At 43.4% G+C, this 72089-nt stretch overlaps 2 protein-coding genes and 1 long non-coding RNA gene across 3 annotated transcripts; 1 reads left to right on the forward strand and 2 right to left on the reverse strand.

Moving 5' to 3' along the window:
- Positions 1-28375: 28375 nt before the first annotated feature.
- On the reverse strand, positions 28376-30116 carry Prr9 (proline rich 9). Its single transcript, XM_037207331.1, has 2 exons — positions 30022-30116; positions 28376-29525 (listed from the first exon to the last, which is right to left on the reverse strand). The coding sequence occupies exon 2, from the start codon at positions 29504-29506 to the stop codon at positions 29156-29158; it is 351 nt and encodes a 116-aa protein (XP_037063226.1). The 5' UTR covers positions 29507-29525; positions 30022-30116; the 3' UTR covers positions 28376-29155.
- Positions 30117-38750: 8634 nt separating this feature from the next.
- Lelp1 (late cornified envelope like proline rich 1) lies at positions 38751-40425 on the reverse strand. The gene is made up of 2 exons (XM_028857301.2): positions 40306-40425; positions 38751-39230 (listed from the first exon to the last, which is right to left on the reverse strand). The coding sequence occupies exon 2, from the start codon at positions 39208-39210 to the stop codon at positions 38869-38871; it is 342 nt and encodes a 113-aa protein (XP_028713134.1). The 5' UTR covers positions 39211-39230; positions 40306-40425; the 3' UTR covers positions 38751-38868.
- Positions 40426-40482: 57 nt separating this feature from the next.
- LOC119088176 lies at positions 40483-55637 on the forward strand. The gene is made up of 4 exons (XR_005091772.1): positions 40483-40660; positions 52822-52971; positions 53333-53459; positions 55411-55637. It is a non-coding gene; the product is annotated as an uncharacterized LOC119088176 (long non-coding RNA).
- The last annotated feature ends 16452 nt before the right edge of the window (positions 55638-72089 follow it).

Raw genomic sequence — 72089 nt, forward strand, 5'->3', positions numbered from 1 at the left:
GCCAGAAACTGTGTTAATCGTTGGTCTGTTCTAAAGGATGTCATCACAATCCTTCTTCTGCTGAGGTATCAGGATGTTGTGTGTGTGTGTGTGTGTGTGTGTGTGTGTGTGTGTGTGTGTGTGTGTGTGTGTTCTAAACCTGGCTCAGTACCAACAGTCTTTGAACTCGGCAGGATACTTGCCTCCAGGCTTCAGTTTTGCCACCCATAAAGTCAATCTAACGCTCTTATAACCCCATCCCTCTGACCCCTTCTTCCCATGGTGCTTCTCTCTGGGCAGCAAGAAGGGAGGCATAGGAAATGGCAGAAGTAGTGAAGAAACTAGATTCGATGTTGGGAGCTACAAACTTCCGAGAAGAAAGTATGGGGACCTCAGTCCTCTCTGAGGGTCAGCCAGCCTCAAGCTCAAATCAGAAATTTTGAGTTTTGGTAATTTTTCTCCCCCAAAGCATTTCCCCCATCAGGTTGAGAGTGAGGAAACATGGAGGGTGTAGCAGGAAGGATGGGTGAGTGAAGGTGACCTGTGCTGTGAATAAACTTTGCAGAGTGTTATTAGGAAGGGTGTGCACAACTGTGTAGCATTAAGACAGGCATGTAGGTAGTCTGCATTTCTTCCTTCCTCTCGAACTGGCTTATGTTGCTTTGACCAAAAGGAAAGATTAACTTGTCTAAGTGTGCTCTCTTGCCTTTGCTTGTTGTGTTTAGGTGCTCTGGGGAGTCCTCTGGTGGGGGCAGCTGGGCCACTAGTAACTTCCTCTGCTGAAGAGCAAATGAGCAAGCAAACAAAAACTCACAGCAATAGCAACAGACAGCAAAGCAGAGCAAGGCAGTTACCTCGGATTCTAGGATCCAAATGCAGGCAGGATGGAAACGTTGGTATTTTCATCTTGTTCTCTTTTTCCGCTCTTGTTATACTCTCTTTTTCTATAACCTTCAACTTTGGGAGCTTATGTGACACTGTGAGACATAATACCAACGCCACTCTGTGGTCTCTGTAACCACTGGTTTTATTGCCACATTCTTATCACCCACTCCCCATCTTGACTTGTAGACTTTCCAGCTGCCCTGCAGTGTCTGGGCCTTGGGAACTCTGTTGGATTTCTTTGGGTTGTTTCCCTGCCAACCGGTGAGTTGAGACCACACCTTCCCTTGTATACACAGTAGAATTATAAGGAAGATTTGTTGTGTGTAGACTGCCCTCTCTCCTCCCAAAACGTTTCTTCTTGGCTGCTCGGACTTCCTTGGACATAACCTTGTGCCTCAGTTCCCTGGCCTTTGTTTCGCTCCCTAGAACCCTTGATTTCTCTCTGTATGTTGCTTCCACCTTGTTTCCTTAAATATCACATTTTATTCACAAGCTCCTGGGCCAGGAGTTGCTTGAGAATGTGTGGTCAGAAACTGCCTCTTGATGCGTGGGTAATAGGACACAAAGGCTGGGTGGGGGAGGGGAAGCCATCCTAGAGGCACATTTGGAAAAGAAATCAGTTAGAAAGCCTGATAGCCAAGGGCTGAGGCTTGGGAAATACAGAGGAGGGAAGAGATCCTAGAACAGATGACGTTTTCATTAAGACTGGAGAAGGGAAAACTGAGCTCTTTCTCCAGACTTGAGTCTGGCTCTCACACTGCTTTTGTGTGCAAATGTGCACCTATGTCTGTGTATACGAACGACACATAAACATCATGTGTTCATACATGGGTGCATGTATCTATGTATGTGATGGGTATAAACGTATCTGAATCTCCACATGGCTGTGTCTGAGGTAGGCCTAGACATGTTTATGTGTGTGATGTGCGTATCTATGTCAGTGCGTGATACATGTGTGTTGTATGTACATGACCCTTGCCCTCCTTTGGTGTCAGCATTTCTTCTCTTATCCCAGGCTTTCTCAAGAACCGGCTCCCTTTCCCTGGGAAGGCAGGGAGGTTGCTGGTCTCCTCCCTGGCCCAGGGGCTTCTCTCGGATTCTCACTCGTCAGGTCTTGGTGTGCTTGGCAACTGCCTTGTCACTCCTGGAAACGCTGTAGCACTGACCCTCGTGGTTCTTCCTTATCTCTACCTCTAGCAAAGCAGTCGACCTGCCTAAGTGACGACCATCCTTCCGCTGCAATTCTTCTGCGTCCTCATTTCATGATTGAGTCCCAGATTTCTGCCTGACATTCACTGTCCAGACACAACTCTGCCCAGTCGGGCTTTTTGGTACCTTCTTATCACCTGCTGTGCTTTTCTCTCCAGCTACAGCACAGCCTTCCTCCTCTGATTTGTGTGGTTTTTATTTACCTCTCATCAGGCGTCCTGTCCACGACGGTTCCCACTGCAGGACTTCACAGTCTGACCGGGAGAATACCTCCTCTTCCAGCCCAGCGATCCTGTTTCCCATTAGACCGAGGACCTCTAGGAAGCTGAGCTACTGCTTGTTTGCTGTCTTACATCTCACTTATCTCGTACAATGCCTGATGTGGCCATAATGAATGCTAGTAGGAAAAAAATGGGTGACTGCCCATTTCTGGGTTGTTAGCATCCTGGCCTGGACATCAGGTGTTTGGCTTGATGAGACAATATTGAGTTTTCTTCCCATTTTTCACCTTCTCAACAAGACTGCTCCTCGAAAGCAGGGATGGAATTGTAGCTTTAGTAAGTCCAGAGTCTGTGAACACATGATCAGTACATGAAAAGATAAGGAAGCAATACAGAAGGAAATGGAGAAAAGGAAAGAGAAGAGGAAGGCAGGAAGGACAGAAGAATCTTACACAGGTCTGTGGCAGAGCTGGTTTTAGTCTGCAGAAAATAATAACCACCTCTCTGCAGGCAGCTGGGGGTTCTTGGGGTTCATTCCAGCCAGTCCCAAAGGCCATAAGACCAGTTGACCCCCAAAGAGGCAAAGTCAGGCTGTATCATTTTACAAGCTTTGAAGTATTTGTCACCACTGGTTTCTGAATTATTGTTCTTTCATTTTCAACACAAATGTGATGTCAGTATCTGGATTAAATTATTCTTGGCACTTGATTGCACCTCACACTAATTAGCACATTTTTCTCCTCATCAATTGCTGAGGAGTTGCATGAACTGAAGCGTGACTGCTGCTAGTGAATCACGAGCTCTCCTCATTCTGATCATTGTGTGTCTCTTTTACTGTGTACTAGTACTCCAGATCTGTGATTTTATGGATGTGATTGCTTAGGGGTGAGGTCAAGGAAGGTAACACCGCAGGAAAATGTCTTTAAAAATAATTTTCGCAGGTGAAAACAGCAAGTTTTTATATATATAATGTATAACAACTGTGGTGGAGGCAAATGCATGTTCCCCATGCTTTCCTCTACTGTTTTCCATAGAGGGTTCACAGGCCTCCTGGGAAGTGTGGTGTGGTGCAGGGGTCCTGCTGTGTTCAACCAAGGTTCTAGAGCAGACTCTCTTCTCCTGGTAGATACAGACCCACCTCTCCATCAGGAGCAGACTGCTGGATTTACGGCAGCTCAAATCTCAGGAGCTGACTCTGAGTATCCTCTTTGGACAAGGCCAGAGGCCTGCTGAGGCAGTGTGTTCTAGGAGCTTCTGATGTAGCCCAGAGTGCCCTAGACTCTTCCATTCTGCTTCTAGCTCATTCCTGAAAATGTTCCCTGCCTTATGGAGAGACCTCAGTGTTGGATTTGGTTTCAGGACATCTGAGGTATAAACCTGTTTTAGTGCCTTGCCTGCTGCAGGATTACAGCGAGCTCCTTTGCTTTCTGAGCCTTCTCTTCATGTGTGAAGTGGATTTGGTTCACTGATGACTTGAGGAGCTGTGATAGCTACACTGGATCCTTTTGGTAAAGCTACTGGAAAAGACTTGGTGTCCATTAAAGCTCCAAGTGCTCCAAGTGAAGTTTAAGAATTCATTTAAATAAGTGGGTGGTCATCTGATAGTCCAGAGTGCATCTCTACCTACTCAGTACATGGTGAATACGGGTCAGAGCTGTAGTAAAAAAGAAACAAAAAAGAAGCAAAAGAATCTGGCAAAATGTCCAAAGTGTCAATTAGGGGATGTGGAGTGTGGTCAGGGGCTTGTCTCTGGTTGGTTTGTAGTCTCTGTGGTTCATGTTGGACCAAAGTTCTGGTTAATCTTGCTCTTTCTGTTCTTATGTACTATTTTCTTCTCCAAGCCACTCAGTATGATTATTGCCAGTGGTAACAATGACCATTCACTGAGTTCTAACTACCTGCTATCTGCTATATACAGTGCTCTCTATGCTCCCATTGACCCTCACCACCCTCCATGGCACTGCTTTCCACAGTTATGGATAGAAGTGAAATGTGGGGAGTATAAAGAGCTTGTTAAGGTCACACATTCAGAGGTAACTGAACCTTGGCTAGTAGCTTTGGTAGATATTTGCCTGGATCCAAGGCTCTCAGTTGTTTGTTTTTTTAAAAAAGTAACTTTGATGTCTTTTATGATGGAATTCAACTTCAGCATCAGTAGATGGTTTCTGAGAACTATATATTGCTGTACATTGTTCTAGGTAAACACAACAAACAAATTCTTGCATTTATCTCAGGAGCTTACACTCTAGCTTAGTGGTAAAAGGACTGAGTTTTATGCTATGCTGGGCAGCTTGACTCATGCTATCTTAGTTTTTTTTTCATTTGAACCAATGAGTGAATCTGTGTAGTTGGTCTAAAGTTTCCTCTAGCTTTGACTGCAAATTTCAAGACAGAAAGCCTAGGTATTCCTAGTCTTAAAACTCCCCACAAAATTGCTGGCAGTCTGTTCTACTTCTTGTTTGATGGGCAACCACAGTGGATTGAGGATACTTAAGTGTATGTGTATAGTATGTCTAGAGATGAGACCCCAAATGTTCTGAGTAAAAGTCATTTTGTTGGTTCTTCAGTCTTGGGTGGATTCCAGGCTAAATTCTCTGAAGAATCCATAAAATGGAGGACCCTTAGAGGCTGAAATTCTAGCAGATTTAATGGGAATCTTTCATGGTAAAATGAAGGGACGAAATGTGAGTCTGTCATACAGTGTTGGCCTTTGCATGTGGACTACAAAGCACTCAGGAGGAGCTAGCTGACCAGATTTTCGAAAATGGGAAGAAACTGAAGAGTGAGTGAGGGCTTTAGGAGGAGCTTTGCATTTGTGGCCCTACAAGGATGTGACTTCATCGGAGGGTGAACTTGCCTTGGAGACCAGGTCACCCAGTTTTACTTGAGAGCCAAGCCTTGGTGACATTGCCATCATCATCACTGTCATTGTCAATGCCATTGCAAGTGGGCTGTGGACAGGGTGCACTGGTGTCACACTTAATCCATGTTCTTGCTCAGCATCATGTTAGCTCTAAAAGCTCAATAAAATACAGAGGAAGATATCAGGGGTGTGTTCTGCAAGGTGACGCTCGTTGTTGCTCCTACTCTACCTAATCCCAGTGATTCAAGTGCAAGACAATGGGTGTGATTCAACGGAGCCTTTAGCTGGCAAAGATGGAACCAGCCTGGTCTGAGTCCAGATTACTTCTTGCCTTTGCTAGCATGAGTTTCAGAAATGGTTCTAAGTTCCAGAGATGCCATAGCTGGGGTGGTTGAGTGCCTAGACAGGCTGTTGTGGACATGGGGATCTGCCTTTTTCCTTTCCTTCTTCCCTCCCTCTGTCCTCCTTCTCTTTCTTCTTTTCCTCCTTCTTTCCTTTCTTTCTTTTCAATAACTCTTTTCTGATTCCTGAGCTTAATTACCTACTTTGTTGTTTGCTGTAGAACAGGACAACTGTCCTTAGCTGGACTCAGTGTCTGTGGGAAGTTGGGACAGGTGTGGCCAGTGGAACATTGCCACCATTCCTGGAATGTAGGCTCACCTCCTACTTGGTACTGTCCCACATAGGTAATGGCAATTAGTATGGCCAGGCTCTAGCAGGTATGAACACAGCTTACCCAGGGTGAGCTACAACAGCCACCATCACTATCATTATCATCATTATTGTTACAAGTTGGCTCTGGACAGGATGTATTGGTATAGCCTTCTTACTCTCTTCAATTTTCTTTCTTTCAAGTATTCATATAAAATTAAGATTCTAGATAAACCCCAAATAGAGTGGACACAGAACCCCGAGATGAAGAGCAAACCTCTGTGACTAGAAAGGAGTGAGTGAAGTCCAATAGTCCATCCAACTTGGGAGCTATTATATTTGGGATCATCATTCTTATCTATTTTTATGTACTTTGGTAGTCCTGGTAACAGAGTTATTACCATTATTTTTTTTTCTTTGTACACCTTTTGAACCCAACACCTTTATTTTCATGATTACCAGTGCTATGTCTACACTGCCATTTCTTCCGGTTCCCTGCCAGTTGTCAAGCATAGAATGGTTATCATTTGCTCGCTGTCATCACCATCATTACCCTTTTCCTACTGCTCCCTCTGCTCATTGTCAGCGTCAATACCACCACCTCTGCCACTCATTGTTACTGCTGGGGCCACTCTTAATATTAGTGCCACCTCCACTCATTCTCATCACCTCCACTGCTACCCCTGCGAACCCACCTTAGTGACTTTACCTCAGTTGTCCTACTACCCACTCCACTACCGCCATTACCAGTCTCATTATCACTATTTATTACGCCACTTCTACCATTATCATCACCACTAACACCAGCACCATTACTCCTTCTCACAATTGCTGTCACCCACCAGCACCTCAAATGCCACCACCATCTCTATCACTTATTACCTCTACCACAAGCCGCCACCATCACCATCTCAACCACCACAACTACCAAGGTCATGTTCACCATTGCTACCATGATCTGTTTTCATCAATGCCACTGTTTCTACCACCATGATTACAACTAGCTGGAGGATATACTTGAAAGATATACAGCCATTCCCACATGATTGAACACCTTTAGGAGAGAAGTTAAAATTACTTTGTATCAGTAAAGAAATGAAAGTTGGAAAGTAGACCAAAAAAATGTAAGGAATTATAATTACATTGGAGTAGAAGGAAGGAATGTGTTCTGTGGAACTGGGGAACAGAGTGGGATGAAGGTCTCTGGAGAAATTATGTTGAATTTATTGTGGAGCTTATGGAGGTTTTTTTCTCTGTTGAGTAAATCCCACCCTCTCCAGGGTGACTTAAGAACAGGAATGCCTTGAGAAAGGAGAAAAAGACAATCTTTCTTTTCCCCTTAACGTTCGATAACACATTTAATGCAGAAGTAGCTGGTTCTTTCTGATTATTTTTATTTTATAAACTCCAAACTATTCTACAATACTGGGATGTAGTCTCTTTTAAACACTGATCTATATTAGGTAAGCATGAGATTCTTCCTGACTGCCATTTCCAGCCACTGCTCCTACAGTACCCTCTCATAGGCCACCGATGCTATAATTTGGTATGGGGTTTCCCCCTTATTTTATTACATCTAGGCATGTATTTATAAATTATATGGTTGTGTAGCTTATGTTACCTGAGTAGTTTATTTTGTCTTTCCCTTTTTTTTGTTTGTTTGGCTTTGTGTTTTTGTTTTTTCATTCAGTAATAAGTTAGCATAACAGTTAAGAGAATGCATCCTGGGGCTGGAATGACTGGAGCAGAGGATATACTTGTTACACTTTAGTCACATGATCTGAACTGTTAGACATGCTTAGACCCAATTTCCCCTTTTGTAAATCAGGATTGAGCATGCTTATATCCATGGGGTTAGCAATTAACTTGTGTAAGCATTTGGAACCATGCTGGGGTACACGGTGCTGGCGGGTGTAATGTCAAATTATTGATTATCACTATTTCTTAGCAATTTAAAGCTGCATCTGCCCCAGTTACACAACCATTTCTAAGTTGACAGACACACAGGCTGCTCTGATTTCAAGGACTGCAGACAAAGCTCAAGCCTATTTTTGAAATGTGTCCTTATTTATATGAATGATATAGTTATTTAAAAGTGGACAAGAAATATATTTGGTTAGGTGTGGTGGAGCATACCTTTAATGTCAGTGCTCAAGAAGCAGAGGAAGGCAGATCTCAGTGAGTCTGAGGCCATCTTAGCTTATACAATGAGTTCCAGGCCAGCCATGGGTACACAGTGAGACCATGCTTTAAAAAAATAAGAAAAAAAGAAATATAAATTGCTCCTATTATATTACTAAGGAGGCTTTATTAGAAGAATACAATGGTTGGGTGGGGCTGGAGAGATGGTTCAGTGGTTAAGAACACTCACTGCATAATTATGAGGATTAGAGTTCGTATCCCAGCACCATGAAACAAGACAGGTGTCCCATGCATGCCAGTAACTCCAGCTCTGAAGGGGATAGACACAGGAAGATCACTGGGGGTTCCTGGATTCCAGTCTAGGTAGGAAAATACTTCAGGCATGCCCTGAGTTCAGGAAGAGACCCGCCTCAAAGGAATAGGAAGAATGGTAGAGGAGGATAGCCCCTTCTGGCCTCGGTGTGCATGTACACAAGAATGCACACACATGCGCACAAACTACTAAACAGGCTAATTTAAAATGAAAATACAATGATAATTCACAGACATCTACTTCCTGTTGTTTTTAATTTTGTTTCTTCAGTAGTCTGAGCCACAGCACAATCTCACAGGTAGATGGCCTTTAGAACTGGTAACCAACTTGGGAGCACGTAGAAGGCCACATTTTGGGAGACTTACTATACATTAAACTCTCTTCTAAGCCTGTCCATACAATTAGTTTACTCACCTTGACTATCCCAGCTCTAGTCACAAGAAAATGGAGGCAAAAAAGGACAAAAGCTGCTGTAAATAGTAGATTCAGTTTACAGCTGCCAGTGCATAAGACACTTTTTTTTTTCCAGAGACAGGGTTTCTCTGTGTAGCTTTGCGCCTTTCCTGGAACTCACTTGGTAGCCCAGGCTGGCCTCGAACTCACAGAGATCCGCCTGGCTCTGCCTCCCGAGTGCTGGGATTAAAGGCGTGCGCCACCACCGCCCGGCTAAGACACTCTTAATATCTGCTCAAAGTCTAGGATACTTTCAACAAATATCAGTGTTATTCTGAGGCTGACTGATGGCCTTAGGGCTATAGAATTGTTAGAATTCTCATTATCTTTGCTACTCACAGACTATATGTGAGGTGTTCAGACTCTGGAGCATTCATTTGCTTTGTCTTTCAAGTTGGTTCAATGATCCCTTGTATTATTCTACTGTTACAGAACACAGTCTTTTCCTTCTAGTAAATAAAACACACACTGCCTCCAAATTTTACTTCTTCCTGTTTCTTTATCCAAAACACCATTTTTTTCTTTTATTATGGTTGTTTCAAATGTTACAATTTAGGCAAAGTAGAATTACTTGTATGTAGAAGAAATAATTGGAGGTATGAGTTAAAATCTGTAAGCTACTGTGTAATATCTCTGTAAGACAGAGGTTTGTTAGTCTTAAACTTTAGCACTATCTACTAACAAATTGCCACAACTGACATTCCTGTTGTTTGCTCACACAAGAAATGAAGATAAATACCATTAAGTGCCAATGTGGATACAAAAGTATAAATTTATGATGGGGGCAAAAACTGATGGATGAGGAGCTGTTATGTTGGGTGTCCAAGAAGCTAAGGTGGGAAGACTTGGATCTGGGGCTGGGGGAAAGATCAGCTGACATGGGAGGGTAGTGTATTGTAGGTAGACTGGAAGGGAAGGTATGATCCAGAAACTTACACTGGAGTAAGAAAGAAATGACCTGTTTATTCATGGCTTTATTGACAAGAAGCTGCAGCTACAAAGCTGAGAACGACTCAATTCTTGCCCTTAAGGGTCTTATCTTGTAGTATGGAGTACAGAAATGAAAATGGATGATCACAGGACAGGATAACAGCTACGCACACACTTCAGGAGCTCTTACAAAGTGCAGAAGTGGAGATCAACATACCTTCTGATCTTGGTAATGGTGACTGGATTTGACTGGTCACATCGGTGTGTCTGCATCATAAAGAAAAGATGCTTGGGCCAGGATCCTTCAGAGATATGGTGGAGGACCAAACAGGTAAAGGCAGGCAGAGGAAAAAAGCTATGTAGAAATGTGATGGTGGCTAGGCATTTTTGCAGGCAGGCCACTGTAGGGGTACGGAAGGATACCCCATGAGGTGGGTCACGTCACAGAGGGTCTGAAAATCATGTTAAGAGGATTTTGTCATTTTATTGAAGTTGTTTTCATACAATATATTTTGATCATGGTTTCCCTTCTTCCATCTCCTCTCAGATCCTCCTCGCGTCCCCCTGGATCCAACTCCACACCCTTTATTTTTCTTTCTCTTTAGAAAACAAACAGGCAAACAAACAAAAACCCAAACCCACAAGAAACACACACACACACACACACACACACACACACACACACACACACACACAAAACCAACAACAAAATCAGAAACCACAATATACAAGCAAAAGACCAGTAAGGCAAAAAAAAAAAAAAAAAAAAAGCCCAAACAAAGCAATATGAGACAAAATGTCTACAAAAATACCATTGAGTTCATTTTGTGTTGGTCATCTACTGCTGGGCATGGGGCCCACTTTTAAGTGTGGTTAATATACTCAGTGAGTCTTCATTGGAGAAAATGAATTTTTCCTTTGCAAGAGGATGTCAACTGGAAATAGCTTCTTGGTTAGGGATGGGAGTCCTTGTCTACTTCCCATTCTCAGTGCTGGGAAGCCATCTAGCTTAGACCCATGCATGCCTTGTGCATGTTACCACAGTCTCTGTGTGTTTATATATGTGTTGGTCCTGTTGTATTTGGAAGACACTATTTCCTTGGAGTTACCCATCCCCTCTGGCTCTTACAGTTTTTCCAACTCCCTGGACCATGAGGGGAGGTCTTTGATGGAGACATCCCATTTAGAACTGAGTGTTCTAAGGTCTCTCACTCTCTGCACATTGCCCAGTTGTGGGGCTCTGTGTTAGTTCTGACATTCTACTGTAGGAAGAAGCTTCTCTGATGATGGCTGGCAAGGCACTGATCTATGGGTAGAGCAGAAGGTTGTTAGGAATAATTTTATTGCTATATTCATTTAGCAGAACAATAATATTTGTCTTTCCCCTAGGCCCATGGCCCATCTAGTCTCAGGTTCTTGGCCACCCAAGCAGAGTCAGGCATGGGTTCCATCTCATGAAATGGTCCTTAGTTCCAATCAGAGAGTGGTTGGTTAATTCCACATTTGTGTCTCCATTGCACCAGCACATCACACAGGCAGGTTGGTCAGTTCTTGTTGTAGATTGTAGTTTTAATTTTCATTTTAAAGGAGAGGTGAGTTCTCACAGGGATTTTTATATAAGAATGAATTATGATTGCCTTTTATTGTTACAGATAAGTTTTTTTTTTTCTTTAATCATTGACATCCCAAAGAAGAACTGAGCTGATTCGAGCTTGGTTCAGGCCTATTACCAGGAAACAGAGCAGAGCCCGAATCCATTAGAACTAGTAGATTCTGACAATTATCTTGGGGAAGATCAGAAGGTAGATTTTAGTAAGGATGACTGAATTTGACAGGTCACACTGGCCTGTGGGACAATGTCACATGAAGCAAATGAGTAAGTTATTGAATAGATTAGTTCTGACACGCCGCTGTAGTTATTTCATATAATCCTTACAATACCTCGTGAATTTGACAAGTGGTTACTCCCGTCTCGCTGCTGAGGATGTGCGGTACGGAAGTGCTAGAGTCTTCACCAGGCTCTAGTGTGCTCCAGATTCTGTTGCGGCATGGCGGCGGTCTTTAGAAGTCAGAGAGCTGTGATCCCATTCTTCCTGCTGTGGCCCAGAGTCACCTTGTACAGCTGCACAAAGCAGACCCTGTGGGCATGAGCTGCTCTGTATCCAGAGAGGACTTACTCAGTGGAAAAGTGACTGAGCCCTTTGGGATGAGTGAGTGCTTTGGGAGTGTGTGTGTGTGTGGGGGAACGGGACCCAGGAGAGCAACCGAGCTAGCATTTTCTGCTAAAGTTAACCCTTCTCCAGAGTGAAGGCAGTATGCAAGACTTGAAGCTTCTCGAGAGGACCAGGGACCTCCTGCTTTCATCACACTGGATGGGCCAGATCAGCCAGACTCCATCTATCACCCATTCTGGAAACGCTGCTCCCTCCCAATGAGGCCCTGCTCTGCCTGTGAAGTTCATCAGGTTTAGACACCTGCCCTCTCTGGTGCTGCCTTTCTTGTTCTTTTGACAAGAAGAAGGTTTTCTTACCTGCTCAGCTGGGAGGACAGATGGGTGGGGTGGACGGCGGTGAACCTAGGTAGCCCCACCTAGTTCTGCAAGGCTTTCTGCTGCATGAGGCCCATGGGGCTTTGAGAGGTCTGAGGTGGCCATAACTCACACATTCAGGAAGGGAGGATGCCCTGGGATTCCACAGCTCAACATTTTAACTACTTTGTTTATCTTTAAAAATACCTTCGTTTCCCCCTTTATGATGTGACAGCCACTTGTCCAGAACTTAAAACCGGGACTCCACAATAGACGTGAGAAGTAGGAAGTATTATCCACATTTTACAGATAAAAGTCTGTCATGTTCATTGCTAATGGCATCTAGCCGTTGACCCTCAGGTCACACAAGCATGTGCTGTTTCGAATGATGACGAGACAGCAGATAGCATCATGACAAGGGCTAGTGACAGCAGTCCTCCGGCCTGCTCACAGCCTCACGTGGGATGAGTGGCATGAGTGTAGACCACAAAGTGCTGCCTGCCTCTAGAGATGGACATCCTTACAGAGACAAAGGCTCCGTGTATTGTAAACATTGAGCAACACTGCCCCATGTGGGCCAGAAAGCTGAGCTTTGTCACTTGGAACTGCTTGGCCCTAATGGTGTGACTGGTGGTCTCAGCTCTCAAGGTTCCAGGTGTTTGACAGGGCATGATACTAACACTCAGTTCTCACATGCTGTGAAGGGACTCCCGTCCTCTGGCACCCACTACCTCCCATGTATTCCAAGTCCCTCTGCAGTGTTTGAGTCAGGCCTTGAGGCTGCTTGACAGAGCAGGGTCCCTGGCAACCCCTTGTGCTGGGATGGGGCAGAGATCTCCTTCATCCTCTGAGTCATGAATCTGTATGTGTTTATACTTGTGCTCTGAAAAAACACAAGTACATGGAGAAAATTAGGGGGACTTCACCGATCAACCCTTAATTCATTAGTTTGTGGTGAACTGTCATCTTCTGTTCCCTCAACTGTCTGAGTCAAGACTCTCTTGTTATATTTTGTTTAATAATATGCCACTCTTAAGCTCTTATAAAAGAATATGCAGCCACACGGTGGTGGCACACGTCTTTAATCCCAGCACTCAGAAGGCAGAGCCAGGTGGATCTCTGAGAAACCCTGTCTTGAAACTGCATCCCCCCAAAGAATATGCATGTTACAGAAGTTATCAGAAACAGAAAAAATAGAATTGAGAATAAGATCAGCAACAGGAATCAAATGAACCAGGGTCATGCATATATTATCTTGAGTTAGCCATTCCAAGATGGATATACACATCAAAATTTCATAATTTAGAACATGAATATGTTTAGTTTTTAACTTTTCAGCTAAAAAAATTGACTAATGGTTGGGTAGGGATGGCACACGCCTTTAACTAAAGCACTTGGGAGGTAGAAGCAGGTGGATCTCTGTGAGTTTGATTCCAGGACAGCCGAAGCTATACAGAAAAACCATGTCTCAAAAAGAAAAATTAATGTGTAGACATTTTCACCATCAAAGTATAAGATGTTTTTCTAACTTATTTTCATTTTTTTCAATAATGAATAAAAAAACAAACTTTTGATTACAAAAGTAATTTTTTTTTGAGGTAGGGTTTCTCTGTCTTATTTAGAACATTTCTAAAATACAGATAGCATCAATCACACACACACACACACACACACACACACACACACACACAAAAGTGACCTTCAGGCATAGATTACATGGTATTATTTTAGAATGTTAATTCCATATTTGTTATTTTACAGCCAATTTTTCTCATCAGACAATAGTATATCATGTTTTCTGTAGTTTGTTTCAATGGCCAAATACAACTACATTCTACAAATAAGGTCTATTTAACCAGTCCTCTATGGTTACTTTATATGATTACTTTTTCCTACTGTTACAGAATTGCTGTAATAAACATGGTTAATTGTTTTCTTCACTTTTTTCTTTATTTTTATTTCACTTATTTATTTCCCTGCGCATATGCGTGTGAATGCACACGTGGAGGTCAGAAAACAGTTTTGAGGAACAGCCCTCCTCTCACTATGTGGGCCTGGGTTTTGAACTAGGGTCCTTATTCTTGGCAGCAGGCACCTTTACCCGCTGAGCCGTCTTCAGGCCCTCAGCTATTATGGTAAATTCCTAGAAGCAGGTCCTAAGGTCAGTATACATATATCCTGTTTCGTGTTCCAGCAAGGGCAGTGTGGAATCATTCCACTTAGAATCGGATTCCACCTCTGCCACCTGCTGGCTGAATGACCTTAGGTGGCTCAGGATGGGGAATTCCTCCCTGGTGAATGTAGCACATTCAACAACAGCTCTTCCTTTACTGAGTTGCTACAAAACAGAAGAGGGTTAATCCCTGGTAAACACTTAGGCCGTGCTCTGACCCATGGCATGCTAAATCCCAGGGCTATCATCATCGTTATAGTTGCTGTTATCCTTGCAAATGTGTCCTCCTAAAAGAATGTCCCAGTTTAGACTCCCACAAGCATTGTATAAGAGTATTATTTCCACATGCCTTTGCCAACACCTTTTTATTGTGTTGTTTGTCAACTGGATAAAGCCAGATTGTCGCTTTAATATATATATATATTTCTGATTACTAATGGTGAACAGTTTTGCATATTTATTGGTATTTATTTTGTACATTTGTAAATTTTCACTCACGACTTTTTCTTGTTTCTGAGAGATTGCTCATCTTTTTTTTTTTTTTTTATTAGTTCCTTCTTTGGCACTCTAAAGATAGTACTCTCTTGTAGATCTTGTGTGTTGTAAATATGTTTTTATCCTCAAATTGTTTTTTAGTGTGTGTGTTTGTGTGTGTGTGTGTGTGTGTGTGTGTGCCCATGATCTTGTAAGAAGTCCAGAGTGTTCTATCATCCTCTGCTTTATTATTTTACAATTAATTAATTAACTAATTAATTAATTAATTCCATGTCTGTTTCTGCTTGTCTGTATGTGTACCACATGAGTGCTGTGGCCATGGAGGACAGGAAAGAAGACCAAATTCCCTGGAACTAGAGTTCTAGGTGGTTGTGAGCTGCCTGAAGTGGGTGTTGGGAATCAAACATGGGTCTTTTGCAAGAGCAGCTGGCCTGGTGACCTGGAAGTCCTGGTGATCCCTCTTGTTTGTGGTCCCTTACTCCAGGGCTGGGATTACAGATGCACACACAGCCATGCCTGCCTTTTTATGTGGTTCTAGGGATTTAAATCCAGGTACTTACACAGCAAGTATTCTTGGCTGTTGATGCCATTCCCTGCCTTCCTCCTGATTTTTATTTTATTTTTTTTTATTTAAGAAATTTAAAAAATTTATCTTGCATACCAACCACAGATCCCTCTCTTATCCCTCTACCCGCCCCGCATCCCCTCCTCCAAAAGGGTAAGGACTCCCATGGGGAGCCAGCAAAGCCTGGCACATTCAGTTGAGGCAGGACCAAGCCCCTTCCCCTGCATCAAACCTGCTTTTTATTGTGCTATGAAATTATGTTTATGTTTTTAGACATTTAATTGTATTTTTTCTTGTTCTTGCTTATCTTTTCTCACGTAGAAACCCTCAAGTTCAACTTACCCATCTTTTAGCAATGTTTGATTTTAAGATTGTTAGTTTTTTTAACTACATATTTATTTTATATGTATGTTTTGTCTGCATGTACATATGTGCACCATGTGTGTGCCTAGTGACTGTGGAGCCCAGAACAGGGCACTGAATCACTTGGAACTGTAATTACAAATTGTTTGTGAGCCCAAACTGGGTTCTTTGCAAGAGCAGAAAGTGATTTTAACCATAGAGACATCTCTCTAGTTCCAAGGTTGTTAGCTTTTGCATTTGGGATTAAAATAAAATAGTTCTGAAATTGTAATGAGTTTCTCCACCTTTGGCTCAATTATTTATTAATTAGTTATACTAAATTAGTTATTCTTGTTCCCCTTCTCCCTTTGCTGTCCTGTTCCATTGATCTTTGACTTTTCCTGTGCTCATATTTTTAGTTTTCTGTAACTTTATAAAATTCTTTCATATTTGTGTTCACATTGTTATACACAAGAATTCCTCACCAACACAGAAATATTTCCTTGCTGTTATCACCTGTTATTTCTGTTGTCATCTTGCTATATCTATAAATAAGCTCAATATCGTCATTTAATTTCAATCAACTTACACTAGTTATTTAATTTGGGAAATTTGATATCTTAATCAGTTTTTTTTACTTCCCTGTGTAGAGATACAGAAAATCTTTATCATTTAATCAAGAAATTTAAAATGCTTTTAAATTTTAGAATATTTGAGAATTACAGTAAGGTTGCCATGGTAGAGTTGAGAGTGTTCTTGTGTGTCGCAAACCCAGTCTTCCCCATCGCTACTCTTAGATCATCACGGTGCCTTTGTCATGCCATGGAATCAAATTCAATACGCATTATTGCATTATTGTGGGGCTGGAGAGAGAGCTCAGGGGATAAGAGAACTGGCTGTTCTTCCAGGGAACCCGAGTTCAGCACCCACAGGATAGTTCAAAATTGTTTGTAACTTCCGTTCAAGGGATCTGATGCCTTCTTATGCTCTGCAGGATCCTTCATGCATGTGGGGCCACATAAAATAAAAGATAAATAAATAATTAAAAAGATTTATTTAAAAAAATATGCATTTCTGTGAACTAATGCCCATATTTTATTTGAATTCCTCTAGGTTTTTTCAGATGTACTTCTTGAGTTTCATCATCCCATTCAAGACAGCATGTTAGTTCTTATGCCTTAGTTAGGCTTCTCTGACCATGGCAGTTTCTTAGACTTTGCTTATTTGTGACAGTCTTGACTGTTTTTGGGATTACTTCTCAGTATTTTAGAGTGTTCTTCAATTTGGATTTATCTCATGTTTTCTTCATGATTAAATCAGGCAATTTTTTTTCTAATATGGGTAGGGCAAAAAGAAAATCAGAATCCACTATAGGATCTTGGTTTTCTTGAGGGAGGCACTTTCTCTGCTAAGAAAACTGTAGAATAACTTTAGAGAGGGGTATTGAGTGTCCATCAAGAATGTAGTGGCATATACAGAAATAGCTTATCATGGCTTTCTGTATGACCCACATAAAATTCCAAGTCAACACATGGTGGTTTCAAGGTCCCTTCTGGGCAGACAGATTGATGCATTTCCTTACTTAGTAGTATAGTGTCCTTACATTTTATTTTATTTATTTCTGACACTAGAGACACCAGATAAATACCCTTGCAATAGTGTGTCATTCCACTGACCTAAATCCAAAGACCCAGTTTTACTGTGTTTTAATTTGTCCTGCAAATAGAACTTAAAGGAGAGAAGTGGTAGATTGTGACTTCCTCAGACTATCTTGCCCAGGAGGAAAAACTTAGAGCCAGTGTAACTGGACTCAAAACCTGGTTCCATGTCTTCACTAGCTCTTCAGCACAGTGACCTAACCTCTAGATGAAGTAGCTCACAGCAATTAAGTATGTGTTACTTAAAGAGGAGGAACAAATAATAAAGCTTGAATAGAATGTGTAGACTCCCTATTATTATAGATTCTTTTTCCACACTAGTCATTGATTTAACCTAAATTTTAAATATATGCAAAGGGCCAATAATCCTATACATCACACTTGCATTAAATAATTCCATCCACTTACATAAGTAGGGGATGTGGAAGAGGTAGAAACTGAGACCAGTCCATGTGTTTGTCAATCAGGAAATGCTAAAGTAGTGCCCTATGTTATTTGTGGGGTTTGTTTTTTGGTTTTGTTTTTTTAATAAATGCTAAAAAATAATGTCTATTGACTGGAAATTAACAGGCTATCTCCATCCTGTTTTTCAGGACAGATAGTTTTTACTGTGGGGTAAATAAATTAAAATTATTCTATTTGATATTTGCATTTTGGTTTGAAAGTAAAGAATCTGCCAAGAAATCTATACAATATATAATTTGTCAAGAATACTTTTCATGTGAAGAAAGGAGTCCCTAAGTGTCTCCAAAGAAGGCCACTAATTAATTTAAAGCCCCCCCCCAAGAGACTATTTGTAAGTGTGGTGTGTGATGTATAGTGTATGCTGTGTGGTGTGTGGTGTGTAGTATATGATATGTAGTGTATGGTGTGTAGTACATCATGTGTGGTGTGTGGTGGTGGCAAAGAAAAAACTCGTTTTTGGAGGGAATAACCTTAAATGTATTTAAATGGCTACATTTGCTTGGTGCAGTTTAGACTTAAACTTGTCAATTTTAACACTGATATTACATCTTAAATAAATGTATGTGATGTTGCAGTTTAAAAAAAGAAGAAGAGGCAGCTGTTGTGTGGCTTGGATGATCTGGCACACTGCTGGTGTACAAAAGTACTAGTGTGGTAGTCACTATTCTTTTGGCTGAACCCTTTAGCCTCTGTGGATCAGAAGTTACCCTTTAAGACGTGTACTTACAACACTGTTGACTGTATTCACACTTACTGGATGTTTGCTTAGCTGGTAGCTGGGTTGGTAACCCAACATGAAAATGAAGAAGTCAAACCAGTGCTCTAATTAGGATAGAAGGCTCTTGGCCTGTGAATTGAGCTAGGCTTTGGGGCCACCCACAGAAAAGGCTGCATTTTCTCTAGGACATATGTCCTTGGCTGAGTCTTTAGCCTACAGCACAAGTAGATAACTGTGTCCTAAAAACAAAGAGGTTGCTTAGCTACTGTAAACAAAACAAGATTAAAAAGCAAGCAAGCAAACAAACAAACTCCTCTGCAAGGATCCCTGTCTTGACTGATCTGCCTCAGCACCCCTTTGCTCTGAAGGAGATGCAAATGGTCTCCCGGGTGTCATCTCCACTGCCAGCCTGCTTGTAAAACAATGTACCATGGAGTTGAGTTAACTGAGTTTCCGGGCAGATTTTTCAAAGATAAATACTTTCCTGAACGATCAGTGGAGGGTAGGACCTTGTCTCTTGGGACCCTATCTGCATCCTGTATGAAACTACATCATCTGTCTTCCGTTTCCATCAACCAGTCAGAGACTCATTTCCAGTGAAAGTACTGCAATGTTTCCGGACATTTGGTTTAGTTCCACCAACTTAAAGGACTGAAGTTGTACTTTTGGACTTGAAGTAATTTTTCTAAATTTTTGATGTTATAATTTTATAAATCAGAAAATATTTTGGAGTTTATACTTCAGTATTTTAATTTTTTATTTGAAAAATGAAAATTTTCATTTATAAATCAAGAACCCCCAAAGCACAAAATTTATATTACTATGAATCAAAAGCTGATGCTGCTTTTTAAACAGTAAACATTCTTCCAACACTTATTTCTTTTAGCATATTGTAACTATTTTTTTTTCTGTTTCTACATCTTCCTCTCCTAGTGAACTTCAATGCCCACAAGTACAGCAGAATTGTGTTATTATTTTATGAACTTCTAGGACCTGGCTGAATCCCAAGCAAAGGATTCCATTACATGCTTATTGAGTGAATGGATAGATGATTGGACACATCATGCCAGTCTGATGAGTAATCACCTTTGTATTTAGCTGCCAACATTCTTGACGTTCAAGGACTCAACACCAGTCTGTAGCGTGAGCTGGAGATTGGATCTCCCTTTGGATGCCTGGGGTAGTCTCCATTGTTGTTTCATAGATGTATATAGTAGTTTCTCACCATGGAGTTCCTGACATTTCTTTTTAGAGCCACTGGATGTCAGACACAAAACAGGACTTAAAGAATATGTACTACAACTCCATATTTTACAGACAAGGAACTCAATGGCTTTTAATCTCCAGCTTTTCTATCTACCTTGGAGCTGGCACACAGATGACAATCAGAAGGGACTAATGATGTGATTTGATAGGACCTTGAAGTAGAGTCTAACATAACTTGAAGCTGTGGACAGAATAGTTAGGGATAGTCACCTACCTATGTCTTCAGCAACATCAGGGGCTGTGCACACTGAGGGAGATCTGTCAGAGGGAGAGTCTAGCATAAGCATTGGTAATTACTAGCTGGTTCTCCTTGTTGCGGTATACCTGATCCTTTCTCATAACCCTTTAAAAGCACTTTGTGCCAAGTGTCCCTGCATGCCTGGACTGAGTCTATCAGGTAGATCCCAGTCCTCGGGGGAGACCTTGATCTGGAGGAGGTGGGAATGGGGGGTGGGCTGGGGGGAAGGGGAGGGGGGCAGGAAGGGAGAGAACAAGGGAATCTGTGGCTATTATGTAGAACTGAATAGTATTGTAAAATAAATAAAAAAACAAAAATTAAAAAAAAAAAAGCACTTTGTGAAACTACCCTCTTCTTTCAGCCCTTTCCATGAGTCAGCTCCATTGAGCCACTTCTCAGGCATCTTACCTGGGGTCTGGAGAGCTAGGGACAGGAGTTGGAAGTGTAGTGATCTTATTAGGTATTTTCCAGGGCTGTGTGAACATGGGATAGATCCTGGCACATCCTTAGTTTTTTTTTTTTCTCTGCTCTACCACCGAGCTCCAAATTTCTTCATTAGAAACTGGGTCAAGATACATTTGGGTAATAGTTTTGGCAATAGCTGAGTTAAGCTGCGATGATTTAAGCACTAGAGTCCAGAGTCAATGTTTTGACCCTATTTTTAGCTCCAGCTGAGTAGTCAATACATAACTGGAAAAACATACCTGCCCTTTGAGGACTGAGCTTTTAATTTAAGTGTAGATTAGTGAGACAGTTTTTTAAAAATGATGTTTCATGCAATTAAAAAAATTAAGGTTTGAAATGAGTGAAATTGAATATGTATGAGATAAATATCAAAACTTTTGTAGGTATTAATTAGGATTTGCAAGATTTTCTGTGGCTGGAGCTTTTCCTTGCTTCTTCAGTGGTACCTTAGGGTTAGTTTTGTGTCTTGCTATTCTGTAGAAGGTAGGGATAACTTCCTCTTCATCTTGGAACTTCCCCGAGGTTAGCTATGTCCTATTTCCCTGCTTTGGAGAGAGTCCCCTGATGGTAATCATTCAGTCATCAGATAGGGGCTTGATTTAATACAGACAAAAATCTGTGGTCAGCACAGTCCACATTCTTGGCCTGGTTGGTGGAGGATGAGGGAGACTTGGTCTCAATATCCAGAGTCATTGCACTGGTTCTGTGTGTACATGTACATGCCTATGTCACATGGTGTGCAAGAATGTTGTGGGCAAGCATCATGTGTGTGATATTCTACAGGGTAATATGGAAGAGTTGCTTCCTCTCCCAGGAGAACACAGTAGAGACAAAGAGGTAGATTTGAGTTCAATGAACTGTAAGGAGTAGCCACATATGGAATCCTACCTGGCCAAAAGAGCATTTACCATTTGGATTTGATTCAAACATTTGTACCTGATTCAGCTTCTGTGGTATTAAAGGCTCAGGTGTGGCTACTTTTGTAACTGGGGCATGGTGTTCATATGAGTAGTCCAGGTCCACCCATGAAAGCCTTATAAATGGAAGTCTGGGCTTCAGCACTGGCTTCTCTGCTGGTGTTGGGAAGCATGTGCTCAATCATGCTTTTTCCCACCAGCCTTCCCACACCCAGACTTCTGTAGCAAGTCTTTTATGTCCTTGAATGGGTCTGGTCTGGGTTGTCTCTGAGTAGCAAACCAGTCCTGGTGAATCCAAAACCTCCCTCAGCCCCTCCTTGTAGACCCTTGGCTCATTACATTCCAATCTCTCTCCTGAGCTACCACTTAAAATTTTCTGGTCATGCTGCATTTAATGTCCTATTAGAATTGCTTGCGTCTTTGTGAACTCCTATCTTCTCTCCTTATCCTCTTATTTCTCTTCACTTTGTGTTTCTTGGATATGTTCTTACTCTGCTATTCAACTCTGAGACCCTGCAGTATCCTGGGATTATTAGGGCCCTCTTTTCCTTGACTTTGGTGATCGTAGCCTCTCTCTTGTCTTTAATATCTTTTAGTGATAGCAACTCTCCGGTATATAGACACATATATTTCTGATCCAAGTATGTCTGAGTTTCTAGTATTCACCAGTCTGAAAGTGCTCCAGAATTCACCCAGTAATCCAAGTAAAGATTATTATTAAATGAACAAGAATACATTAATTAAGCTATAGATAGCATGTTGCTCTGCTATTTTTTTTTTTTTTTTTGGTTTTTCGAGACAGGGTTTCTCTGTGTAGCTTTGCGCCTTTCCTGGAACTCACTTGATAGCTGAGTCTATGCTGTGCTTAAAATAGTTTAAAAGATCCTCCCATTGGGGAAAGTGTCAGGGTAGATTTTCTGGGCTAATATAGAAAACTTTGCCTCCCATAGACAGTAATTTTTATGGTTCAACTATCACTTTTTAAAATGAATATTATTTTCTCGATCATTTAATTTATGTTTGTGGGATTCACTCATACTGCTTTGTACAGTAGATACTCATTTGCGTTGGTGTATTTATTTATTCATTGGCAGGAATTTGGGTTGTTTCTAATCTTTAGCTATTAGGAGTAACACTAAAATGAATATCCCGTATAAGCTTTAGGTGACCACATCCAGGATCCATGGCTAGGAGGGAACTCTGCAGTCACTGGCTGTGCGTACATTTGGCTTCAGTTATTACTGGTAAAGAATCTTCCAAAATAGTTGCTCGGTTTGCACTCTCAGCGCCTCACCAACACTGGCATGCTGCCTTTTAATTTTAGGCATCTTAGTCAGTATGCTTATGTTCCTCGGCGGTTTTAAAATTTCCATTTCTCTGATGGACAGTGGGCTAAGCAGTATTTTCCTATGCTTATTGGCCGTACGGAAATAGTTTCATTGCTAGGGTGTGTTAACACAGAAACCCGAGACTCGGGAAGAGTTGGGTCACTTCACTGGCCACTTGGGGCACTTTCTCCCAGAGTACTCTAGAGAAGTTCTGTCTCCATGCCCTGAGCTGGGGAAGAAAGTGGAAGCAAGCAGTGTGAATGACAGTTCCCACTTGTTGCTTTACCAGGGTTGACATAGGTTTGAGAAGCTCATTCTATGTTTTTGGATGAGGGCATTCCTTTAGTGATTGGTCAGCCAAAGCTGTTTTGTTTCATTCAGAGAGAAAAGAAGTCTGGTAGGCAACCAGTAAGCAATTCAAGCGCAAAGGATATGACAATTAAAATATGAAAAGAAATCCAGCCCCGCTCCCAAACATGACAGCCCAGGCCATTTGTTTGAAGGATTTTTAATCCTGGTTTACACAAAAATGTGTCCAGACACTCCCCCTTCTGCTCCCATTTATTCAAGGAAGTAAAAGTTGTTCAGTGCCAACTATCCAACACATCTGGAACAGGCCCTGCAGGGCCACATGTCCTCAGAAATCATTGCAGCTCCTATTTTCTTGGCACCAACATTTGCTCTCCATTCCCACATGACTGGCTGGCCCATTGGCTGTGACCCAGTCTGTGAGGCAGTCTCTCAAAGTCAGTTGTAATGTGTCCTGAAGAAGGCTGAGTCTATCTGTGGTCATTAGGTGGTGCTGTTGGAAAAGGAAAAGATGAATCCTCAGTAGCTTTCAAAGGAGAACAGGTAAGCTATGAGGCAGGCCTGGAAAGAGGGGAAATATGGAAGCTATAGTTGAGGAGGCTCTGGCAGCCTGCCTACATCATCCTGTAGCTGGCTCTAGGTGTAAAGCAGGTTTTTTTTTTGTTTTTTTTTTGGTGTGTGTGTGTGTGTGTGTGTGTGTGTGTGTGTGTGTGTGTGTGTGTGAGAGAGAGAGAGAGAGAGAGAGAGAGAGAGAGAGAGAGAGAGAGAGAGAGAGAGAGAGAAGGTATTAGCAGAAATGTCCAGACTAGATGGCAATGGGAATGTAAGGACAAGGTGTATCCCCCAGTACATCTACTGTCTGGGTTAGGACCTGCAGATTTGTGTTTATATACTGATAACTTGAATAACTAGATCACCTGCCTGCTGATTTAGTTCCCCATGCAACCACAGTGAAAGGGCTTATGAAGGGGACAGGTACTTGACATTAACTGCTTCAGGTTTCCAGAAAGGTCTCCTGGATTGTAAATTGCTCCAATATGGACAACCTTGCTTGCTTTCCTTCTGTGCTTCTGCCACACCAAACATCACATCTTTCTGTGCAGGTACACTACGAGGGAGAACAATGCCCCAGGTTGTCCAGAACTGGGTGGGTTCTCAGGGTGCAGAATTTTCAGTGTGAAAATTTGGAAATTCCTAGATAAATCAAGATGAGTTGATCACTTCACCAGGAATGACAGGGGATCTCAGAGGATCTTTGTCTCTGCCTCGGGGGTTGTGCTGGTGGATCAACTATGAGGATATCTTGGACCTCAGTTGCCTGGCCCATGAAGTCAGGTAGAGTATAGCAAGTTTCAGGAGACATCTGGGGCTCTTTGGCTGTCAAGATATGTGTTGTTCACACCCAGGCAGCTACAAAGCATTGGGAGATCATAGAACAGATCCCTTGGTTCAGCATAGCTACATGGAGCCCAAGAGGCAAGGCAGCGACCTCCCTTGTGTACTTCCTTTATCCTTAGTGAAGGGATTCTAGCCAGCCTGAGCATGGCAAACATGGTTCTGGCAGGCCTTGCCCTTCCCTATTCCCTCTGCCTTGCTAAAAACCATTAGATCACATTCCTTAAGCTAGCTATCAAGGTCCATTTCCTTATTTGGCCACTTTCTCCTCCTGAGATTGACGACCAAGGCCCAGCTATCAAAGTATTGAAGTCCAGCAACCAAAAGCCTCCTTTGGCTCACCTAATTAATATTCCCAATCAAAACAAACTACTCATCCTAACACTGGGTTTCCCCTTCACCTTTATAAACTGCCATTTGCCTATGTGCCACGTCTGTCTCCTCTCTATCCAGAGGCAGTTCTTTGTCTCTTGGGACAAATATCCGTTCCCCTTCTCCTTCGTTCCTTTCCCCTTCTCCCTCATCCTCTAGCTCCTGTCTTTGTCTCTTATCCCCTGCCCTTTGTCTCTCTGGGTCATATAAATCTGCTTTGTCCTGAGAACTTGGTCTTGGGGTGTCTTGTGCTGAATACCCATTCCTTCACTGAGAAAATGAGCCTGGCGTCATGGAGGGGGTCTCATAGACTAGTAGACACAGGAGTGGGGGAAACTGAGTCAGATAGAGGTAAGTGCAGGTAGAAAGGAGGCTGTGAAGGATTGTTAGGCAAAAAAACAGGTGGGCACTTGGCACAAGGAGGAGAGAAATCTGGATGACGAAAACATAAGGCTGTAAGAGGAGGAGATGAGGAAAACAACCCAGCTGGGAGACTGAATTTGGGAAGTAGTGAAGAACTGCTACAGTGTGCTTAGGACTGACATCTTCTTGGCTCCTAAAACACATCCAAGACCTCCAAATATGAGTAAGTTACTTTCTATAATTTACTTGTCCTTGTTGGTCCCCAGGAGCCTAGAGTCTCAGAAAACCACCAAAGAGTGTTCTAGAAGACAGTGGCCTTCTTGCCTCTTCAGCTCAGGGGTCAGAGCTTTGTGATCTCTTATTTCTAGGGAGAACCCTTTTGTCAGGTCCTAGTTCTGCTTAGACAGGCTAACAGATAGGGACACTGGGAAGGCTTGGCTGTCACCTGCTGTCTTGTACATTTCGACTCTTGGGGGCACAATGCATCCACAGCATCTCCAGCAGCTCCTGCTTCTTCAATACGAATCTAGTCATAAGTACATTTTAGAACAGACCCATAATTCATAGCTTCTGCCTGTGAACCCCAACTTTTGTCCTTTGCTACTTTATAGAAATCTCATTCTTCTCTCTTAAAAGCACTTAAAATATTTTAGGACAACTGTCCTGACTCCTGCACTATTTCCTTCCTTCCTTCCTTCCTTCCTTCCTTCCTTCCTTCCTTCCTTCCTTCCTTCCTTCCTTCCTTCCTCCTTCTCCTTGTTCTTTTCTCGCTCCCTTTCCTTTCCTTTCCTTTCCTTTCCTTTTTTTTTTTTTTTTTTTTTTTTTTTTTTTTTTTTTTTTCCTTTCCTTTCCTTTCCTTCCTTCCTTTCCTTTTCCTTTTCCTTTCCTTTCCCCTTTCCTTTCCTTTCCTTTCCTTTCCTTTCCTTTCCTTTCCTTTCCTTTCCTTTCCTTTCTTTTTTAACCAAGTATGTGACAAGTTTCTGATTGGCTATTTCCCCGTTGTTCTAGTTACATTTCTTTTTCATGCCACTGTGGCTCTATGGAGTCAGATTCAATATGTTGGTGGTGGTTGTGGGGATCTCCATAGCTCTTTTGAATAATAAGTGAATCCACATCACTCTCTCTTGAACTTCTATCAGTGTGTGTTTTCCCCACAGGTCCACTATTGCCACACACCCATTTATCTATCACCTAGAAGTCACAATGCTGGGAATCTCCTTGATAATGCATCTTTCCCCTTTGAAAGGCTTCAGTACACATGCAGTCAGCTGGGGCAATCTGACTGTCTTATGGTTGGGTTTAGATGTCTCATGGCCTCTGGGCTTTGTGAGCATGGATTGCGAAGCCTGGGTCAGAGCTCTGTGAGCACAAGACCCTGTGTAAGTTCCCATGACAGCTCGATGAAGGCTTTGCTGGCAGCTTGGCGTCTGCTCTCCTATCTGCAATCTGCAGCCTGGTACCCTTCCCATCACTGAGGCCTCCTCTGTAATCACCAGCCTCTTCCCCTATCTGATGTGGTTGGACTGTCCCTGCTCATTAGCCCTGCACTTCCTCTCAAGGTCTGGGTATCTGTTCTTGGATTCCAATGTGTGCCTTTAGTGTTAGTGAACAAAGACCTCTGCTGCACTTGAGCCAAGCTAGAGACACAGTTGTGAGATTTGTCAGCCCAGAGGAAGTGTCAATGATAGGTCTTTTGAAGACCTTTTTGCAAGATTCATCTGGGAACCAGCTAGGCCCTGGAGATTGATGGAATTTTATTCTCAGTGTGGAAAATAGGTGAGAAAAAATTATTTAACTAGCCACTGGGACAAGATAACTGTAATTCTGGCATCTGGGGGATGTTCAGGGACTTGAGAGGACCAGGAGAGTTTTGGAAAAGGCTGTTGGTGAGAACGGCTGGCAGAAAAGCTAGCTACTGTCTCTGCACAGGGATACTAACCTCTTGGCTCACCATTTCTCCAGTACCTGGCTGAGTGCCTGGCATTTGGGAAATGATTGGGTATTGCCTATGAGGATGATAGATCATTGCAAAGACAGTTTCCCCAAATCTCCCTTGAGTGTCATATGCACTTTTGTCAAGCCAGTGAGGGCTATAGTCAGGAGTAAGAGTGACCTGGGTTAGAATTCTGAACATGGGGCCCTATGAAAGGTCAAGCATGCGCCTCAATAGAGGGCAGCTGACCTTCCTGAAGCTGTGTGAGGATCTTGTTGAGAATGCGCACAAGGCTCAGAACTTGGCCTAGACCGCACGCCCATAATAACATACGATTCCACATGACCTGTTGAAGCTTTTCCTCAAATTCTGTCACAGTTGTGTCTTATTCTAGAAAATGTTTAAGTGTGAGAGACTAGTATGATTCACGTTGTCAGGAGGTTCTCAGTTGAGTTAAGCTGCTGAGACATCGACTCCACATGATCACAGATTTCCTTCTCTCGAGATCCAGTAGGGAGGAGGTGGGGGATGGGTAAGGAGCTTCTGTTCTGCTCTGAGGACAAGCCTTGACACATCTTCCCCATAGGCCAGGTCAGGGCACTCAAGAAGAAACAGCCTTTGGCTCTTTCATGCCAGCCCAGCATTTTCTTGCCCTTTTACACAAGTTCACAGCTTTGTTTTGTTCTTAGGTGAGGGAGCGCTGGGACAAAACCAGGTCACCTAGGTTGGATTTACTGAAATCTGTCCAGATGGCAGCGCAGACACTTTGGCCCTCAAGTTTGTGTTCATCTCAGAGGCACCTTTCTTTCTCTCTGATGTGTGTAGCTGTCCATGGGTTTATTTGGGGGTACCTCTTCCGCACAATTTTCTACCCTCCATTTTAGTTCTTTCCTCTGGGAATCAGGCCAGAGAGCAAATAGACTACAGTGCAAAGAACCTGGGCCTGAGGTTCTCACCATGGGAAGGTCTCAGTTTTTTACTGTGTTGTCTCATACGTGAAGTGTGTGTGTGTGTGTGTGTGTGTAGATGAGCCTGGAGAGGCTGCGAGCAGCTGGTCTATGTGATCCAAAGGAGATCTTTCTGCCTCTGTCTTGTGCATCTGTGAGATGTGTTTTCATTCTTTTCCCAGATTCCCTTCCCAAAGGAGGCTATCATTGCCACAGAGACAGCAGAGATAAGGAAGGGGCACACACACATCACTTCAGGGATCAGCTTAGGAACAGCTTTATTATATATTTTACTTTCACCAAGGAGAGAAAGGCAAGGGAGCTGGGGACAAACCAGCTCCTGTCACAGAGACACAAACTAAAGACCATACACAGCATCCAAAGCCCCCTCAAACCACATGGTTCAAAGCAGACCTTCCATGAAGCACAAAGACTGACAGAGATCCCAAGATCCCAACTTGTGTTTCCTTACTGTCTGTTTGAATTCAATCTTTTAAAACAGTTTTTACAAAGCACAGAGCACATGACAATGTCCAACCTTATTTTGTAAGGATGCAGAAACAAAGCTACACCATTTTTGATTTGGTAGCACCACCGACCTCTTCCTAACATCTGCTGTAGTGGCGATAGCTAGAATAAAGCCATTAAATTCAGGTTGTGTTGAGGCTTGAAAGAGAGCCTTGCACTCTGAAAGATGAACAGAGGCATCCTTGGTCAATATGTACCAAGGGATAGTTGAGCTTTTGCCGCAGGACAGCTGTGTTAGACTTTGGTGGTCTCCCTGGATAACCACACCACTCCTGTGCTAAAGACTGTCCACCAACTGCAGAGAAGAGTACTCATTCACAGAGGTTGGGGAGATACAGAGAACTATCTTCAGAGGCACAGACCAAGTCCTGAAATCCTGAGGAAGTCAGGAGATAAGAAGGTGTATTGTACAGAGATACCCACAGGAGAAGGTCACCAGAGTGGGGACTGGGATTAGATTTTCTTCTGTTGACCATCTTCTTGACTCCAGATGGCATATGAGCAGCTACTTTCCCTTGCCCTGGGATGAGCACTTCTCCTGGAGCTTCTGTGGGAACTCCTCCACACATTTTGTTTGGGCTAGCTCCTGACATGACTCCACACACTGAGGCAGACACTGGTCTTGGCTTGGAGGTAGGCATGGATCTTGGCCTTGCTGAGGGCAGTTTCCTTGGCTTATCTCCTGGCACTGAGGATCACATGCCTCCTGAGCTTGGAGTGGACATTTGTCTTGGCAGGGGTCCTGACACGAGGGAACACACCCTTCCTCAGCTTGTGCCTGGCACTTTTCTTGGGTCTTTTGAAGACATGGAGGTGGCACACATGGTTGCTTGCACTGTTGATCACTGAAAGACATCTTGGGTGATTTGAAGAGCCTGAAAATAAACAGAAGATTTGAGATGTTTTGCACTCAAGGCACCAGACTGGGAAGTTGGAAAGATATGGGTGGGTGTGGAGGATTGATTGAGAGGGGGATGGGGGAGAACATAATTAACTCTAAGATTGATTTTTATCTCTTTCTTTTATATTTCTAGCTCAGCTCCCTCCGACACTTGTTTCCAAGATGAAAATGTTCTCCTGACTTTTGTCTGGATAGGCACAAGCTGAAAACCCCAATCTTACCACACAATTTAACTAATAATTAAAAAAAACCAGCTATAATATATTAAACAGAATGCATGAGATAGTTAAAGTGGTCCCAGAATGGCAAGCTGTCTAAAAATAATAGTAGAAAGTATAGTCTAAGATAGGAACAGAAGAGTGGCCTCAAAGAGATGGAACATCAAGGAGGGAAGGAGGGAGGGAGAGAAGGAGAGAGAGAGAGACAGAGAGGCAGACAGAGAGACAGAAAGAGACAGAGAGAATGCTTACCTGATCTTCAACAAGATTCAACGAAGGATGTGAATTGTGAAGTCTAGGAAGGTGGGGACTTTTATATAGTGCTTGGTATGGCCTCCTGAAGGACTGGTGGGCCACGTGGGCTAAAGTCCTAATTGTGGAGTCACCATAACAAGCTTCATCTGAAATCATGAACCGTTTGAGTCACTGCTGTGATGCCTGTTAATCAGCCTTCATTTTGGCCTCTGGGTTCTCACCAGACCTCAGCAGGGAGGGGCTCCACTCAGAACTCTTTCATTAGAGGCAACAGGAAAAGAATGTTCATAAAATGTTATCTGTCTGTTCAACCAGGACTGAGGTCCCTTGTCTACTCAAACCAGTTCAGGATGTGGTGAGAGATAGGATCAACCTTGCTCATCTCATCTTTGCTAGTAGGAAGAATCTACGCCCAAGGCCTGGGGTCTGCCTGAGTTGAGGACTTGTATGGTATATTTTAAACATTTCCACTGGATGTTCCTGCATGAAGAAGAAAACTCCTTCATTTATTTTGTCTAGACTAGCTCAAGGCTTGGCTCTACATGGTGAGGCAGACACTGGTCTTGGCTTGGAAATAGGCATGGAAGTCAGACCCAAGGAAAATGGCTTTCCTTAGCTTAGGGTTCTAAGTTGAGGCCCCACAGTGTCCTAGGCAGACATGAATTTTTTTCCTGTATAAAGTCCTGAAGAAAATTGGAGTAATTTCTTGCTCTTGAGTCAGGTAATATGGTGAATGGGAAAAGAGAAGATGCCAGCCTCATTTTCTCAACTTTGAGTTTCTGGTGCCTTTGGAAAAGTAAAGCTTTTCTGAGCGGCCAAGGAAACAAGTTGGAATACAGTGCCTGTCTCCTTGCCTCCTAAAAAACTTGTCAGATTTAGGTTAATGGAAATTGGGGGTGGGCTGGGATTGGGGTGGAAGGAAAAGTTTCGAAGCAATGCACCATCTCCTCTGTGTCTTGCTCCTCTTATCTGATGAGTCCTTCCCTGGACCTGTTGAAATCCGGCAGTCTTCAAGCTCCACTCAAGTCTATCAGCTTTCAAGAGTCTTCTCTGGTCACTGTAAACTAGAAAGGAATCTATTTCTTGTTTTTCTTTTCTTATTTTAGTTTTTCAAGACAGGGTTTCTCTGTGTAGCTTTGGAGCCTGTCCTTGAACTCTCAGAGATCTGTCTATCTCTGTTTCCCAAGTGCTTAAAGGCATGCACCACCACCACCGGGCAGGAATTCACTTCCTTATGAACTCCCATAATATTTATGTTCGTGATATATATATATATATATCACATATATAAATTTATATAGCATATATAAATATATATGATATTATATATATATATATATCTATAAATAGACATTTAGTGTTGCTGTTATATTATTCTGGGTTTGAAGTTCCAACCTGTGACAAAAATCACATATGTGAAGACTGCAAGGCCAGAGAAGGTAAATGATTATTGATAGGGGACAAGCATCAGTGAAGGAATGAAAGAGCAGGTATACAAGGCAGACAGCTGTGAGGCAGAGGAAGATCTACTTACAAGCCTCGGTCCCACCATAGAATTTTTTCTTTCTCTTCTGCTTAAATAATTCTTTTGAAAATTTGGATACAATACACAAAACAGAGTGCATAGGATCCTTAAAGATGTAAAGAAATGGCACAAGAAATAGCAAAGAATGTACAATCCCACGTAGAAGCAGAACAGGCCTCCTGAAGCTGGAGCAGCAGCAGCAGCAGAGAAAGAGACAGAGAGAGAGACACAGAGAAACACAGAGACAGAGATAGACAGACAGAGAGACAGAGTGAGACAGAGACAGAGAGTGAGAACGAGCAGGATTAACTGAGCTTCAACAAGACTCAATGAAGAATGTGAAGTGTGGAGCCCAGTAAGGTGATGACTTTAAATAGAAAATGAAAGACAGTCATTTATTCAATTAAATATTATATTTAGGGGTAATAATATTCATGACAGGAGTCTAGAGCAGGGGTTTTAAATCTTGCTATTTCTGCGGCCCTCTAATACAGTTCTTCATATTTTGGTGACCCCCAACCATAAAATTATTTTCAATTCTACTTCATAACTGTGATTTTAATACAGTTATGAATTGTAATGTAAATATATGTGTTTTCTAATGGTCTTAGGGGATCCCTATGAAAGGGTCATTAGACCCCCAAAGAGTTATGAGTAGTTGAGAACCACTACTCTCTTGTATTGTAGGAAGCAAGGAACTAGCAACTACTGAGTTTATTAATTTATTCTTTCTGTTAGGCATAACCTTGCTCTTTTAGGGACTCACACTGATGGAGATGGACAGAGGTCAGCAGAAAAAGTCCCCTTTGTTGATCTTGGGAGGCAGAGGCTAGAGGAGGGGCATTTTCAGGTAGGTTTGAAAGCAGAGTCTTAGTTAGAAGGTTTTTGAAGCACTGAGATCTAGTGGGATTAAAGGAGAATCTGAAGCCATCTTAGGCTAGGCATGGATGACAGATTAGGGGAGAGGATATGCTGAAGATTACTGGAAGTTTCTAAACATGATTCATGAGATGACTTTGTTCATGCCACGTGCATTTCTGTGATTTTGGGATAAGCTCCAGGAAACTAAACAGCAATGTGAAGAAATGCAGAGACAAGATCATATTCTTATGGTGGTGGATAGCCCATTTGGATAGATCCCTGGGTTCAGCTTCTCCAAACGGCCTCCCCATCTGCCATTGAATTAATTTGTGACCATTCTTAAAACGGATAGCAAAGTCCTCCTGAGGAGGATGGATAATGACTTGCCAAAGACGTTCTACTTAATCAGCAGACTGTTTGGTTGTGTGGCAAAAGAGAATTAGATAGGAGATGGAAACTCAGTTGCTGGTCAGTCTACTTTAAAACAGAGAGATTATCTTGGGTTATCCAAAGGAAGGGTGTAATGTAAACAACAAGGATCCTTGAAAGAGCAGAGGGGGAAGAAATGTTAATATCTAATGTGAAAGACCCCACTGGCTGTTGTCGGCAAAGAAGATGGAAGAACATGAAAAGAAGAGGCAGCTGTGGAAGCTGAAAAGGCCAAAGAAATGCTCTCAAGGAGGCTCCCTAAAGCAATGTAGCCTGGCTGGCCACTCTGAGTTTAGTCCACTGAGACCACCTGTCATTTTCTTTTTATTTGTCAACTAGACACAAACTTGAGCTATCTGGGAAGAGGACTATCAGTTGAGAAAATGCCCCCATAAGATTGGCCTATAGGTGTTGGCCTATCAGGTAATTTCTTGATTATTGACTGATGTGGATGGGCCCACCTGTATGGAGGGACAGTGTCACCCCTGGGCAAGGGGTCCTAAGTTGTATAAGAAAGCAAACTGAACAAGCCATGAGGAGCCAGTCAGTAAGTGGTGGTTTCTCCATGGTCTCTGCATCATTCCTGCCTCCAGTGCCCTGACTTGAGCTGCTGCCCATCCTCCTGCAGTGGGAGTGTGAGCTGAAATAATCTCTTTCCAAGTTGCTTTTGGTCATGGTGTTTTATCACATCAGGAGGAAAGTAGCTAAGACAGCCCATAGACTTCTGACTTTGAGAGCTGCAATGCATTTTTGATGTTTTGTTCTGCTAAATTAACTGTAATGTGTGACGGAAGTGCTAAGAAACTAATACTTCTCACTATCTGGAAGCTCTTGGGAACTTGGAAGGAGTGAGGGCTCAGATGAAGTAGCAGCAACTCCTTCTAGTTCCTTTGTTTAGGAAGATCCCATCATTTGTCCTATCAACACACTCGACCAAGACCTTCTTTCGGTAAAGGAGGCTTAAGGATCCATGGAACAACTATGCTCAGGGTTCAGGAGTGACTCTACCACATAGAACATGTGCAGTATTGGATTAATGGCAATCCCTTACAGACTTAATTTCCCTTTTTGTGAGAAACCAAAAATCCTATTCACAAATTCCTTTTGAGAATAATTCAGAGTATACAGTAACACTTGGTACCCTCATACTACCTATAAAGGTCTGTATTGATTATCGGCTCAGGACTCACCTTTTCCATGGATTCTTACTTGATTTTCCAGCTCTCCGTTCTATCCTTTACTCTGACTCCCTAACCTTTGACTTTACTTTTCTATTCACTGTGATATGTAGACAATTTAGTACTGTCTCTGTCCTTAACAGAGTCTGACCAGTCACTTGACCCTCTCTGGCCTCCAGCCATCATTAGGAAAGCAGACTCTTAGTAGGGTTCATTCCAACCTTCACATTCTGTGATGCTATAAATGATACTATAAATGTGAGAAGGAACAATAAACCTGGGTACTTCTGTGTCTTTCTAAGTGTTTGGTCACATGTATGTGGTTCCCTTCTCCTTGTTTAGAAGACTGAGTCTTCTGTTCTCTGCATGTAGCAGGGTCTGAGAAAGATGGCTGAGTGACCTTAGGTGATCTATCATCTCCTTGGTGAAAAGTAGGAGATTTGGGGCATCTGAGTCTCTCAAAAACCAACCTCAGTGGCCCAGTTAGTTAGTAATGAGGCTTGGATATCTTCGGGGAGATTGTCCCACCCCAAATCATAGGATGACTAATTTCCCTGACTATGTTCAGTCCTCTAGTAAGACTAGTGCTGATCTGATTTGAAGGGTATCTGAGCATCTCGACTTCTGGACCTGTTATTATTGGGAGCTAGGATGTAATTAGACAGAGAGACTCAGGTAATGCAGATCATTGTTTTTCCTCCATTCCCATCAAATAACAATCTCCTTTGTGTAGATCATAAAAGTTCCCAGACTCCTTTGATTCATTCACCTGCATATTACAGGGCAATGGGTCTGATAACGCTGAAAAGTATAGAATGTGGCTCATCCTGTTTGCTGGCTCGTAGGTGCCTCTGGAGTTGACTGAGCTTATGAATCCCGTGTGGAGAGAGCACTGTACTTCTCTTCCCTTCTCTTCATGTCACCCACACAGGGAGTCTGAATCAGACAGGCAGAAGCTGTAAATCACAGGCCCTTTGGGCCAGAGGGCCATGCAAGAACACCTGACTCCACTTCCTTGTTTTAGCTCCAGCACGTGATTTTAACAGGCAACACAGACCTACCTATCAACTGTGATTTTTAGATGATGAAAGTGAGGTGTAAAATCATTTGGGCCTTGTTCCAGGTCATATGGTAAGCTCATGTCTTGGGCAATGGACATGAAAAAGCAGACTGTTTTACCGGAGGAGACTTCATGAGCTCCAAGAAGACAGCAAGTGTGCATACCAGCCTGTGGTTCTTACAGACGTGAGAAAATGTTCAAATGTGCATGCCTTCACCTTCAAGGGGGCAGGACCCCCAGGGAAAGAGCCACTGACAGACATGGGGAGAAATCATGGTCCTCAAACTGCTTAGATTTGCTGTTTGTCTTCCTTTTTCTTCCCACTTGAGTCGGGGTCTGCCTCATGGGGCCCTAAATCGGGGTTAGAAATCTTCTGACAACTCAGCTAACTCACAGTAGTTTTGGTTCAGTGGTTCCTCACCTGGGAATGCCATTTCCAGCTCAGATAGTGATGTGAAAGTCTCCTTTGGTTCCTCCATGAGCCCAGCTGGCAAATGGAGCAGAGGGAAAGACCCCCAATTGCGTTGTCTTAATAGGTATTTTTCATCCTTTCCTTCTCTCTGCCTCCCTCCATTGCACTAGTTCATATAGCAAATGACAGGTAGCCTGCGGCCTTTCCTCCAGCCCAAGGGCATCCTAGCTAGCCTGGATTTTCAAAGCTTGCCAATGCTAGGGATCTGTGGTGGCATCTGCTTTGACACTCTCTGAACAGACCCTTAGAACTGCTTTGCCAGGAAGAAAGACTGCTTGGCCTTGCCCACGTCATTTTATGTAAGCCCTCTATCTGGCCCTGTACAGATTGATGATCTCACTCTTGGGATGTTGCTTATATTTGTATAGCTCTCTACCATTTAAGGCAGAGTCTTGGTGGCTGCCATGGGAGCTGGGAGTAATTACAGCATTCTGTGGAGCTCTGGCACCCTCATCACATTCTGGTCTTCTTCCCCAGAACTGCCTTTGATCTAACTCTTTGTTGGAAAGGTAACCATTAAGATGTCTATCTTCAGTTTCATTTACATGGAAGATATAAGTACTAAGCTGGCAATAGACATTTTCTTGTTCTCAGACCTGGCTTCCTCCTAGATGGCACATGGGCTTCTAGAAACTGAGGCTTCAACTCCTGGCCTATTTTCCAATGGCGCCACTTGGAAGGCCATGTGCTGAAGGTGAACTTGGCTCTGCAATGTACATGTGCCCTTCCAAGGCCTATCAGAGACTCTGGCAGTCATTGAAGTACTGATTATGATTTTATGATTATTTATTTTTATTCTATTATACAACGAATAAGTGCAGGTTAATGAAAATTCAGAAAGCAAGATAGAGTTATTTATATCCCCATTATACTAGAACAGTGAGGACAGGAACACATTTTCTTCTATTATTATTCATAGTGGTTTTGTGTCGAAAATACTTTATGCAAGCTGATTACTATTTCCTCTTAATTATTTTTCATGTTGGTCAGCAGACACAAGGTTTTGAATATGCTGAAGTATTCTACCACTGATCTATAATAGCTCCTGCCCTTCTTCAGTATAGGTTCAGTGGCTGAGCAGTGCACCAAGTAACAAGTCTAAATGTAATCAAATCTCGTTAGATATTTACATCTTTTTTATGAGTTACACTGTGATAATTGCTTTGATTTACCTAGCTTCCACTCCTACCTTCACAGTTATTTTTGTCTAATTTATCTGAAATGAATGCACAAGGGCAAACTGTTGAGCATTTCATGCTTTTGACATCTATTACCATGTTTGCAAATTTATTTTCTAAAAGGGTGACCAATAATGACACATTAATACTAAGTTCCAGGGATTTATTATTTTAGTCAAAATTTAGATGCAGAAGGTTATCTCATTCTATTTTCAGCCTCCTCCTTTCCCTTTGCTTTTGAGGTGAGGTGCTTTCCTCTTGCTATCAACAGTTGATCACAGTCCTCCTTGTAACCTCACAAGGGTTTCCAGAAGTTTCTGATGTCCAGTAGAGGTATAAGAACGTAGGAATTTTGGGACAAGATCCTGCCAGGAGACTCTGAGACTCAGGCCTTCTTCATGTCAGAGAAAGTAACTATTAGTTTTCACATCTGGAAACTGAGAAAATAGGGCCATGAAGCCCTTGTCTAGCTTTGTCTCCTAGAAGTGTATCTATAATGAGTATAGGGGTTCAATCAGAAGTTGTTCCTGATGTCTTTTTTCAGAATTTTTTTTTGGAGTATCTGTATTTGTCTTTGACTGTTCTGAACCATTTTCTCAACACCCTTAGGAGGATGTGGAGGTATTGACATGGTGAGCCATTCTTGGGTCAACTTCTTTCATGATCTCTTACTCTTACTATAGAGAATCCCCAACATATCTCCATGTAAATGTTGTGGGCTCTTACAACGCACAGGTGGTTTGACCTGTGTGACAAAGCTGTCAGCTGCCTGGCTGCAGGAGTAAGCTCATGACCTTCTAGGAAAACAGGTGCTTGCCTGGAGCTAAGAGGAGCACCCTCCTGACCATTCACCAACTAGACCTGTGCACCTGGAATGCACGAGAGAGTGGGACACACGCCGGGAGGGAGGGAGATGGAAAACTACGGGTGAGTCCGTGCACACGGGCTCTGAGGATCTTGGTTGCTATAGTTCTCTTTAGTTCTGTATCCCACTGCAGTACCTATCCCAGAATACAAGCCAATCCATTCCTTCTTGTGAGTTTGTTTAGTTTGTCTGGACTCTCTAAACCCTTGTAAAATCTTCACTAAATATCAGCTATGAATGCTTTTCCTAACTGGTGCCCTCCCACACGCATATCTAATTTTTGAACCTAAGTTTTAATTTTGAAATCTTATAGATTTACATATTGCAAAAACAAAGATCCCACATACTCTTCATTGGGGTTTCCTTAAGTAGTGTCATATTATTGAATTTTCATATCAAAGTGAGGTAGATGATACAGCATACACACCCTTGTTTTAGTCGTGTCGGCTTCTATGTCTGCAGGGGCCCCTGAGAACCTGAGTGCTATGCTCAGAAGAGTTAGAGTCTACTTAGAGCAGAAGTATGGAGTAATGACACTCAGGTGAACAATGGACCGCCTCTTCACCCACTGTCCACTGTGCTCCAGTCCACTAAACACCTGTTCCCACCCGAAGTCTTGAAATAGCACTGTAACAGCAGTACTGTTTGTGCTATCTTCCCCATGGGACAGTGAAGGAAACTGAGGCATGAGTAAGTAAAGCAACTGATGTAAAGTCACAGTGTCATTAGGAGGTGGAGCTAGAGTTTAACCACAGGCAGTCTGTCAGAGCCCCTCTGCTATGCGGCAGGACTAATGGCAGATCCGTGGAATGTTGACTCAAACTTTTCTACATCTTTGACCAATCTCCTCTCTCTTTCTCTGTCTCTCTGTCTCTGTCTCTGTCTCTCCCCCCCCCCCCTCTCTCTCACACACACACACACACAAACTCCCCATGTCTTGTTTCCTGGAGTTACATACTTTCCCAGACACAATCACATTTAAGAAACCATTCAGACTTTGCTCTAGCAGGACTTGGCATTCTCTGGAAAGGCACCTTCCTCTAAGTGACAGGCAGAGGCTGTGGAGTTCTCGGAGATCTCACTGCCAAGGATTGCTTCTTGGCATAGCGCTGTGTAACAACCACCGCAAGACAAAGCAAATCCTCTAAGGCGGCAGAAGTCTTGCACAGCAGAGGAACAGGTTTACTTGTCAGTTCATGGTTTTGCTTCTAGCCCCACAAGGTTGTAGGTGGTAATGGAGGCCAATGGTGGTGGGGTTGGTGTTGCCCATGGTGCCTCAGTCTGGAGGTGGGCATGAGAAGGGGCACTTGGGAGGGCAAGTCTTAACACATACCACAGGGGGGCATGGTGGTGGACATGGTGGTGGACATGACGGGGAGCACAGTGGGGGGCACAGCGGGGCAGTTGGTGGGGAACATGGTGGGGGGCATGGCGGGGGACATGGGGGACATGGAGGACACTTGGGTGGTGGTGGGCACTTTTCCCGGGTACACTTGTCAGAGCAGCGCTGCAGCAGCTTCCTTAGACAACTGGGCTGACATTTGGCCTCACACTTTTGTTCACATCTGGGATCACAGTTCTTGGGATCAATGGGCTTATTTTTATCATCACTCGACATTTTTTCTTGGATATGGAGGCCTGAGAAGAAATGAGAGACAGAGTGTCAGTGAGGGACAATTCATGGACTTCTTCCTGCTGGACCATGCTGTTCTCATGTGTTTAAGCTCTAGAACATCTAAGCAAGCTGTCCTTGCCTGTGGACTTGGGGTATGTCTGGGTGTCTGCACTCACTTTGATTTTCTTTCATCCTGTTTCTGTTCTAGACTCTAAGCAGGTATTCTTAGGGTCCTGGGATGTCCCAACAACCATAAGACCAGTAATTTCAGTGTTGTTGGTATTTTTTGTAAACTCATGGGTTTAGTGTAATTCATGCAAGTCATTATTTCAAGGGGTCCATAACTTTTCTTTGATTGCATTGATGAATGCATCGCTGGCTCAGCAAACCCCTCAGCAGGCCGCTTCTCTACCTTCTGGAGGTGTGTTAGTGAACAGGCTTGGAACTGCAGGCACACTTGGGAGTTCTTTCCTAAGCCATGCAGTCTTGAAAACTGCTTTCTTCTCTGGTAGACTGAGGCAGGGAAGGCAACTGAGACCATTCTTAGTCCCATGAACCATTCTAGAACCATCCCTTCCTTCCCTTCAGGGGATTGTCAGGCTCTGCCAACTAGTCAGGAAAAGGAAGAAGTCAGGAGAGAAAAGAATAAGTGGGGCATCTAATTTTGTGAATTTATGAATGTTAGAAGCAAGACATATGATTTCCAGAAAGGAATTCCTTTTCTGTTGAGTTTTGCCCTAGGCTTTCCATAGGTCTTTCTCTATGGATAGTTTGACTCCTGGATTTGGACAGGGTTTTTAGTTTCTAACAATACTTTAGAAGTTGGCTTTACTTGGTATGCCTTCGATTTTTATTTAATAATAAAAAGTAAAATTCCATGAAATGCAGTTTAAAAGTCAGTATGACTCTCTCGGGAGGCAGATCTTTAAATGGAGCTCCAAAATGGGTAATGTTCACTCTAGTCCTCGCTACTGAAAATAACAAGAAACTTTTACAAAACAAAACCCTCCCAGCCCTCCTCGGTACTGGGGTTGATGCAGATTGTTCTTAGGACACAGGATGCACAAGAACAATCATTGCTGTTCAGATGCAACTCACCCCTTCCTGTTGGTAGTGAGATTGACAAGCAGTCGAGTGAGGTGGATGATAGGGCTGTGCTTGGGGAGGTAGACTTTCCCCCTGGTTCCTCTGCTGCACTCTGAGGAAGCCAGGGGTGGGCTGGGGGCCAGCTCCATTTATGACATCACTACAGCATCATGAGCAGTGAATGTTGGGTGACTCCAGGACTCCCAACTCAAGTCCTGGACGTGAGAATCTCGCTATGGTTACTCAACTCTCAGCCTAGCCTTCTCGCTTCTGGTCCCTCAGAATCGATGCTGGGAGAACCTAGCTACGGTCGAGGCTCAGAGGGCAGAAGGCTCGTGGCTGCTAGGAATGGAAAAGCTGGCCACCGGTAAACCTGTGGTCTGTTGCTTCCCTAGACTCTCCCAACTATTTCCCCTTCACCTTTCTGGAAAGTTTGTGGGGTCAATCACTTCTACTCTCTTTTCCATATTTTAGTCATATGAGATTCTGAAGTATCTTTTATCTTCTCATACTTGCCAGCCGAAGTCCAAAGATTATTTTACCAGTGTCTCTGCATAAATTTTCCCTCCCCTCCCCTGTCTCCCTCCTCTCCATCTCTATGTGCTACTGGTGGGAAGTTAATGATTTTTTTTCCTCACTCAGGGAGTAGTCACCTCTTGGTATCCAAGGTTAATATTCTTCATTTAAGTAGTGAGTGTAACACTCCAGACCACTTTTGACCAGTCTTGTTAACCCCAGATCCTGCTGTACGGAAAGGCCTCTCAGAGGTTCTTTCTGGCCTTGTCAAAGGCCAGGCCAGGGAGGTTTACAGTTGGAACTGGGCTACAACTGTAGCAATGGGAGACTGGCAAGAAAAGTAGTAAAAGGAGCTACCCAGATACAGGGCTTGAACTCAGGCCCAGGAAACTCATCTTGATTGCCAGTCACTGGGGTATCACAAGTGGTTGTTTTTAAAACATTTCTATTTTTCATCTTTTTTAAAATATGTCTGAGTGTTTTGCCTGCAGGAATCTGTGTGCCCGGCATGTCTAGCTAGTGTCCACAGAGGCCAGAAGAGGGCTCAGAATCCCCGAGAGTGGAGGCACAGAAGTTGTGAGCCGCTGAGTGAGCTCACACATTCCACATGAGTGCTGGGAGCTGAACCCAGGTTTATTGCAAGAGCAACCAGTGCTTTTAACCACCGAACCTTCCCTCCAGGCCCGCAAGTGACCATTACAAATTTGGTATGACCATATCTAAAGGTGTCTACATGGTGACAACAGAGGGTGGGATGAATTAGTAAGTACAGTGGCGGAATGAAAGTGGAAAGTGGGGCAGACTGGTTGAAAAAGAGAAAGAGGTGCATGTCTGAAGGAAGGCAGTGGTGAGGGTAGCGTCTGGGTGCTGATGGCCGAAACAGCACCGCAGAGGTCAGTTTCTGTGGGGAAGTTAAGAGGGAAGTGGAGATGACTCCAGTTTCAAGATGAGAGTGCTATCACTCGTGGGAACTGAAGAAACATCTTTTTGCACTAGAGGGATAGGTGTTTGAGTTTGAGAATGCTGAGTGTGTTACAGAGGTACCTATCCTAGTGATCATGGAGTGCTGAGTGTGGTTACCTGGCCACCTCTTCAGTGATCATTGGAAACTTAGCTTCGGCTTGTGCCACTGGGCCGACCCTCAGGCAGCTTCCCTCGAATTTATTTTAATCCAACAGTCTGTACTGAGTGGATGACCATGAGTTGGTCCAGAGACAGGACTGAGGGAGAGGAAAGAAAAGGGATGGGGAGGAGAGAGAATCAGTTCACAGAGAACGAAAGAATGAATAAGGCCATAAACAATTAATCCAAACATGCCTGATCAGAAGAGGGAGATGGGGCGTTTAACCACTTGGGATAACTGGTGTTGGAGACGTAGCCTTGGTGCAGAGCACTCATTTTCTTTCCTGTGTAATTTCCCATGAACTCTAGTTCCTCGAAGCTGTTCCCACATCTGTTTGGGAGCCAGTCTCCACCTGCTGTCCAGTTTTAGACACAGCTACCAATCTGGATATGGAGAAGGCAGCCACCTTCCAAAGTCAGTGCCAACGGTGGTGGTTTTTACTAGCCACTGTCCTTCCTTTCCTCCTTTCATTATCACTCAAGAATGTTATGTAGTGATCTGAAAACAGTGTGATTTGCTCATCTTCTCAGCCTTTCAAGCCTCCTCCCTCCCTTTTCTAAAGCTCAGCGTATCCATTGGTGTTGCATTTGGTATCCCTGCTTCCAGCCTCACACTGGGCTTTAGTTTTGTGGGCACCTGGCTGGTGGCAGTTACTAATAAGATGACACATGAAGTGCTTCTTAGGTGACTGGGTCTCAGGGGAGAGGCTGCAAGAGGTGATGAGTAAGTGCTGCAGTCTAGCCAAGATTGGTAGCTAAGAGCTAGGTAGGGCCTTGGTGTCAGATTCCTAGGTTCAAGTCCTGCTTTCATTCCTTACTTCCCTAGTAATTTACTGGTCCAGTCTATGTCTCAATTCTGTTACCTACAAAATGATATGATAGTAGCACTCGTTTAGGATAACGTGTAACTTGCCTTGAGTGTCAGACTCATTACCAAGTTTAAAACCTATGCTCTCACCCTTGCACAGCCTCACTGTTTGCAGGGTTGTGAAGATCAGAGACACATCGAGAGACACTCAGGCAGTGTTTACTGCATCTGTTGCCAGCATGATGCCTGCTTTCTTCATCCCTTGGCTTTCCAGATCTCTTTCTGTGTCTGTGTCTCTCTTTGTTTCTTTCTCCGCCCCCCATATTTTATATGTGTGTGCCATGTTCGTGCATGTACACAGGTATGCTCTTGTGTGTGTGTGTGTGTGTTGTGTATGTTCATGTGGGTGTATGCCAGAAGTATTGTGTGTTATTCCTCAGGCTTAGGCACTAGTTCTCTTCTCCTCCCCTCTCCCCTCTGCTCCCCTTCTCTTCACTCCCCTTTCCCCTTCCCTCCTCAAGATGTCTCATTGGCTAACAAACCCCAAGGACCCATCAGTCTCACTTTTCCCAACAATGGGATTACAAACATGTGTCACCTTCCTACCATGCCCACTTTTTAAAATACATTGTTTCTGGGTACTGAATTCAGGTCCTTGGAAGAAGCAAACACTCCACCAGCTGAGCCGTCTCCCCAGTCCTGTGTCTCCATCTCGACTTGCTTCTCATCTCTGATCTTGGCTCTGACACGCACCTTTTCAGTTCTTATACTGTTCTTTAACCTTTCTCCATACTATCATTTTCTGTCTTCCAGCTACATATCCTGGTGATGTTCCCATCAAGATTACGTATTTCAATGTTAATGTTAAAACATAATTTCTGTTTTGAGTAGGGACAGTTAATATAAATGTCATTAATAAACAATAGTAATTTAGACATGAAGGCCAACCAAAGCCAAGAGATGGCTGGAAGAGATGTCTCAGTGAGTAAGAGTACTTATTCTGCAAAGTGTGAAGACAGGAGTTGGAATCCCTAGGCTGTTCCCACAATCCTGAAGGTGCGGCAGAGTTGGGTGGGTCCTGAGACTCTCTAAACTAGCCCCTCAGTGAAAGTGGTAAGCTTCTGGTTCAGGGAGAGACGATGCCTCCAGGCAAAAGGGTGGAGGAGGATGGGGAGGAACCTGACATCCTGCTGTGGCCTCTGAATTTATGGGCATGGGTGTGCACATAGCACACACACACACACACACACACACATGCACATACATGCACACGCACACACACACGCACACGCACGCACGCACGCACGCACACACAGACAGAGAGATGGACACACATACAGACACACACACACCAGAAATTCCGTGGTTCCACTGTGTGTGCCAAAAGGTCAGGGAAATTCTAATAATTGGCAATTTTAGCTAAATTTCCTTCTATAGCTTTATGGCAAAGTCTTTTTTCTTCACATTTTAATTTATTCTTTGAGAATTTCAAACATGTATACAATATATTTTAATCATCTTCTCCTGGGGACTTCCCTTCTAAGTCCTCCTGGATCCTTCTTCCATGTCCTTCACCCCAGCTGCCCAAAGTTCCTCTTCTTAGGGGTGGGGCTTAAGAGCTTTTCCCTCGTTTTGCTGGGATATTGATGAACTTGATCATGCCCAGGTGTTGTGCACACAGCCATAGCTACTTGAGTAAATGAGTGCAATAGCCCTGCCAGGTCCAGAAGACATTGTTTTGCTCTGGTCCTCCTTAACCTCTGTCTTTTCTACTCTTTCTGCTCACTCTTCTGTGACATTCCCTGAGCAGGAAGTGTACAGGAAGTGTGATACAGAGGTCTCTTTTAGGGCAGAGCATTTTATAGACACATTTCATTCTCTGCACTTTGACAAGTTGTGAGTATCTGTATTAACCATTGTCCACTGCAAAAAGATGCTCATTTTGAGGAGGATTGAGAACTGCACTGTGAATGCAGAGAGTATTTGGAAGGTAATTTGGCACTATGTTAACTTAGCAAAATAATAGTAATAGTTTTTCCCCTAGGTCATGTGAGCTCCCCAGCCATGGATTCTTGGCCAGATTTACAGCAACAGACCTGAGTTTACTCCTGTAGAGGGAGGTCTTAAATCCAACTAGAAAACAGTTGGTTCCTCACACAGCATTTATACCACTATTGTACTCATGGACAAATCTTTCAAGGATCATTATCATAGCTCACAGTGTTCTCAGCTGGGCAAGATCTTGATTTTTCTTCATTGCGGCCTACATGGCACCTTCTGGTACTATGAAAGCTATCAAGCATGGAGGAAGCTTCCTGGTCTGTATCAGTTTGATTTTTCTATGTCTTGTGTCCAGTGTATGGTGTCTTTAGTAATAGGGTCTTACAATCAAGTTCTGGTGGGCAACTGGGAAAAATGACAATAGCTTGTGTTGCTTTTGGTGGTCTCTGGGGTCTCATTGATCAACAACTAAAAAGGAGGTATTCCATACATGGCTTTTTGCTTGCTAATCTATGACTTCTTGGAGTAGAATTAACCTCTGTGTAGGACAACTCCATTTAAACTTTTGTTTGTTCATTTGTCTGTCTGTCTACTTATCCATCCATGAAGCCTATAAAATAGTAAGTTTTCAAATGAATAGTTCAAATATTGCTAGTATTAGTTACCCCTCTCCACATTCCCTCCAGTGTCCCCATTGAACCTACACCCCTATTGTTATTTTTCTATTTTTCTTGGTAAATTTTGTCAAATAAGCAGTACTCAAAGAATAAAGTCAGGATGGATCACTATTCCTTCTCTTGAAGACTTTTAATGCCTCTTCCTTCCCCCAGGGTTTGACTCTTCTGTCTGAGGTGAAATCTCTAGTAGATCCTATTGACTCTTAGGGTCATGCTAAGAAATAAGTCTCTGTTCATTTCCTACTACACGAGCAACCTTATATCCATAGCCAGAAGACAATTTCCCTGAATGCTGTAATTCTTCCTCTTTCCCACCTGCACTGCTGGGGGTAAGATGCCTCTACAAGAAAGGAGATCATCTTCCCCATCGGCTGTTTGGAGTTTCTGCTCCTCCTGGCTCATCCAGCTGTTTCTGGTTCTGAGTAAGGGTTGGTACTATGTACAGAAGAGAGCAATGCAACAAAACATTCTAAGTTCTCTGTAATACTGTATTCTATTTTTCTTCCTTGGAAGATCCTCTCCCTGGCACTCACATATAAGAGAAAGCATACAATATATGTACTTTTAGATCTGTGTTATCTTATTCAGGATGGTTTTTTTCCTAGCATTATACATTTACCTGCATATTTCATAACCTCATTTTTTTTTCTTAACAGCTGAATAATGTTCCATTGTATGAATGTACCACATTTACATTTTCTGTTCATCAGTTGATGGACATCTAGTCTGTTTCTGATTTCTGGCTGTTATGCATAGAGCAGCAATAAACATGGATGAGCAAGTATCTCTGTAGTAGGATCATTTGGGTATATGATCAAGAGTAGTATAGCTGGATCTTGAAGTAGATCAATTCCAGCTTCCTAAGGAACTGCCACACTTGTTTCCATAGTGTTTGTGCAAGTTTGCACTCCCACCAGCAATGAATAAATGTCCCCCTTTCCTATATTCTTGCCACCATATGCTGTTATTTGTAAAAGAGAAGATATGGTTGAAGGACACCTACAATAAATCCATATGGAAATCTACTACTGCAGAAGCTTCCAAAAGCAAATATACACATAAAAGGAATCTAAATGAAGTCACCAATTAGTAGAAGTGACAATGCTCCAAGCAGACATCTTATGCTATCAAGTAAAGCCTCCAATTCCAGAAATGGGTTGCATCTTGCTGAGTCATTAGCCAAATCCCCCGAACAATATAGGCTATTGGTTTCTCTTCACAACTTAGTAGCAAGGCTCTATTGTGGAAGACACTTATGTCATTGGACACAGAGAAGTTGAGCTGGCACCTGACTTGAAGCTCACTCTTACTGAGTAGCATTCATGGGGCTGGAAAGTATTCTGCACACTACTGTAGGAGAAAAAATAATCATCATTATCACCAATCTATAAACCCTACAACAGTGACCTGGTATACTAGTGACTGCAAGAAAAACCAATGCAATAGTGGCACTAATGTTATGAGATTAATCAATCACTTTGTGATTGGATTTAAGGCCCATTTAATGTGATGTAATCCATACTTGACACTGCTAAAATTGCCGAGGACCTGAGACTAGATAGGTCATTGACATAGGGGAAAGCCTATACAATTATTCTGCCAAAGGAACATAGCAATACAATGACTCCTCATCACATACTGCTATATCCATAGATCAGTGCCTCACTCAGTTCACATCAGAGAGTCTTTTTCATGTAGATAGCAACTAATGCAGAGACTCACAACTGGACAATGAGAGAGTGAGATATTTTGGAGCATTCAGTCTTGAAAGGGATGTTTTCATCAGACCCCCCACCTCAAGGCTGAGAGATACATGTGGAAGAGGATGCAGAAAGATTGTAAATGCCAGAGCTCTAAGGAAGCAGTGTCTTCCATGTACAACAGGGCTGATACACATATGAACTCACAATGACTGTGACAGCATATACAAGGCCTGTATAGGTTCAAGCCACTTGGGGTCCCAGCACTAAGAGGAGGAAGATGATGCGAGGTTCCATCTAGAACCAAGAAGCTGTTTGCAATTGATACCTGATGGGAAAAAAAAATCAGTTTTCTCCAATGAAGTGTCACTAGGAATATCAACTACACTCCAGGGCATGCCTCATGACCAGTATTAGTAGACCAACACAAAACAAACATCTTGGCTTTTGTTGTGTACTTCTTATTGTATGTTTTGTCTTACTGGTCTTTTGAATGTTCTGATTTTCATTTTTGTGTTTGTTTGTTTTTGTGTTTGCTTTTACTTGTTTTAAAAGAGAGAACATAATGTTGGGTAGGTGAGGAGTGGGGGGATGTGGCAGAGATTGGGGGAGAGTAAGGAGCATGATCAAAATACAGAGTATGAAAAGAATTTTTAAAATTAAAACCTCAGCCATTGAACTAAATTAATAAAAAGAACTATTCTGAGCTGATGCAAGATGCTTCCGGGCTTGCCAGGGTCTTCAAGCTGACTTTTATTTCATCAACGTGAATGTGCTCTTCAGGACCTTCCCTTCTATTGCATGGTTGGAATTTTGATCATGTTTCTTTAACACTGGCAAAGGCATCTCCTTTGCTCTCTTCCTGTGTCTCCTGCATTCAGCCAGTTCTTCTCCAGCTTCTGTTGGCTCAGGTCACTTCATTCTCAGAGGGTCTCTTGGACAGGATTTTAATCAAAGCTAGCACCAGTTTTCCTTTCCTTGTGCCTCATAGGTGACTCATGGGATCCTGCACACCTCTTTCTTTCTCCAATCACCATTAGTGATGTTTCCTGACATTTACACTCATTGTATTCAGGGAGAGGGAAGTTTCAAGATATCCTCATAACTCTAGTTCTGTGTTTATCTTGCTTGGTTTCACTGTGAAATTTGAGGCTGTTGTGGCCTTTTTCGGTCCTTTCTCCTCTGGGTCCCCCATGACCTGGACAGGGTCCTGCCTCTCTAGCCTTGTCTACTATCCTTTCTGAGACCTTCCTTCTCTGCAGAAACCTTCCAACTTTTCAGCCTCTTTTCTCCTCACACACTTACATTTCATCTTATTCTTTACGTCACTGCAGCCAAGCCAAAGGATTCCAAATCCTGTACTCTTGCTGTTTTCTATGACCAAATGTTAAACCCCTCAAGCTTATTGAACAAAGTGAGAATCCATCTATCTGATCTTTCCCAACATGCCCCTTATTGTGAGCCCCAACTCTAAACAATATTGCTATTCAACAAAGCTGCTTCTATATCAGAATCTGCCAGGCTCACGCAGCCTGCTGCCCCCTTCTCCTTCTCAGCCTCACAGTACCTGTGCTCTTAGGGTTTGACAGCTGTTTCCTTAGCCACAGGCTCCTGGCCAGTGTTGGTGAACAATACTAATCGTCTACCCCCATCAGTCTTATTTCCCACTGGACTGTTGTCTTCACCAGCATCATTGTCATAGACAGATGTCCTTTCCTCCTTCCCTCCATTTCATGCTCTATTATACGGCCACAGTGGGTTGCAATGTCACAAAAGCTTAACTACAGAACTTAAGAGGAGGGCCAAGGTTGCTCATTAAGGCTATGGAAACCATACCAATCTGGCCCCAGTGCTGGTTTTTCTACTCTCTGTATTATTCCTGGTGTCAGGCTACGTGCAGTTCTCAAAATTTACCGTGTCAGTTTCTGGAAAGTGCATTTTCATTTTCTGCCAAGCATGTCTTCCTCCCCCTGTGCTCAACTGTAAGTTGATAAAGAATTTACCTGAAACATTTATCTGATTCAGGCTGCTAGTTCCTGCAGCCAGCCAAAAACAATGTTTTTTTGGAGTGGAGATTAAACCTTGGACTTCACACAGTCTAGGCCAGTGTTCTGTACTCCTGAGTTATATTATTTACCCAGTTCAGCTCTTTATATAGGCTGCTTACTTTCATATGCTTTACTATACCTTGCGTTCTGAGATTTTTATCCTCGTATTTTGTAGTTATAGAATTCTCAGTCTATTTCCATCATTTGATAATCTAGAGAACAAGACCACTTATTATCTTTGTGACCCAGTGCCCAGTATCTACCCAGCGTGCTAGTCTCTCAATAATAAAAGCTTATTGTCATTTAAACATTATTTAAACAGCTCTGAGTTATTCTCTCTAACTGGAATGCCCTTCCCCTCTGCCCCTTTCATCTAGCTGATCTGTACAGTTTGAAAACTTTGCCTTTCATGCAAGACTCTCCTTCCTTCTCCCCTTGCCCCCAGCACACCCCCTAAAGCTTCTACTAGGAAGCAGCTCTGGACACGTGTCCTTTCTCACAAAGTGCCCTCACTCCAGAGAGGAGACTTTTATTATTGCCTCTTTATTGTTGTCTTGGGCCTCATATTTAAGATGTTCAATGACTATTTGAGGGACCTCTGGCTGGATTTGCAAGATAAGCTAAGATCAAATGAATTATCCAAAGAGAGATATCTGGTTACTGGAAGGTGGGGTCTTCTCTATGGGTTAGCCTTAGTCATCAGGATATCTGAATCAGGCTAACAATGACAAGTCAAGGTAGCACCCTCATCCCCAAGGACTGGGAATTCTACAGTCCCAGATGCAGCTCCATCTGCTCCAGAGTCCCAAGCAGAAAGGGACTTCCCATGAGATTTAGACCTCAGTCTCTCCCTTTCCTAGGAGCTCAATCTTTCTTACCATGAATTTCTACTTCCCACAACAAACATATTTTCTGTCTTCTGAGAGCTGTAGGAGCAAGGGAAGATCTGAGACTAGGGACTTGAAAGGAAATCACCCAGGCAAGGGCTATGTAGAGGAGGCTGGGTAGATAGGATCATTCTCCAGAGGGAGGCAGGCCTTCCCATCTCTGACATTGTAAGTACAGTCTGCCCAGGGCCACTTCCCAAGGCTTCCTGCCAAGCTTCTGCTGCCTGTGCCCTGTGATCCAGCAAGGGGCAGAAACTGACTAGAGCACATGCCGTAACAGAGGCAGCAGACATGGAGAGAAGATTCTTCAACATGTTGGGAGTGCTTGCAGCAAGAACAGAGCACAGGCACAAAAGTCTTTATGCATGGAAAGAAGATGAAAAACAGATCAATTTTCCTCATCTGATATAGTATTAGAAACTAGGAAAGTCGAGAGGTGTGTTCTTGCTAATTTCTTGACCAGGTTTGCTTCATACGTATATATGATAGGAGGCTGAATTGACTTTTATTTTTACTTTATGTGTATGAATATCTATATGTAGGTACGTCACATACACGAACGTACTTATGAAAGCCACACATTTCAGATCTCTCTCTCTCTCTCACCTGATGTAGGTGTTGGGTACCAAACTGGATCCCTTTGGGAGAGCAGTGCACACTCTGAGCAGCTGAGTTTATAAACTCTCTGGCTCCATAAACTTGGTTTTCTTAATGATCTTCTGTTGCCACCAGATGGCAGCACACATTGAGACAACAGCCCTTCTAGCCCTGTCTGTCAAACAGTTGAGCTGTGGAAACAGCCTAAATGGCTACTGCTAGATGAATGGATCGGAGAATGTGATAACTACACACAGCAGAACACCGTTCAGCTTTTAGAAATAGGATAGCCTGCCATCTCCAAATATGTGTTTTTTTGGTAAAACAAATATTTTAATATCCCATTTATCTAGTCAAATGTACTCAATATTCTCATCTCAGAATCCTTAACTGAGATGTAAGGTAACATGTTCATAAATTCAGACATAGGATGGAACGTCTTTTGGGAGTATTTGTTATGCAACCTACCACCCAGTTACACAGAGAAAACCTATCTCAAAAAAAAAATTGTCAATACTCATCAACTAGAATTCTGTTGGCTGCTGTATTTGTTTTGCTCATAAAGTTTTATGTTTCTTGAATGCAGAACACACACACACACACACACACACACACACACACACACTATTAATTTTTTGAGACATCTCATGTAGTTCTGTAACCCAGGTTGTCCTTAGACTTGCCATGTAATGGAGGATGGCCTTCTTCCCTCCCTCAATTGCAGGGATTACCACCGGCTTAGACATATATTTGAATCTCCTAAAAATTTTAACAAAACCAGGGATGCCTTCTAAAAGCATTAATCCTGCTTCCACAGAGATAGTCTTAAACTTACTGTGTTTATTTTGGCATTGTTTGTATTAGAATGGACATTCCTTGTACTAGAATATCAGACAGAGGGTGACATTTGAAGTTTTGGTTGCAAATTAGTATCTTACAGCTATATGTAACAGAGACCATAAGTTGCTCAGAATCTTTAGTTTCATTTGGTAGGTGGCTGATACATGGCACAATGAATACAATTCAAAGGGAATATTGTTTTCTCTTTGTGACTCAGTGTCTTGACCCTTATGTTTCCATCCTGCTCAGTATCTCCATCACTGGCCACCTTACTCTCCTTAGGTCTACCTTTTCTCTGGGAATGAGGCATTTTATGGGATCTGGTCAGTTGGACTTGAAGAATGGAGGGTTCCACAGGGTTCCTCTTCCTTCCCCTGGATGCTGTCTTCCTAGCTAAGCCTAAGCGTTAGTCCTTTTCCTGAACTATTGCCCATTCCCAGTTGCCCATCCCCACTCATGAGCATGTATTCATCTAGATGATACCGGGGAAGAATAGTTGAGATTCTTCAGGGAGAATGCCTTTGATGGAAGGAACAGAAACTAGGCGTGTGTCTGATGGTTGGGGATTGGATTGCAGGTACAGAAAACATCCTGAGAAGATTTTAAGAGGGAGGAGGGAGGCTGAGGAGCAGGGGAGTTAGGAGCTTCACTAACTTCTCTGTGGCACATGGCAGGGATGACTTCTCAAATGAACTGTGAGCTCATTTAGGAGAACCACCTTTTTCCTGTATGAAATCTGAAGAAAATGTAGTATGTTTTGTTGTTTTTCTTTCCATAGAACACTCTTTCAGCTTCCAGTGGTAGGTGTTGTTAGGGACCAGTGTCATTGTGGGTACAGGATACAGGCACAGAGGAACGGGTCATAGTCTCACCCATGGCAGTGGTGGTTACTACAGAAGCACAGGCCTGTCCGTCTTGAAAAGATGTAATGTATTGTCTATGGGGCAGATGGGAGGCCTTGGCTGGTTTATTGTGGAGGTTTCAGGTTTAGTTAGAGATGGGGAAAGAGGCTTCTTCTGAGATATCTGTGGTTCTAGTTTTCAAAGGAAATTGAATCTGTGATGGGAGGAGAATCCACCCACTACATGTCCAGGGAGAGGACGGTGATCTCGGAGATGTCATCTCTGCTTTGGTGGACCTTCCTATTGGCATGGGAGATGCTTCAGAGGGACATATTTCTGTTGGCCAGGGAGTGGAGGACAGGGCTCCAGAACCTGGGGAGGGAATTGAGGACATTCGTGTTGCTGCTTGCTGGCAGGTCATTTTTCTGTAGCTGAAGGGAATCTGTAAGAATAGCACATATTCAAAAATTTCCCTTCATTTTGTTCCCAGGCCTCCTGAGACCAGCACAGCTCTGCTATTTCATGTGCAAATGACCTTCTCAGCAGTCTTTCTGGCATAACCTTGATGTCCACAACACTGGCAGCAACTTCCAGGCAAAGAAACTCTTTGGAACTCTAACCATCTCCTTTCTGTCTTCAGGTGAGCAGACCTAGCTTGTGGTCCATGGTGAACATCATCCACGTGGTGTCCAGGGCAAGGGGGGGTGGAGGCAGCAGGTCTGACACTGGTGTAGCACTGTGGAGGTTAGGGACAGGGCGGGTTTCAGCCAGGGGGACTGGGGTCTGTATTGTCCCATTAGCTGTGGGAGGTGGATAACAGCCCTAGACTGCAAGAGTTAAGGGATGAGTTTGACAGTGAGGCAGGTACTGAGTGGATGTTCCACTGCAACTCCAAAGGAGACACAGACAGAAATCAGTGAGGATGGGGCCAGCAAGTGTGGGCGGAGGGAGGTCCTCACAGAAGCGTCCTGCCAATGCCTGCTCTTATTCCATCGACCTAGAAGCGGAAGGCCTATGTTTATGTGGGGCTTGCAGCAGAGCTATCTGACATCGGATGTGAACAGAAATGCCCTGTAGTCCTGCTCCCCGTCCTCAGCAACTGTGGAAGCCCAAGGTCCCTTGATCCAGGTACACAGAGCTGCTTTCTGTGCAGGGGAGGCTGCTGCTGATTTCCCTAGGCTTCGTGGTTCTTCTGAGGCTGGAGGTTTCGGGTCTGCCTTCAGAACAGGGCGTTACTGCAGTGCCCATCTCCTCCTTTGGGCTGGTCTTCATCCCTTCTCTTCCCCTTTTATTCCATCAGCAAAAGAGCCTCTGCTCCGCTCACTCTTCTGTGAGTTCACAGTATGAGGCTGCTATACTCTCTTTCCTGTCCTCTTCACACTGGTTGTGAGGGGTAGTGACCACTCCAAATCCTGGAACAAAGGGATATTAGCTTATGACACAGACAGACAGACGGCCCCCCCCCCAAGTTTTGCCCAATCCAATGTATTGCTTACCATCTGTGGTCATCTCAGCTAAGGAAAATGAAAATACTCTGAACTGAAAACAGGCCATCTACTCTCATTTGTCTTGATTTATCAGAGATTCTCTCAAGAATTAAGTATATATATATATATATATATATATATATATATATATATATATAAATATATGTGTGTGTGTGTAGTGTGTGTGTATACACATTACTGGTAATAATTATGGAAAAAGTCTCTATATTTCTTACAGTCTTTTTTTTTTTTTTTTTTTTTCGAGACAGGGTTTCTCTGTGTAGCTTTGCGCCTTTCCTGGAACTCTGTAGCCCAGGCTGGCCTCCAACTCACAGAGATCCGCCTGGCTCTGCCTCCTGAGTACTGGGATTAAAGGCGTGCGCCACGACCGCCCGGCTAAAAGTCTCTACATTTCTAAAAAACAATTGCTCTATAACTTCCTTTTATTAGATGTGCATGTGTCTAGGAATTTATGTGTCTTCATCAATATTAACCTTTACAATCCTCACCAAATCCTTTGAAAAACCAAGATCCACCTTCAGTGACCCATTTGTCATTCCAAAGGTCCTGGACAGGTACATGACACCTTCTCCATCAGCCCAGCCATTTTACTTATCTGCCTCCCTGTGTGCCATGTGAAAGGAAGGACCCAATTAGCCTGAAGAGGTTCTTTCCATGGCCTTTTATTTTGTATTTCTCCATGGGACGGGGGAACGAACATGACTCCCTCTGGACAGCCTGCCTCCAGGTGTAGCTCTTTGGTTCTGGAGACACTTGTCAATTCCATCTCTACAGAAAGCTGTCCTCTGTTGCTACCTGTGACTAATGGCTTTCCTTCTCCTACAATAAAAATAGGTCAAGATGAGACAGGTATGCCTCAGGCAGCTGCATGTTCACATCTATCTCGTCAGGCTTTAAGTGGGCACTCTGCTTGACTGTTGAAACCTGCGTGGAAGGTCACCATGACTGTGGATTCCCGGAGGCTGGGTCATGTCGTCTAACTTTTCATCCCTCCATCTCCATGTTTTGCTTTGTGTCGTGACCAGAACTCTCTTGTTGCCTTTACCAAATACCTGCCTCTTTACCTTATATTTTGATCAGTTACATTGTCAGGATTTTCCAGAGAAATAGGACAAACATGCCATGCATGTTGTGGTAGTTTGAACAGGAATAGGCTCCCATAGGCTAATATATTTGAACGTTCGATCATTTGGGATATTTGACAGGTATTAGGAAGTATGGTCTTATTGGAGCAGGTGTGGCCTTGTTGGAGGAAATGTGTCACTGGAGGTGGGCTTTGGGGTTTCAAATGCTCAAGCCAGGCCCAGTGTCTCTCTTTTACTGCTGCCTGTGGATCCAGATGTAAACTCTCAGCTCCTTCTCCAGCACCATGTCTGCTTGCATGCTGCCATGCTCCCCGACATGATGACAATGGACTAAACCTCTGAACTATAAGCCAGCCCCAGTTAAATGTTTTCCTTTATGAGTTGCCCTGGTCGTGGTGTTTTTTCACAGCCAAAGAACATTGACTAAGACTGAATTATACACCCTATTGTCACATGTATCATACACATATCTTTGTTTATTTGAAGGAACTGCAGACAAGTCCAGAATCCGTGGGACAAAACATCAGGCTGAAGATCCAAAAAGAGCCACAGTTCAAGTTCAAAGGCAGCGGCTGGCAGAAATCCTCAAGGGAGACTAGTCTTTTTGACTGGGGCTTTGGCTATTTATATGAAGACCAACATTATGTGCTTTAGTTAAACTCCAGTGATTTAAATGCTAATTAAAATGAAAAATACCTTCACAGAAAAATCTACAGTAATGTTTGACCTGGCTACTGTGACCTAATCACACATATGTGTGTGTGCTTACACACACACACACACACACACACACACACACACACACACACATGCACACACATACACGTACACGTACACATGCACACATGTATGCAACACAATGCTAGGTGAGAGGTAGTGGAATAGAAAGACTGAAATTGATAATTTTTGGAAGTGACTTGTGAAGGGTTCCTTTCCTTTTCCTGAAAATACTGAGCACTAGAATTGGGGGTTATGAGACTCTGAAACAGCTTTGATCTTTGGTTTCACAATCTGACAACATTAAGAAGTACAGAAGCAAACAGTTATTTCTACTCTCTCATACTAGTACTCAGTATTAACTGTAGATTTTGACTTTCCATTGAAAAATGGCAGATTTGATTTTCTTCCTATTTTGAATGATTAAGAATTACTCTATAAGGTTTGAGGCTCCAGTGTTCTGACTCCAGATTCTTGGATTTCCTTTTGATTCCTCCTTCTGGCTTCCTGTTGCTTTCAAAGCACAGGGAACTACTCCAAGCCTTCACTTGTTAATCATCACGCCCAGGGCTCAGAGAGCTGGTATTATTCATTCTAAAGAAAGGAGCCCAGAACTAAAAGCCTTCCACAACATTCCATAAAAAAGCTTCAAGGCCTTGTAAGGCAAAGGGATAGGGCTGTCTTTGTATTATGCTTCATGGTCTGGGCATGCAACTGTGAGGGTTCATCCTGGCTCCTTCAATTAGTTCAAAGAGACCACGGGGAAAAGGATCCTCCACACTAGGAGAAATGCCCACCAAAGCAGAAGTGACACCTCTGAAGCCACCCCACACCTGAAGATAACATGAAGAGAAATGAAGACAAGAATCCTCCCTGGCAACCCTCACTCTTCTTTCCATCAACTACCGCGAAAACACACAAGTTCAGGAACATCTGCCTCCAGACAGATTCGAGGAGAATGACATCTCCATTCAAGGTTTTCTTGCAGTGGATCAGTGAACCTCCCTGTCAGCATCTAGCACCCAGCAGAAAGTAGACTGAGTCACTATGGACCCTTATGTAGTTTATGTGTCCTGTGGCCAAGATAAGCTACATCTTCTAGCTGCTGCCTACTCAGAACTGCTGCTTCTGTTGGCTTAAAAGATCATGAAAATGAGAGAAGATCCATCTTCAGCTCTGCCTTTTGCCTCTTTCCAAACATTTTAAAGACATTGAGAAGCCAGTGTGCATTAAAGTAATTGCCTTGAATGTCAGGTCCCCCTGAATCCCCTTCTTACCCCCTTTCGGTTAGGGAAGTGAGATCTCTTCCATATTCTCTCCATGATCACTCCTTCTCCAAAGATGAAGGACTCTACCTCTGTCGCTGAGTGTGGTTGCTTTGAAGTCTTTAATGTTTTAACCTACTCCTTCAACAAATTCCCTTGTTACTGATTGTATTTGACCATTTACTGATGAGTTATGGGAGGGACTGTCACAGATGAGAAAGAAAGATCTGTGTAGAAAGGGCAGCAACTGGGATAGCCATGGGGTAGATTGGAAGGGTAGAAGGTACATAGGTACTTTCGGAAATCAGGACAATGGGATTTTCTCACTGGTACATTCCCTGAGTCTCACACTGTCCAGGTAGGCATTCTAGTCCACCTAGCCCCAAACAGTCCCTCCCCAGGAGATACATGGTAGGAATATGAAAGTGTAGGCTCTGTGTGTGCTAGCATTGGAGTGCCACTAAGCCTGGCAGGAGATAGGGTTTTCAGATCCAAGAGAGGCTTGACTTTGGTGATGGGCCTCGCTTTTGATCTTGAGACTTTAAGCGCCTCTGTGATCCCATGCCAGGAAAAACTCTGTCATGCTATGGGTAAAGACTCTGGGAAAGCCCTGTGATTTTCAGATTGAAACATGATGGACTCTGTGATCTTTTAATTCACAGATAGTATTTCATATTATATGGGGAGTTGTTTCTAGTCTTTCCTGAAACATTTGGATAATCAACACCCATCTCCTGAGCACCTACTGCCTGCCAAGCTCTGGGCCTTACTTCAGGGATCCGAGAAGAACTCAGGGTTGCTTGCTGTACTCATCTCAGGGAAGAAAGATCAGAGAAAGCACTCCTCAGAGCATTCACTCAGGTTTCATGTTGAGAAGGAGAGGGTGGCAGGAGATGTGACGAGGAAAGTGCTCTGGATGCAGGGAGAGGACCAGGATGGTTTCCCCAGACCCTGATCCTGAGAGTACAGTAGGCTCCTAGGTTAAACATCGTTGGCTCACTTAGCTCAGCCACAATTTACTTCTATTAAATAATATTTGCTCTTCAAGATGTTAAACCAGTTGCCATACCTTGGATGGTTGCAACTGTAGGACTTTAGTTCTGGTTTGGATGAACTTGTCTGCAGGAGACGGGGGAGGGGAGAGGTAGAGATGATGAACAGGTCCAGCTTCATCTCACGTGTGCATTCTGTGGGGATCTCTTTGATGGGGAGGGTGATGGTTATGAATAGTTCAAAAGCAGGATTCAATGAGTGAGGAGAAGGTTCAACCCTCTAGGAAGATCGGCAGCACCTACAGTGAACCCCAATGCAAGGATTCCTACCCATAATATGTACACAGGCTCAGAAAGTGTTCAGGAACAATTTTTTTAGACAGGGTTTCTCTGTAAAACAGCCCTGGCTGTCCTGGAACTCACTCTGCAGACCAGGCTGGCCTTGAACTCACAGAGATCCGCGTGCCTCTGCCTTCCAAGTGCTGGGATTATGCACCACTGCCCAGCTCAGAAAGTAATCAAATGATAGTTTTTATGACATGTTAAAACCTCTGAAGAGGTGCTAACCTGTTGATGTTAGAGCCATCTTTTCATTGTTATTGCTCTTTAAACTAGTCTCTTTGATGTCTTTATTCCACATAGGAACTGAAACTGAATTTTAGTCCTTTTTCTAAAATACCTGAATCAGCCCAGGATACTCTCCAGCCTTCCACCCAAGACCTCAGGACCATATCATCTCTCTCTTGGAAAGACCACAGCTTGTATAGTATTCCTGAGACATGCACTTGTATGGAAAGCTTAGAAACCTCGGATTCCATCCAGCTTGAGCTATGCACACCTCCTTCTATCAGTATTCTTTGCCTAGCAACTCAGGACCATCACCTGCATGGAGCTGAGTTATATACACCCTGCTGCAAACAGTGGAATGTTACTTTTCCTAATAATCCCTTGTCAACTTCTCCTTTGTGGTCAGTTTCCATTCAAACAGGATCTGGAACAAATATGGATGGGAAACAGAGTGTTGATCTAGTCTGCATGGTTTGGAGAGCCTGCACAGTAAGGTGAACTGTCTCCAAAATGAACCTTTAAGGGAACTCCTCTTTACCATATATGTCTATGCATAATTGTATATATATATAAATATAAGTAAACTTTATATATATAAACATCGTGTATATAAAATTATATTATATATAAAATATATAAAAACATATGTGTGTGTGTGTGTGTGTGTGTGTGTGTGTGTGTGTGTGATTAAAATGAGATGTGTCATGGAAAAGGGCTTGTGTAGTAAATAGAAGGTGGTATCACCTAAGCCTAACAATCAGAAAACCACTGACCTTTTGCCCCTTAGTAACTGACTCCTCCTTCTACTGGACCCCATAAAGGAAAGCCCCAGGCAACAATCAGGGGCCCCATGCTCAAATGCAGTGTACCCCTGCTGCTCAAATGCAGTGAACCTGATCTTCTCTATTGCTTTGCTTCTGAAAAAAGCTCCTGACACTTTGCAATCTCTATTTGCATCTTCAATTTGAACAAGATGCCAAAGACATGGAAATACCAAATTCAGACAGTACCTTCAAGTAATTGTCTCCAGGCAGCTCTCCATCTGTTTCTGTGGCTCACACTTGATTTGGACTGATTTTAGAATGCAGAGGAAATATTAGAGGACTGGCCATCCCTATGCCTAAATATTTGAAGGCTGGCCAAACCCTTGAGATCCTTATGGCATGAAACTTAGCTTTTGGTTTACAGTTTTGGTGAAGTTGAACTGTAGATGTTTCCTTTGCTTTTTTTTTTTTTCCTTAATAATCTTTCTCCACAACAAGGAAGTTAATTTTCAGATTCTTTTATTTGCTGGCCTTCTCTGTGTCAACTGGCCACTCAAGAGCTTGAGGAATAATGCCAAGATTGGTTTTAGTAACACTGGCTTGATTGAGACATAGGTAGAAATTCTGATTGTTTCCAGGTATGGTACCACATGTCTGTAATCTGTAATTCCAGTATGCAGGAGGCTGAGATAAGAGAATTGTGACCCCCAGGATACATATTCTGGACAAGAGGGGCTGCTTAGTGAGACTCTACCTCAAAAGACGAAAATCAAATAAATAGTAATAACACCCCCAACAATAGCAACAAATCTGAACTGGAACTTAGCTAGAAGCTTGCTGTTTTGGCTAGCTTTCTTAGTGCCGGCAGTTGCTAGGCAGGCAACTGGGGGAGCAAAGTCAGCAGTGGTCTTTCCCAATCCTGGACCATGCATGCTATAATACTAACTTGCCATGCAAGACATGCCTCCTGGTTCTGTAGTGGCACAAGTGTTAAGGGGGCAAATGAATGATTTCTGATTGTATCTGAGGCCCATTCTCCAGGAGGGAGTGCATTGCTTACACTATGGACCTAGTCAAAGGCACGTGACTGAGGAGTTCATAGGCACTAGGAGAGAACCTACTACTTTTGATTTGCTAAATGGACATGCTGCCAATCTATATGTTTGAACCTATGGACTGGTGCCACCTCAGCTTAGATCAAAGAAGCTCTCTGTTGTAGCGCACGGTGGTTAATTTAGATTCAACGTTGGTCAAAATATTGAGACCAAGTGACTGTGGTCAGCCTTTGATTAGACATCCGTGTCACCCCTCCAAGGCTCAGGAAATGCTGAAGAAAAAGGGTCAGAAGAAAAGTGCGAGTGTGATGGAGAGAAGGACTGTGAACTGTCTTATCAGCATAACATGGCCCTCACACTCAAACTCATGGAAGCTGCAGCTGTCTGCAGAGGGTCCACACAAGACTGAGCCCATCAACGTTCAGTCATCCATGTGTCGGGGCGGGGGCAGGGGAGCATGGGACTCTGCCACAGTCAGGGTAGATACTGGCACTGGACAGCTTCAGGGGGAGAGGAAGTCATTATTTCTAGTGATGCAGTCATTGACAAGTTGCTCGTTCCCCAGTGCGTCAGTCCACAGCCAGGCCCATGTGGACAGCCCTGGTTAAACCTAGTGGGTCACAAAGCAAAAGCAAAACAAAAAGACATTGAAGTGGGAGGGGAGCTTCCTGGAAGGGGGTGAAGGGAGGGAGTTGGTGGGAATGTGTGTGTGTGTGTGTGTGTGTGTGTGTGTGTGTGTGTGTGTGTGAGAGAGAGAGAGAGAGAGAGAGAGAGAGAGAGAGAGAGAGAGAGAGGATGGAAGATGAGTGTTACCAGAATGTATTATACATATGCATGAAACTATTAAAGTCTAAATTAATTTTAAAAAAGCAAAGAGAATAAAAATGCAGATTGTCACTTGATTCTGAAATTGGTTGTAATAGGCAGCCATCTGCCTGATGCATCAAAATATTTAACGGCTGGCCATCACTTTTGTCCTTCTGTTCTGATTCTTTACATCTAGTTATAAGAGGAAACACAGCTGAGGTGGGCAAGTAGGCATTTGAGAAATGGTGGACTAAAATCACGGGAATGCATATAGGAAACGTACTGAATTATTTTGTGACCTGTTTCCTCTGTATGAAAGACCCTTTGTATCAGTTAACTTTTCTTTTGCTGTGATAAAACACTGGCCGGCTTGGGTCAGAAAGTTTACTTCAGCTCCTAACTTATAGCTCATCACCAGGAGAAGCCAAGGCAGGAACACAAGGAGGGAATCTGGAGGTGGGAACTGAAGAGAAAAGCTAGCTAGTGATGCACTTCCTCTGACTTGCTCAGCTAGCCATTTTTTCTTTTCTTTCTTTTTTTTTGCTCACTTCATCACTTTTATTCAAGTCTTAGCAGAGAAACAGAGCAAAAGAAAGAATGAAAGTCATTCACACAATAAAGAAGGAAAATTCGGCTGTCACTGTATACAGATGACATGATTCTACATGCAGGAAAATGTCAGTGGCTCCACCACAAATGATTAGAACTAGTAAACAAATTTAACAAAGTTATGGGCTAAATATACAACATACAAAGCCTACAGCATTCCTATGCACTCAGAGCAAATGGCATGAAACAGAAAATTTAAAAAAGAAAGCCCCATTTACACTAGCTACTAATCTTACACTACCTAGATACAAATTTAACTAAAGGGGCCATTTTTCTTATACTGTGGGGGCAGCACCTTCTAGTTGTAGCCGGAGGAGGATTAGTTGCCTTTGGCTCCCTCTTGTGCCTTGGTCTTTGGTTGCTGCTGACTCCTGCTATCAGAACCAGAATTTCTAGGCTTCTAGTACTGACCAAGGAACTGTGGCTTTTCAGGAAACTTCTGGGGTTTCAACTCCGGGTTGGGACTGCTGAGGCACCCAGTCTCTAGGATCTAGTAACTGCCAGGTTGTTGGCTTCTCCAGTGTGAGACAGTCACTGTGACACTTCTCTTGATGTGAGGCACCTTGGCCTCAAGGACCTGCAATGCCAGGTTCTCAGCCTTTCAGATGTGAGACAACATTTGCTACTATTTCAATGGAAGCTGATTTACTACATTCTTTACTACATTTAAATATAGTCACCTTATCAGTTCTGTTGCTCCAGAGCGCACCAATACACCTTTCCCTTCCTTAACTGGCCAGTACTCTTCCACCTGCCTGAAACACGGACCAACTGGGAAATGCTCATGAATGTGTTGGGTATAGGAGTGTGCACACGTGTGCATGTAGAGGCTAGAAGCTGACATCTGTTGTCTTCCTCAGTAGCTTATCCACTTGAATTTTTGAAATTAAACCAGGAGCTCAGAAATTGGCTAGACTGGCTGACCAGCAAGCCCCAGAGATCCTCCTGTCTCCATCTGTCCCTCTCCCTATCATGGGAATTACGGGTGCTCACAAATGTGCCTGGCTTTTTATATGGGTGTTATCTGAACTCAGATCCCAAGCCATGCCCCCATCTCCAAAATGGAAAAATTAAAGAAAAGAAGAAGAAGGAATGTAAAGAGCAAGAATTTGTATTTAGATGTGGGATTGATAACTGTCAAATAAAAAGCTTCAAGTGCAGACATCATGTCTGGCCTTCTAAAATGTACTGTGATATACACACAAAATTAATATTCTGTGTCAAGTACCCACCATCAAAAATGTCATAAAATTGAACCACGTTCCACATTCCCTAGATTTAACATGAAACCTGCCAAGAGAAAACTGCAAAGTGCAGTTATTATGAGAAGCTGATGCTCTGTGTTGAGTGTATAATACTGTGCAATGAAATTACCCCTCAATTCCTTGCTTTGTCACCATTTTATTTTTTATTTTTTTTTATTTTTATTTTTTTTTTTTTTTTGGTTTTTCGAGACAGGGTTTCTCTGTGTAGCTTTGCGCCTTTCCTGGAGCTCACTTGGTAGCCCAGGCTGGCCTCGAACTCACAGAGATCCGCCTGGCTCTGCCTCCCGAGTGCTGGGATTAAAGGCGTGCGCCACCAACGCCCGGCTTGTCACCATTTTAAATTCATACTCCACTTATTAGAAGAACCTGAAAACACTGGGTAGAGGTTTCTATCTGCTCTGTTGCCAAGGCCTCCCCAATCCTCACTACCAGCCATACCTTGCAGACTCTCTCTTAGTATTTCAAAAGCGTGTCCTTCTCCCTGTCAGCTCCCACATGCTCAGCACCGCCATTTCACTCTTGATTAACATGCAAGTTCTTTCAGTCATTGGTGTTACCCAAGATTTTCAAACAGCAGGTCAGGGGCATTCTGCACTTGCAGTTCCCTCCCTGAGCCTGCAGAGGGCAGCAGTAGAAATGGAGGAGTTTAAAAAAAAATCCTGATCATGATCACAAGGTCAAAAACTACAAAGGGTCTCTCTCTCTCTCTCTCTCTCTCTCTCTCTCTCTCTCTCTCTCTCTCTCTCTTCTCTCTCTCTCTCTCTCCTCTCTGTAACTTGGGAAGGGAATGGGTGGATATAGGCGATATGAAGTGGCAAATGAAGCAACAGGGAAGGGGCTTCAACTGGGGAGCAGGAAGGGAGGGCAATAAAGGAGAAGGAGGAAAAGGGGAAAAATAATGTTAAAGTTTTTTTGACAAAGTGTCAAGGAATCATACTATTTTATATTTATTTAAACTTATTCACAATGCATATAAGACCACACACACACACACACACACACACACACACACACACACACACCACACACACCTTGGGCAGGAAGTTAAGCCACTTGGGCTAACAAAGCTCCCCATAGGAATCATACATTAATAAAGACACCAGTACCAGGCACGAGGTACTTTTGTAATGGTTGCTCAGGGTAGTCCAGGTGACTCCCAAAACAATACAGATTACCAATGCATCCCTTGGTTGCCCCTCAGGGGTTGAGGGTGGGTATCTGCTGCTGAAGACACCAAACACTTGAAATGATTTGGAGCTGGATCTGACCTGAAAGCCTCTTTTCTGCAGTCCAGCTTCTGTGGTCTCAGAAATACTATGCAAGCTGCCAAGGGAGGGAAGAAATTCAGCAGTCCCACGCAGCGGCAACATCTATTAACCATGACAACTCTCAGCATGGCAAGATATGCATAAAGTTGCAGTAAGTGTCCCTCACGTGCCACTGGTAACCAATTGCCATCTAAGGACTTAAGGCCCACTTAGCAGGAGGGAAATCATGCTTGGTACTGGAAGCTTAGCCAGCTTTCTGGAGATATTGAGGTCATGTTAGAAACATATTTACTACCACACTTTCCAAGACCAGCACAATTCCTTAATAATGCATTCTAAATCTTATCCCATAGGTAAGTGTAGCACCACCCCTCAGCAAAGAAGCCCCCTTTTCATAGCAAATGGAGATCATCAAAGAAAACAACAACTGGACACAATGCACCAATCAATGCGTATTGTGGGGAGCCCAGCCCCACATGACACATCTATATCACAGCTCCTGCGTCTGTGTCTCAGGGAGCATCACAGAGGAGGCGTGGAAGGTAAGAGCCGGAACGCCAGGAAGTCTGCCGTCCAGGAAGTCTCTTCTAGAACCGGCTGCATAAACAGAACCATCACAGCAGTATCAGTGGATGTGCTCTCATGGAAGAGGGAAAATTTGATGAGGCTCCACCCCTAGAAAAAGAACTACAGGCAAGCAATGACTGCTAGAAGAATTAGCCTCTCCCCTTACTGGTTGTCTGCTCCAGAGTGGTCATCCTTGAAACCTTATACACACAACCAACAAAAACAGACTCAGCAGGTTGTATTTACATACATATATATATATATTTATGCATACACATACATATGTGTATTTAACTCATATATATGCATGTAATAATAATAAAGAAGAGGCTCTCAACTCAAGAGTGGGAGGGGACATGAGGGGTTTGAAGGAGGGCAGTTGGGAAAGGGAGAGGAGAAAGTGATGTAATTCTACATAACTCACTGAACATGACAAAGTCAATCTAGAGCCCACCTAGAGCCTTCACCCCTAATGACTAGTGTTCATGGTACAATGTGAAGAGACCTTGGGATGCTCAGTCCTGAATGGGATGTGGCCATCAAATCCCTCTCCTCGGGGCTCAGAAAACTATGCAAAAGAGGGGACAGAAAGATTGTAAAAGCCAGTGCGGGTGGAGGACACCAGGGAAACAAGACTGTGTAGGCACAGCTGACCGACACACATATGAATTCACAGAGACTATGGCAGCATACCCAGGTCCCAGCCCTAGGAGGGAAATTGGATAATGCCCCCACCCCATCCCTAACCCAGAAGCAATCTCCAGTTGATAACTGCCTGCCCCCACCTTACCCCCCCAAAAAAAAAATAAAGGGAAAAAAAGAGGAAGAAAGGAAGAAAAAGAAAAAAATAGTTTTCTCCAAGGAAGTCTCATGGATGTACAAACTACACTTAAGTGCAGACCCCATGACCAGCAGGAGATGGTCAACACAAAACAAACTCAGTGGTATTTTTAGAGGATTTTTGCCCCATAATGCTTTGTCTGGGCATTTTTTCTACCTTACTGGTCTTCTGCTTATATTATTATGCTTCTGATTTTGTGTTTTTATGAATTTTTTTGTGTAACTCTGTGTGATCTTCATGTGTAACTCTGCATCTGTATGTGTTTCTTGTACTCTATCCTTTTTTTCTGTTTTTTCCCCTATTTTTTCCTCTGTTTTCTAATGAGAGAGAGAGAGAGAGAAAGAAAAGGTATGTATTTTTGTGGGTGGGGAGGTAGGGAGGATCTGGGAAAGACACAGGAGGTAAACACTGTGTCAAGGCAGCCACGGTGGAGAATCTTACTCTGAGCACTGCGTGGGAGAAATCCCTTCCTCCCACCCACTTCTTCATGCATAAACTAAGATCTTCTCATCATCTTCCATGGCTGCCATGACAGACAGGCCACTGTGTCCCCAGAGTTCAGTTCTGACCAACTGGAGCCTGTCTGGGGCTGTACCAATGTGGCCCACGTGTGCCCACAGACAGCTGGCCCTGGTTCTGGATTCTTCTTCCTAAGAAGATCATGCATACACTGCCATGAACCAGAGAACAAGTAAACTGTTTGGGAGGTGCCAGGAAACAATCGTGCCTGTAACTATACATCTAAGGAAGGGAGTTTGGAGGGAGGAAGCATGAGACTACCCATCTTAGTGCTGTCCCTCATGAAGATGCGATCTTGTGTTCCAGAGAGCTGAAATGGGATGTGTGGGAAGAAGTGATTTGTAGCTAAAAGAGTCCCCAATCATTTCTTCCCCATCTCAGCAGCACTTCCTGCTTGCAAACTTTCCATCTCAACTGTATTCAATTAAGAGTCAACCAATCTTTCAGAGGCCTTTAGGTGGAGAAAACAACTATAATTACATGATTTTACATGGTCACACACAGAAAAATTCTCTTTTGGCTGATTTTAATTATGTGGAAATTTTGACTTTCCATCTAGACATATGGACAAGTTTTTTCATTTGTCCTTCCCTGTTTATTTTAAAATTGAGCTGTTTCTGGGAGGTTAATGAATACATTTTGAGCTGGCTAAAAGTCGGGATCACTCCTACCTTCCTCCAGGCTTCTGCTAGCCAGCTTTGAGCGTAGGTTCAAGGTGAGGCAGCCATACAGAGAGAAGCTAGACAAGGCTCCAGCCCAAATTCTGAAAGAACCGTGCTGTGATCTAGGCCTTTGGTGTCCTTGTTTTTATTTGTTATCCTGTGGATCATAGCACAGTGCCCAGGCAGGATGAGAGGGGCTCTGGTGTGCTCGGGATGCTTACAGACCCACAGAAAGGTGACAGCATGCTCTGGGGAGGACTCTGAAACGCAGCTGCCTGGTGTCACTTTCTCTGGAGAAGTGGGAGGGGAGAAAGAGAGGACAGGTAGAGGCAGGTACTCTTTGTTTTTCTGTCTGAGGAGACAAAACAGATCTCTTGTATGTGAAACAACCACCCACTCCAGGTACACATGATGAAATTACTATCAACATTAATACACCAGTTCTGATCTTTATGGTTAAGTGAAGTTCATTTAAAGTCACCGAGCATGTACCTGGGACTAGACCCCATGCCTAGCATAGTGTAGGATTGTAGGTAGTTACTGATGTTTAGATAGAGTTAGAATACAGAGAAATATAACATAAGTTTGTTCATTTTGGGTGATGACTGGGGATGGGTAGGTCATGGAAAAAAAAGGAATCATGTTCTGCAGGGATGTGGCAGGGGAGATTGTGTATTGTTTTAGGGTTTTCTGTATCTAGACCTTACCATATAAGTTCATGCAGGCTTGTGCTCTCCAGTCACCTGCAGGGACGGATGCTGTGCCTTTCCCTTCTCCTTCCCAGCAAAGCTCCCTTGGTCAGTGGTCCAGAAGGAAACTTACCCGACATCTCATAGTTAAGGAATGCTAATCTTGTTACTATGTATTGCCTCTAGTCATGTGCTTCTTGCCAGAAAACGCAGATGGCTCTGATCATGCCATACCACCAGTCGCCAGCTGGTGGTGCTAGAGGCACCTCTGCTATTGGAGTAGAGGAGGACTGGGACTACTTATCTACTCAGTTTTAAGCCCATTTAAGCTATGCAAAGTGACCCCGAGACTGACAACTGATGCTCTATCTGCATGTGTCTAATGTGGCCAAATTTTTCTAGTTTGAAATTTAATGGAGGAAACATCAACAGATATAACCCACAAGAATAAAATCTTGAGGTCCTCAACTATTTTAGTAGTGTAAAAGTATTTTTTAGACCAAACAGTCAGAGAGCTGCGGCAGAGATCACTCCTCCTGCCAGAGTGGGCTTCATGCCCACAATTCTGGCCCTAGAATTGCATTCCATGGTCTTGCATGGACTTGCAGGGCCTGTTTTATGCTCATCCCAGCAGGCAGCCCCACCTCCCCACCTCCCTCTTATGGCCAGGTGCCTATCAAAGAGGTGGATCTGGGAGGCAGCACCCCAGGCGTTGAGGATGGGAGTCCAGAGGGGAGAAGGAGGCTCTATGGTTTGAGCAGGGTCTCCACCTCACCCTCATGCTGCCCCTGATTTCTTCCAGGCTCATTCAGTGGATTTTCCACTCTATTCCTTCTCTCAGGCCCTTTTGTCCCTCTGTGATTTCCTGTATTCTCTGTAAGAAAGCAGAGACATGGCCACCCAGGAATACACACACACACACACACTAAATATATATATATATTTGGTCTGACATAACGTAAGCCATCTTGGAGGGGTGCATTTTGTTCGGGATTTTGAGATTATAAGAGAGTAAGTAGAAACAGAAGATCTTGCTGCCTTCACCAAAGAATGTGCAACTGTGATGCAAAGAACTATTGAAAAAGAAACTTTCCCCTTATTTAAGTTTCTCCCCTCTCCTTCATATTTGCTTCTGGAAACTTCCAAAGTGTCCAACTCCTTGGAGGCAGAGCCGGTTCTACATTCTTGTAGTGACTTCAAATAACCACAGGGAGGCACTGTGGTAGAAGAAGCTGTAACTGGAAATACTGGACATTTTGGACCACAGGAGGTGAGTCCTTTTATCCTGGGTGTAGCAGTAGACAGGAAGTCAAAGGAGATTTCCCTGCCATTTCCTTATCCCAGTTCTTGAAACCACCCGCCAAACTCCCCCTTTACCCGAAACTCCAGCCTTACATGTCTTTGGCGGATCAGAACGTTTACTTTTCCCTTGAGCTGATTCTGTGTGTACAGGTGATGGATAGAGCAGAGGGTTTTGTGGATGTGAAGAAGTAAGAAGGAGGGGGTTTCTAGGCAGGACTAATGGAATTGCAGCTTTTCCTAGGGCTTATAAGGCTGCACTGTATTTTGAGCAGGTATCTGCCCCATCCCACTTTGCACAAAGTAAGCGCCACACACAGCTTCTTTAGCCCTGAGGCACAGAGTCAAGTGGAAGTAGGATTGTTTATTCAGAGAGCACCGAGAACCCGTACTAATAGGTCAGATCCTGAGAGTGGGAAAGGAGGAAGTGACAGCAGAGACCCCACCCGAGATCAAGGAAAGGTCAAGATTTAAAAGGAGGCAGATGCGACCAGCAGAGCAGAGGGACCACACAGCAGGCACTGAGTAGCGTACCACACTAGGCAACTTGGGGGGTGAGGGAAAGGAGAGCTTCAGGAATACAGTATGTGGATCCTCCAGGAGCTGGCCTGATCCTGACCTGATCAGTCCCTCCACCAGCTTCACACCACTGTGCTCTAAACTGCAGTCCACGAACTGACATTGTACCCCTTCTACATTCTTCAGGACGGTTTGACACAAAAGATCTCACATCACAGCCTGTGCATCCAAGCGGAAGAGGAGAACCTTGTTTGGTCACTAACTTTTTCTTGTCCATCAGGTTTTTTTTTTTTTCATCCTTGGGAGTCCTTTCCCACATGCAGCCCCATACATGTGGAGTCCTGGATGTCACCTCTTACCACCTGGTAGACTATTGTGGGAAGGTCTGTAGTAAGTGGGTCAAGGAGCAGAACATATAGACTCTAAGTCCTCAAGGAATCTAACCTCAAATTTTAACAAAGACCAATTTTCTAACAAAAATGAAATAAGGTTCATTATATTAAAAACAAGGAAAATCTGAGAGAGACTTAGGGTAAAAGAAGAGAGTCAGAGTGTCAGAGAAAGAAAATGAGGTCTTCGTGTCCTGACATGCCTAGAATCCCCAGAGACATTAGCCAGGCACCCCCGGTCAATGGGTCACGTCCCCACAAACTCCAACTGCTGATACTCTGGGAGTGGATCAAGAGGGCTGAGAGATGGTGTGAGCTAAGGAAGATCTGACGTAACTCAGTCTCGCCACAGGAAGACCTGTGGAAACACATTCTTTCTTGCTGTCACCCAAGTGCGTTCTGAAATTTTATTTTTTGTTATGCTTTAAAATGGCTTCTTTAGGTGACTCTAATCCTTCCTGAGCTGGGGACACATTTACTGGCTGGAGGTGCAAGATGAAGAGGGAAAAAGGATTAAAAGCCCAGGAAATGTAATCACCTTTAACCACCTACACCCAGCATCCAGCCTTGCCTCGGTGTCAGGGACACACAAGGACTTACTGCTTTCTCTATACCTGGTGGCACAGGGTGGCTTCAGGGGCACAGCAGCCCCCTCTTCAGAGCCATGGGCCGGGTTTCCCCATCCTTTGCTCCTTTACTAGAAAGCCTAAGAAATACTAGTCCTTCATCAGTGACCAAACTAGAATTTTCCATGCAAAGAGCAAGCTTGACGTCTGTGCTCAGAAGAACCGGGCTGTCCATAGCTCAGGAAATGGCCAGTGTTTCCTCGTCTGTCTGAGTTCAGAGCAAAGGGGCGCAGGCTAGACCTTTCAGTTACCAAGGAGCAGTTTTGTGATTGAGGAGGCCCCTCCTGTCTGAAGTGATGGGCTGTTGGCTTCTAATCAGATTTCCCCATGGATGGTAGGGAAATAAGGAGGGTTTGATGTGATAAAGACTGACTGGATGGGTAGATAGCAAGGCTAAAATATCTACTGCTAAAAGGACACCAGAAATTTAACGACAACATTTAAACATTTGTTGGGAGCCCTTCAACGATGTCCTTAAAATCTCTCTTACTGTCATCAGTGTGTACAAGATGGGAAGTAGAGTCCAGAGAGGTCAGTTCAGACCAGTGGCTTCAGATTCAGACCCCCCACCCCACCCATTGCTTGTCCATCCTTCTTGTGCCTCATTCTTCTCAGTATCTGTTCTTTAGATGCTCTAAAGCCTGTGGGCTCAATGACAGAACACTATTGTCTTTCTCTGTCCAGCATAATGGGATTCACCTTTCTGGAGTATGAGCTCACAAAGAAATGGAAATATTTATGTTGTACTATGAAATCTGAGAATGAGAAAAGAGAAGGCAGACGACTTAGAAATGTTTCTGCTAAGGACAGGCTCAGCTGGCCTGGGTGCCAGAAGCCAGTTGGCCTCCATAGGAGAATCATCTGGAGACTCACTTTGCTTGGTCTCCACCTTTCAGAGGAGATCCTGCTCGGAGGGATTCGAGGGAGGGAGAGCAATGCACACTGGGATAGGAGCTCGGCTTGTAGTTTCTATTTATTCATGAGTGTTTGACCCCTTTAATAACACAAAGTGATCTTATCTGGGCTTTAAGTCTTCTCATCACGTATTGAGGACTAAATCTTTCCTAGTACCGCCCCTTCAGTTTCTTCTAATTTTCCAACTGGTTTCATGGGAACAGGTGCTTTCATTCTCTTAACCTCCAGTGATGTTGTCCTTCCACTCCATACCCTACCTTGGAGGTTTATCTATGTTGGGCTTGATCCTAGGGTCAGTGCTTTTCAAGAATACAAGGGTCAGGATTAGGTAACTATCAAAGGAGGGCCACTGCCTGATACGATTATACCTAGAAGTTGGTCATTGTCCCCTTAGATACTACTGCAGTGAGATATTGACGAGGCTGGTCCTACAGCTGAGCGGTGGTGGCAGAATGGCAGATGCTGGAACTGACAGAATATGTCTCACACTGAAACTAACATGCTCAAATTTTAATCCACAAGTGGATGCTATTTTCCCTGAGAGCCTTTGGCATGTGGTGAGGTCATGGGAGTCGAGCCCTTGTGAGTAGGATTAATGCCTAAATAATAGTCAAGACTACACACTCGGATTATTTTGTTTACTGACACAGTACCTTAACATCTGCCTTTCTTATTGGGAGATAGTGAGGTCTTATGAGTCACATTGTGTTCTGGTAGACCAAATGGGCTTTTCTCAGTTTAATGAAAGAATTCCTTTAGAGGGTAACACCAATTCTAGAGGACCGTCTTTGTAAGATAAAATCTTCAACTATGACATCTAAGGCCGTGCC

Source organism: Peromyscus leucopus, chromosome 6, assembly GCF_004664715.2.
Source record: "Peromyscus leucopus breed LL Stock chromosome 6, UCI_PerLeu_2.1, whole genome shotgun sequence".
In the NCBI taxonomy this organism is placed as follows: domain Eukaryota; kingdom Metazoa; phylum Chordata; class Mammalia; order Rodentia; family Cricetidae; genus Peromyscus; species Peromyscus leucopus.

Bases quoted from the DNA above. Each gene is read 5' to 3' on its own strand.
- Lelp1 (XM_028857301.2), bottom strand. From the start codon at position 39,210: ATGTCGAGTGATGATAAAAATAAGCCCATTGATCCCAAGAACTGTGAT.
- Prr9 (XM_037207331.1), bottom strand. From the start codon at position 29,506: ATGTCTTTCAGTGATCAACAGTGCAAGCAACCATGTGTGCCACCTCCA.